Below are 72089 nucleotides of genomic sequence, written 5' to 3'. Positions count from 1 at the left end.
CGAAATATCTCTGCCACAATCATCAGAATATTTATTTCTATTGGAGGTTATCAGCCTACATACCTAGCAACAGTTTTATGCTACATGTGGAGTCATTTGATTCAGTGTTAATGTCAAAAGTCAATGTTTGAATGAAAGCTCTTAAACTCACTGTCCACCTGAAGTCAGAGTGCTCACTATTTAAGTATGAGTTATGAACAGTGTTGGGCAAGTTACTTTTAAAAAGTAATTAGTTACAGTTACTAGTTACTTCTTCCAAAAAGTAACTAAATTAGTTACTGAGTTACAAATTATAAAAGTAACTAGTTACTTCAGAAGGCAACTATTGCGTTACTTTCAAGTAAATTCTTAAATGCTCAATGTGACCCCACCTCCACCCCTCTTTAATGGAACTTAAAATACATGTGTACGTTCAATTATTTATGATAAATCTGAATATTATAATGAAATGGACACTTAATACAATACATTATTAACAGAAACAATGTACACAAATCTAAACTATTTTAATGTTGCTGTGGGACAAAGTGAGACTAGCCTCCAATTAAATTCCATGTATGTAGATATTATGTTTATATAGTGGATCAATACAAATAACACAATAGATGTTTTGGAACTTTTGATATTTATTGCCCCTCAACAGGCCACAACTGGGCAAAATTAAATTATGTTTGTTAAGCACTATACCAAAAATAAATAACAAATATATACACTCTTTGTAGCGCAAATAATAAAAAAAAAAACTTCAGACAATTGGTAGATATACTGTACTTCAAGTATTTCTTCCTCGAAAAAGTAGAACAGTGTAACAATATGAGGTGCTTTCAATCTAACTGAAAAGTACAATGTATAGCAAAACTAAGGAATCCAAATATAAACAGGTAATACATAAGAAATAAAAAATACATCTCCATAAAAATAAATCTCTTTCTCTGGCCATTGACAGTCTCACTTCAAGAGGCTGCAGCCAGCCAACAAATAAATCTAAATGAAATTATGCTCTTTAAGCAATGTACCAAAAATGTATTCAATCAATATATACACTCTTTTTAGTGCAAATGTAATAAGATGCAACACAACTCGCCATACCTGTCTCTCGTTGACTGACTCGCTTGTGTTGTTCGTTGTGCGTCTGACTATACATGCTTTCGAACACCCGCCCAACTCTACCTCTGATTGGCTTACCATGAAATTTTACTCAACCTAAGCCAAACGTCAGCATTTATGCGCTTGTCTCGTGCACTGCCCACTTACCAAGGAAGAACAGTAAAAAAAAGTCTTTGCCTCTCAGCTCAGAGATCTAGTTGGTCTGATGAAAAAAAATGTTTTGGCAGTAACGGAAACGGCGTTATTAAGATGGGAAGAGTAATCAATTAGATTACTTGTTACTGAAAAAAGTAATACCGTTAGTAACGCCGTTATTTATAACGCCGTTATTCCCATCACTGGTTATGAATACTACAAGATGGCACCCATTCACTCCAATGAAAGTTTCTCCCCCAGCTCCTATGGCAAAATACTTTTTTTCCTCATGTTTTTTTATGTGTTGTGTGGCCCACTGCCCATGTGCAATTGTGTCTTACAAAGGGCAGTCTATGGGGAAAATGCTGTTTTTGCACCAGATTTTTGTGCGGTACAGTTAGTCACTGGGGCAAACTGTAAGGCTGACACGCCACTTTGTCTCCAGATCCCTTGCAGTAATACATCCATGCTTGCAGTGTTAACATCATTGTGTTGTTTTACCCCAGTGCATTGTGGTCACTGTTGCACTGCTAGTGAATGTATTAAGGAGAACTGGATACAGCATTGGAGGAAGGGCTGCATTCATTACTGCTCAGAGGTGTATGAAGTCAAAGAATACATATGCTTCCGCATTGTGCAGTCCACAGAGCAGGCAAACCAGAGACTTCCGCTAGCCGAGCGGGGTCGCTTCCAGTGTAGCTCTACGCTAACTTGACTAGGAATACATTTATTTAATCGTGCATGCAGCTTTTCAAGACTTTACAAATGTTATCAAATTAGTGAAACAAGTCATTTTGTGAGGATTGTGAAGCTTAAAAAATTTATATTTATGAACAGACAGTGAACGCTGAGTGTGGTTGTGGTTTGACCAGATCAAGTCGTCCTGGCAGTCTGGTCTCCCATTAAATACAGCTGATGGGTCAGAAGGAGCTGCTGGAATCTGATCATAGATAATCTGAGGATAGTCTGTGAGATCATACATCACAACTGTATGACAACAGTCTCAGTTTTGAACTCCTCCGACTTCTTGCACGACAGTGAACTCTATGCAAACAAAAACCCTATGACGGGCAATCCGTCAATATCTGTGCACCCTATACATGACAAAGCAACAAATTGCCTTTGAATTGCTTGTTGCGGGTGAAATCCCAGCTTCAGGGAAGAGTTTTTCTCCTCCTCTCTCAAAGCAATGAATCATAAAAATGTGACAAATATGGTTTGACATTGCCTCTTGGGGCTGATTAATGATTGTAGCTATAGTCACGGTGGAAAGTCCCACACAGACAGGTTTGAAGATTTCTGTTTAGCGCTGGAGCAGTGAAGAAAAGCCTCTTCATGTGTGTCCTGGCATTGAACACAGGTTGGCTGGGTCACATGCAATCAGGCTGTTCCCCTTATGTGAACCTTTAAATTCACTTTAAGGCCTGCTGCTTTTTACAGTAACAACAAAATGTTCAATTACTCATCTATATACTGACACTTCCAATAGTCATAGAAAGTACAGTAGTAGAAGTAGTGGCAGTTTTATAACACTAGTGGAGCTGTTAGTTTAGCATAACCAGTGCAGCCACATTTGCTTTCAGTCCACAAGATGACACTTCATTTTGCTCTATGGACATCAAAATAATAAAATAGAATAAAATAAAAACATTAATGAACACAACTGTTGGTATTGGTGCTCACACAGAGCTGCTCCTTCATGTTTTCAATGCTTTTTGCATTACTCCCTGCAATATTCAAAACCGACCCGCTGTCAAAACTGATGAAAATGACCACTGTCTTTGATGAATGATCACTGTCAGCATTAACATCAGTAACAAATACATTGTGTTTCCTGAGACTGCTTCACAGCAAAAGCCACAATGTGTTTTATCAATTAAATGCTCTTAGTGTGAAGCATCAGTGAGTATTAGCTGTGACTTAATACATCTCTGATATGGCATTAAGAAAGTGAAGAGTAGCCATTGACCCTATTCTATCAATTAGATAAAGTTACAAAGAGTGACACTTGGTTACATGCAATCATTGTTTCCTGTGAATTTGTTGTGTGTAAACAATTTGAAATCTGATGCAGGATTGGTGGACTCCGCCACTAGCAATGAAAGCTAATATAATGAGAGGAAACCACTGAATGTAAATGGATTGAATGTCTACTATATGGCCACGAATAGTGTATAATGGTATATAATAGTATAGTAGGCTAATGGTTGTAGACTTTTAATAGTATAGATGGTATTAGTAGAGTTAATAGTTAGTTAGTGTTTGTAGTAATAGTAGTCACACCTTGAATATGTGTAATAAGTAGTAATGTAAGTAAGTACCTGTACTTACTTACATTATTGGTATACTGTACTTTGAAGTACTTTTCTCAAGTATTTTCATTTTATAATACTTTCTACTCCACCACATTTCAGAGAGAAATATTGCACTTTTTAACATTGATTAACATAATTGATTTTATCTGTTCATATCGGTATAACTACCAAACAGTAAAGGACATTATAATTAGTTGTAGTTTAACAACATTAAAATATTGCATTGATGTATATTGTAATTATATTAATAATATTCCAATAGATTAAACGTATCACCTTTTTTGCATAAATATTACTGGTAACATACATTTTGCTGCTAATAGTTAAGTACGATTTTGAATGCAGGACTTTAACTTTGAATGGTGTGTTGTTTAATTGTGGTATTGCTACTTTTATTTAAGTACAAAAAATACACAATACTTATTCTTCCACTTCTAAAAGCAGTATTTAAAGTGGTACAGGTACCATTCTCAGTTGTATTTATTATAGTTGGACTACTAGGTAGAAGTAGTAGTGGTAGCATAAGCAGTAGTGATTATAGCAGTACCACTAGTGGTAGCAGTAATGTAGTATTAACAATATTGTAAGTGTTTACTGGAAGTTAAAGTGATGAAGCCTCCTGAGAATGGGGAAACTTAAGGTCCCTGCATTGTTTCAGAGCTCCACCGCACAGAGAGGACCTGTTTTAATGCTCAGTTGATATTTTACAGTTGAGGAGTTACAGCAGTTAAATATGAAATCATCATCTTCAACTATAAAAAGTCGCTGGTATTTCTGGTGTCGGCGCCTGTGATAGTAACCATGACTTCATACGGAGCTGTTTGGAAACAGCCTCTTCATATTCGCTAAACTCTCACCAGTTTATTTTATTTGTCACCTGTAGCAACATGTTCGTCTGTGTTTTATTTAGACGTGCATTCCAACTGGACTACATTTAGAGAAAGGTTTATCATACCTGTCATACTTTCAGAGCCATTTTCCTCCCTTATGAAGCCTAATATGCTCAGTCAGACCACACAGCTTATTATACAACATCCAACAGAAGTGATTGGTCAATGATGCGTTCCAGCCATCCCTGCAGTCCTCACAATGCACTGGATAGCTGTGATTTTTCAAAAATGTAACTAGTTGCTGCGGTAACTAATAGCAACAAGGTAAAACGTCTGATAAAATTCTCTTAACAAAACATGGACCATGATCACAGTAAAGAACACTTTCTTGGGGATTCAAACCATGTGGTTTGTAAGATTCAGATATGTATTTAGTAAAATACAATATGCAGGCACAGTTGTAGCTACGATTGTGATGTTTGGTGTTATGGGTTTGTAGTTAGTCAACATTTAACATGCACAAGTCAGCCTTTTTTATGCCGTACACTTTGCTTTCTGCTTTAGCTTTGATCTGACGTATTGAGACTATATCAGCTGGAACCCCCGCTGTTGTCCTGCCCACCTGTTTCAGGTGATCATGTATGCTAATACCCCATAACAGAGATACTGAGTATAATATATACCATTGTAGTATGCCCTCTGACAATTTTAGCTATAGGGTTTACTTATGGTTTTAGATGTTATATTAAGGCCTTTTAGAATAATCATAATAATAATTTAATATAATAACTTAATTTTTACTGAGTTAAACTCTTATTAAGACTGATTTAGGCTTCTTAAAGTCTTTTAAAACCTTGTGGATACCTCAAACATGCATTGATGTTGATTGATGAGAAGGATTTCTTTTTTACTTCCTATAAAGTTTGCATGTTGGAACTAAAAGGTTATCTCTGCACAGAGACATAATGATGAGATGAATAATTTGTGTCAGTTGGCTGGCAGTTGGAATTATGCTAATGCACGTGCAAGCAAATCCTTATAAGCGAATGTACATGGGTGTCAATCGGACAGATGTTTCTTTTTTTCTTGTACAGTCTGGCGGTATGACGTACATGTCCGACAGGAAGCAGTGTCACAATTTGTAAACCTCAATGCACAGAAATAGAAGAAAATAGGGAGCACAAATCACAATAACAAGTAGCTATAGGGCTGTCACCTTTTCCAAAAATCACTTACCAAAGAATTTTAAATGACACGCAATTTGTTTGAATGAATTTGAATAAATGATCTATAAACACATAGTATAAATGTTTGATACCACTCAGAAAAACATAACGTGAGAATGATACTATAGTATTAGACATTCGTTCTTACCACACCAATGGACGACATATCCACATATCCTTGCATATAAATCTTCTTGGTGATTGAATTTTTAGGAGCTTCTGGTGAGTGGCCAGATGCTTCTCTCGTCTGTGGTGACTCCAATCCGCTGCCTGAACTGGGTGGCGAGCTAACATTAGCAGGTGAGTCGCAGATTTGTTGTTGGTGTCATGTTCTTCGAGGAGTCTGTTGGCTTTGAAGAGAGTCGTCAGAAAGGTCAAGTCTTTCAATTCAGTTGAAATAATGCTCCTCTGAATCGCATCAATTGTGATTTTCTGTTCTTAACTTTTTCTTGAATAATGTCGCACGTCATCTGAATCACATGACTGCAAACAAGCTATGGAAATGGAAAAGAGTTAACTCTCTACGATAAAGAATTTCTGGTGTAAAAAAATCTATTACAATTTTTATTCAGCTTTTCTAATTTTTACTACGCGTAATCCCTCACATGGTATTTATATAGTGAATTTCTCTCCTCAGAGTCTTGAAACCTGATAAAACACTGCTCCATTTATTTCAAAAACTCCTTGTTGTCAATAAGAAAATACGCATTCTTTTCATTCCTGTCTTTGTGGTTTTTGTCCCACAGCTGCAAAATAGCTGTAATAACTCTTGTCCCATTACAACAGACTGTGTGATTTCGGCATTGTTTGGGAATTTCCCTGAAGAAGCTCAATCTTGCAGAATATTATTAAGCCACAAGACTTCGTGAAGACTTTGGCTTTGGAAAAGGTAGAAACAATTTTTCAGATGATTCAGCTGCTACAATAATAAACATGGACATTCCTTTCTTTATCTCGCTATCTAGAGTTTCACGCACGCTGCCAAAATGAGCAAGGTGCTTTTTTTATAATGTGTGATATATATGATTATACACAAGAACATTTGTTGCCTATCTTGTCAGGACATTGTGTCCTTGACCCTTGCTCTCCATATTAGTAGTTACATAAAGCACTAAATAATGTTAAGATTTTATATATTCATGCATGTTTGCTGATATTTTAGGACCTCATCAGCAAACAAAATGTCCAAATCAAACATATCTGCAAAACATTTAGTATAAATATGTTTCAATTTTGCTCATGACAACTGAAACACAGTTAAGGTATGATTAAGTTAAGGCAACTAAAACCATTTGGTTAACCAAGTGCTTCTCATTATGGGATTTTAGTGATCTGTTCCAGCTTTAATAAGCAGCCTCAAGCTGTGTGGCGTGCACACATTCTCACTAACTAGGACTAACACAGCTGATTAAAGTGAATCTCCTTTGACTTAGTCCAGGGTTCCATGGTTAAGACGTCACTGATCCAAATGGTCTCAGGAAGGATTAACTGTTGTAGATAAAAGCCTACACCTGGTTTAATGTATATCCTTTCTGGGAAGGATAATCAGCTGGTGAGTACAAGTAGGCTACAAGTTCTTGGCCTTTTTCGTTGAAGATATTTTGACAATGAGAAGCACTTGAATAGAACAGTCATTAACATTATTAGTAACATCTGTGCTTTTCCTACTATGACAAGTCAAAATATCTCCCCAAAACCAGCAACATAGTATTGTTATTGAGGTCAAATCACGCAATATAAAATTTTTTAAAAAACACTAAAAGATTGCCAGCCATTACTCAAACCGTAAAAAACAATGCAGAATCCAGGATGCATGTTTAATCAGTGCGAGGAAGGTTCCATCAGATCATGTGAAGCAATCATAGATTTATTATAGAGCCATGGGAGCGATAGAGAGACTGTGGAAGCAGAAGCAGCTGATCAGTCATGTGAGTTAAATGTTCGCTATGTCAGAACTTATCAGAGGAGGTGCTTCCATCTCCAATTAAGTGCATTAAAGCTAGGGTAGGTAATGTTTTCAGAAGCATTTTTTATTATATTGATTGAAATTATCTTTACATTCCAGACCGCAAAGAAAAAATGCTCTGAAAGAAGGCGTCATCTGTCGTAATCACAAGCCTGCAAAAAGCCCAGCCTGTATTCCTATCGACCTCCGCGCACTCTACAACAAAGCACACTTCCATCCCTACCAACTAAGATGCCTTAGATTCCTGCTTGTTTAGCCTGATTAGATCCACATAGTTATTATAAAGCTTCTTCTAGTTATTGCAGATCTTACTCAAACACCTTTTTTACTCACAGATGACTGTAGATGAATGGTTCTTCTGTTGTGTTGCAAACTTCCTTCATTCTCACCCTGCCAGAGTTCGTCCAGTCGTGGCAAAGTGCTATTGGCAGTCTGTGTTGCTGTGATTGGTGGTGTTGATACGTTTCATTAAGAGGTAACTCTAGCTGCTCATATCGCTGTTTCATCCTCACTGAGTCTCCTGGGAGTGTGCTAGAAAACAAAGGCTGCAGGGTCCTTTGTGGGGTACACTTAGGACTGTTTCAGTTTACTGTAAACACACTGGCAGGGGCATCGCAGAGGTCATATATGAGTGTTTGTGTGTGGGTGTGGAGACTTTTGTCACGGTGCTTTCATAGAGTTAAGTTGCAGTTAGTGAGAGAGAAAGAAAAGACGGGAAAGAACACTTCTCTTTTGAAAACTGGAGAGGAAGTAGAGAAGAATTTAAAATTATACTATTATAAATTATACTAGACTACTTTTGATGTAGCAAGTTGTATGGAGTATATATTTTTGTTCAGTATTCAGTACTCAGAAATTATTCTTTTAATGTATAAAGTGTATCATTTATCGTCTTATTTTTTGTGTTGTTTTGGTCAAACACTTGTTTGTGGTATCTCTTTTGTTCTGATTTGTAATTCCTATCATTGAATTTGTTGTGTTTTATCTGATGGGCTACTGTTTTCGGTTACAATACTGTTACACTATAAAAACTGATACTGTAATGTATTTATCATATTTATCATACCAATACACAAAATATACAGTGTAACACAAATTGTCTACATTCAGACATTACATTACTGTTTTGAGTATACCTTTAATATAAAGCAGGGGTCTTGCTTTTTCAATCTCTAGAGATGATTGTTTACAAGGTCTTTAACAAAATGTCATCAATCTTAGTTAACAGTATATTTGTGATTGATAAAAACAAGGTTTACTTAAATAGTTACATATAGTATACTGTTTAAATTGAATCACCTACTGGCAGGCACAGTCGGAAATTTTGTTTTTTTATTAGATTAGAGGCATTTTAGCTCTTTTATTTTTACTGTCACTGATACTTTATAAGCTCTAACTCTTCAGTTATGCTCATAAAATCATACAATTTCCATTACAAGATTCCATTTGTTTAAAAAGCAAGAGCATCCATTGTTTGACCGTGTATCCGTTTTTGGTTGCTAAATATGACTGTTTAGTATCATTGTCCTGCAACCAACATTGGGGGACTACACTATTCACCTGGACGTGAACACTTTTAGCGCAGTTAGACGAACACAGGGTGGTCAATGGCTACAATGCTATTACACTATGCATCTTAATGAAAACTGAAACTATACTACACAAAAACACAAACTCTGCATACATCTATGTAAGAAAACATACACTGTACTATTTAATATCCGCTGGTTGCAGTTGGTGGCATTGCGGTAGGTGCTTCACCATCTGTTGCCTGGCAGAGATCTGCACTCCAATGAGCACACTCTTCTAGTATTATTCCGTTTTTTCTTGTGGTATTTGAAAGTGTTGTCACAAAACAGCGGTTGAAAAACCACTTCACACTGTGTACATTTTGGTTTGGTATAGTTGTCGTAGCAGAAAAACTGTTGTGACAGTGACCTATCAGTGACCTATCAGGTTGATTGTTGGCTGACTAGTGGGTGATCACCTTAGAGAAGAATTATTTGGTGTTTGCTATTTGTCACCTTAACCCTCAGCCGTTGTACAAACACTCTGAGGTTCAGACTCTGGTGTGTTTGTGTGTGTGTGTGTGTGTGTGTGTGTGTGTGTGTGTGTTTACGCTTGTACCCTTTCCGACAGAGAGGTCAACCAGTCAACTGGGTGCTGAGGGAACAATTTTTCACAGCCTTTGATTTGCCTGTGAGTAAGTTGGCAAGTATGCTTTCAAAGTCCAGTAGTCTACGGTCCCAGCAGACCACCACAAAGGAGCTAATCCCCTCTATCACAGCCAGTGCAAACACATTAGCTACACAACATCAACACTGCACTCAAGAGCCCCATTGACAAATCCTCCCTCCTTTCTCAATGAAATTCAGACGAGGAGCCACGGTGTTCCTTTCCCAGCGAATCAAGGAGCTTAAACGTTGAAATTCAAGATGCTGTGAAGAGTAATTAAAGCTGCAGCGTGCAAAGTTTTCATCTTAAACAAACAATGACTGAATATGATGCTAATGCATCATCAGTCGTTGTGTGTTTTCTTCATCATATGATTGAGCTTTTTGCTGATATGACAAAAGACCAATAGTACCATGGATAAGGCCTGCTTGGAAAAAAGAATAACTTTATTTAATGTTAATGTGTATGTGGTAGTGCTGTCAGTTAAACGCGTTATTAACGCAATCCAATTTTAACGTAAATTTTTTTATTGCGAGATTAACGTTCTTTTTGGCCTAGCACACTTTGTAGTTTTTTTCACATGCTGTTGCAACAACTAGTAACATTAGAAAAACTACAACACCACACCGGATCTAGCTAGACCGGAAACAAACAACAGGCACGCCGCACACACTTGTTTAAGAGTAGTAGACGTTACGTTTTGAGTGGATGGCGAGCGTGAGACGCCGAAATGGATGGCAATAATATTCTGAATGGAAAGTTTACTTTTAAAAAGTTGCCAAATGGTTCCATTGACAAGACCAAAGTGATCTGTGTGTTCTGTCGTTGTGAACTGAGCTATCATCGCAGCACGTCCAGTCTGAAATACCACTTGATGGCCAAGCACACAGCCATTTTCAATAAAAACAACATTGGCACAAAGCAAGCCGATCCACTTTTCCGTGTTAATAAGAGCATTAATATGAGAAAAAATAATGGGACAAAAAGAAATCAAGGGACATTTAGAATAGATAAAAATGTGTGATTAATTGGGAGTTAACTATGGCGATTAGCCGCGATTAAATATTGTAATCGTTTGAGAGCACTAGTTTGTGGTTTACATTTCCTATCTGTAGGCTACCTACAGGCTAACTGTTGTTCAAAAGCGGGCAGGTAATAAGGATGACAAATTTCAGGGCTTGACTGAGGCAGAGTTAACAATAAACTTCCTGCCTCAAGGCCAAAAGTTATGTATTCTAGCTTTAACTGTGCTGCTTACTATCTGCATTTGAAATAATATAGAATTCCGTCACAGATCCTAAGACATCAGGACTTTTATATAGTTCACTTATGGTTGTATCTTTTTCTGGTATTTTGCAGTTTAACTTTAACTGTGAAGTTGTGTTGTTTGTTGGAAACTGCACTTGAACTTCATGATTTTGTTCATATAGAAGGAGATGAATGGAAGCAATCTAAAATCTTTTTTTGCCACAGCAGGTCCACAATAACACCCCTCTCCACAAATATTATACAAAACGCTATCACAAACTATGCCAGATGTTATATTACATAAAAACATCAGAGGATATCTGTGGTGTAGGTAATAATAATAAAAAGTGGGAACTATTCTTGCTGCACTAATTTCAGTGTAGGAATACTGTAGCATACAGATGCAGTGTGCAGCTGCATTATGCAGGAAAAAAGTTTGTTCAGACTCGCAACTAGCACAAACTCAGTATTAGAGGATCAGGATAAAAAATACAGACAACCCTACTGTTGATCGAGCTCTTGAGACATAATAACAAGCAGTGGATTTTGGGTCCCCTGACCCCTTGTGCCCCTGGGCAACGTGATATGTTGGGATGCTATATAAATAGCCCGTCACATTAAAGGACATTTCCAATGTCAGGTCTATGCATTTTAAGCTTTTTGCGTTTCATTTCTTCCTCTCTCTCCATATATGTGTATATATTTATACACATATATACATATATATACACACACATATATATTTGTGGTGGCAGAGGGAGAACAGAGAAACCTGCCAGAAATTGGTTCCTGTAACTTCACAATGTTGTCAGTAGAAATTAATTCTATTATTTCAGTTGGAGCCACAGATCATGCTCACCACAGTCGTCCTTTTTCCTTGTCTGACAGTAAACTTTCAGTAGACATTCCCCTTTAGCAGCCAATCACATACCAGTACTGCATGATGCTCCGCCTCTCTGTGTCTGTTGGCACCACACCTTGCAATCAGGCCACTGAAAAGTAGAACGCCGATGTGGCTGCTGTCGGTGTGAACACAGAATTAGTGTCGAGCTCCTGAGGGGACGTCATCAGAGGCACAATGGGGAGTGGGCAGCGGGCCCTTGGGGCCCCCATGGGGGTTGCCGGCTCCCGAGGGAGAGCCCCGTGGACTCCCAGCTGTTCTATGCAACATGCTGAACAGTAGGGGGTCGCCCTGTGTTTGTTTAAAACTAACAGGAGTCCCATTAAAGCCCTGACTCCCCTCATTTAGGACTGCCATGGGGACACAAAGGACAGCCCTGGGAAGCGGCACGTTGCAAGGGACACCAATTATTGAGGCGAGGACACAGGCCAGTTTGTTCGTGCTCAGGGACATGTCAACTCGTTGGACGACCCCCTCCGTCAAACCCATTGACCAGAGCGTACAGAGAGGCATCTTAATTGGTGTTGGGCAAACAGATTTTGTCACAAAGTTGCAAAGGAAGCTAAGTAGCTGAATGTTCACATTGTCCAACCCCTGACCTAAGCTTCAGGGGCCATTCCGAGACATCATTATGCTCCATTACTTTGAGTAATCGTCTCAGACTCATCCTATACCGCAGCAGGGAATCCAGGACAGCAATTAAAAGCAATATTCTGGCAATAACAACGGCGTAAATAAAAAGTGAGCCCTTTTCTCTATGTACAATGATATGATAGTGGCGAGGGGTAATATTTGGCACAGGAAGTAGCTGGTAGGGTCTTTGAGCTGCACCAAGTTCAGTTTTTGACAGTGTTTGGGGGGGTGTCTCAGTCTTCTTCTTTGCTCCAACCTTTACCCCCCCCCCCCATCCTCTTCAACTGTATCCCCTCGCTGGACCCCCACAGGCCCCCGCACTTCCCTCCCTCTGCGCCTCTTTCATTCTGTTTTAAAAGGGATTCTGTTAGAGGGAATCACTTGACATCATTAGTTTTGGAGAGCGGCCACCATGGCAGGGTTGCTTGTCTTGGCTCATGAAAACATATGTCAGATTAGCAGCACAGGACCTGTGTTTCGACCTCAGGTGAAAGGTCTGCATGAGTGTTTTGTTTTTTCTTTTCTTTTGCTCTTCCTACCGCTTTCCCTCCTATCTCTCCTACCAGTATACTTATGATAGATAATATACCGTAATTGAATACTTTATAGAAGTTGTAACCTGACTGGAGGACTAAATGTTCTCAGTTTGGCCCACATGATGCAGTTGCCTCTTCTTTGCCATCTTACTGTAGGCAGGCCTTACTTTCTGTGCTGTTTTATATCTGTTGGACCTTTGTGCAGACTCAGAGCTTTATGTGGCTATATTAACCCACCAGGGTGTCCTGGGGCAAAAATCAACTGTAGGTCTCTGCCAACCTCCCCACTGAGAACATCCTCTGTCCTATCCAAGTACCCACTGAGTCCAGTATGCACTGTATCATATACGCTAACTTAAAACAACTGTAACACTAGTAAAAGAAATAAAACTGTAATAATCAAATACCTGAGCTTGATCTTTTCAAATGTCATAAAATGAGCGTGTCTCCAGAGTAGGAAACACAACTAAAAACTATTTTAATTAATTAAAATGAAATAATGGATTGTAAGATTATTCAGTTGAGGCTGGTGGACTGTTGGACACATTTTACCTCATGCAAAAAATATTTTAAATAGATTTCCTGTTTTGTAATTTAGCCAGTGTCACATATTACCTGTTTTTTATTTTATTTAACCTTTAAATTATCATTATTATTTTTTAATTTAAATAAACATTTCAGAAGATGAAGTGAAGAACATTATTAGTCCGGTTTTTGATGTTGTTGCAAAATCTGTTCCTGGTAGTTGAACATGTTTAAAGGTCGCTTTACTTCTAGCATATCAGTATATGCTCATTTTACAATAATGTCTTGCCTGTCTGTCAAGACTTAAAACACAATTGTACTTTTGATTGAAAAAGGTTTTGTTTATAATCATGTGAAATACACAAACACTAAGATTGTATTTTGGTGAGGAAGTCATCACTATTTTTTAACATCTTGCTACTTGTGTCCAGCATTGAAATATTTGACTTAAAACAAGATAATAAAGTCTGAATGGTAGAGCTACATTCTCATAGACTTAAATAAAATTAATATATTCTACTTTAAAAATCTGTTTTTCTTTTTGTTCATACAGTTGGATGTTTACACTTCACAGAATGCTGTATGTGCAAAGTCTGATACTAGAAGGATGTTCTTACATTAATTTACTCAAAGTGGAAAGTTTCTCTGAAAGTTTCTCTGAGCTCATTGTAAATCAGATTTTTAAGGGGCGGGGCCTACGAGCATGATTTGTGACATCACAAATAATTTGGAAGTCAGTCCTGGTCCAGGATGCAACTTGTACAGTGTGATGTAGAAACTTTAAGCCACCAGTGCACATCCACTGAGAATGAACTTTACAGTGGGGTAGGGTGAGTGAGGTAGAAGGAGGAGATGACCTTTTAAGTATTTTCATGTAGAAATTATACTATTACATATCAGACACAAATTATTGTTCCAAGCAAATTACTTATTGTATATGTATTAATACATGTCTGGAGGGGATCTTTAAGGATTGCAGTTACTGTGATTCATCATTACTAAGGAGTTCATTAATCATGATTTACGGACCTGTCCTTCAGACAGTAGGATGTGGTTAGAAACTGTAAATGTATTTTTTTCAAATGTACTTATTCTTGATCTTTTTAAATTTCTGTCTTTTTTCACATTTTATCTTTATTTTTATTCTATTTGAGCACTTTTATGTGTTGGTCTTTAGTTTTAATACCCTCATTGTAGTTGATTTAATCCAGAAATAAACTTTTCATACAAAATGCGCTTGTGAAATCAGGTGATTGATTGATGGAATAATTGATTGGTTGATAGAAGTAGTCTACTGTACCTACAACTATCCTCTCTCTCCTTGTCTTTCTGACTCTTTCATTTATACACACAGTACATTGTGTAACCGTTCAGCTGTTTGGTGCTATTTTGCAAACAAAATCATTAAAAGATCTGTTTTGAAAGAGTTGTGACAGCCCCCGCGGTGTTGATAATAACCTACCAAAGATCACAGATTTAAGACGATAAACAAACTGGTAATTAAAGAGGATGATACGTTATGAGATGAAGGGAAAGATAATGAGAAAGCAGAGAGCATTTACCGTCTAACAGAATCATAGCTTAAAGTCACATCGAGCCATGAGTTTAATGTGAAAAAAAGCCCCTGAATCAGATGACGGATCAAACAAAGCTCTCCATACGCCACTAACACATCTGAGCCAGACAGAATTTGCAAAACCGTCTTAGAGTTGTTTTTTCTGGAGCTCCTGACAGGTGGAGCTTACCAGATGGCAGGTAACTAATGTGATTTTCAAAAACACAGTCATAGTCAAAACTTTTGACACTCTAAGTAATTTCATATAATATTTAGCTTTACCTAAAAGTAGGCCTATAAAATGTAGTAATACATCTGTTAATTGGTCATCCTACAAACGTAGCATCTATTCTTAAAACTCCTTGTTGTGTCCCTATATTTCCATTACTGGAAAAAAGGCGTCACAACTTAAAAATGTGGCCTTGATAGAATCAAGCGACTACTGCCCATTGGTGGGAAAGTGCTGATTAATTGTGTCGTAGCCCTGTGAGAAAGTACGCCCAGCGCAAAGCACTAATTATGGGCCCTGCCTGGCCGAGAGAAAAGGGGGCAAAACTCTCAACAAAGGCTCATCTCATATCTCAAGACAATGAGGAGCCAAAAGAATAGGAGAAAGGAGAAGTTAATGAGCTGTGTCACCTGGCATCTGTTGATGCTGGGACAAGGCCTGACTGGAGTGTCTGTTTGTGTAAGTGAAAGAAAAATTAAATGTTTTTCATGTATGTTTACATACGGTTCATCACTGTGTGTCTCTTCTTCCTCCTGCAACAGGCACGACAATGCAGCAGGTAAAAGTCATAACTCGAAGGTGTGAATGAAAATGATGAGGAAATTTCCCTGTCTAAGGTGCCGTGTGATCAGTGTGTTTCAGCACTTTCTATCTCAGTCATGTTTTTGCATGCTTTGCGCTCAGTGATGCTGGAAGACAGTGAGAGTTGGGGTACCGATAGAAACTCAGTCTACAGTACATAATGTCATCATACTAAAGTTTTTCATAGTTTTTGCTCTAATTTGAATGGCCAGAATCATTTATCTGATAATACTAACAACTGTTAAGAGCTATATTGGAGTGTTTACACCACAACAGACTTAAAAGAAGCTCCAGCAGCTACTCAGACGACAACGCTGAACTAATGTGGGTAAGAGATGTGACCAATGACTAGGTTTACAGTGGAAACTTCCTTTGTGCGTGATACAAAAGCTCTGACATGTGAGTCCACATTACAAGAAATCTAATAATGGACTTATATATGTGATAATAAACTGATAAAAAAGCAAAGTAAATCATCTTTCCCATCACAAATACTTCTGTACTACATACAGTGTATAGCCTGTATCAGAGTAAGAAAGGGGACAACGTTATATAAGCTTTTGTTTTATCAATTGATGGTTTTTATAATGCCATAGTGGCTGCCACTACCCATTCTAAACAGCCTTGTTACCAAAACAGTTGTGATATTTTTTATATATCTGTTTTGAATGAAAGGCATAACACTCCCTGTGCATAAAAGTTAATTAAACTAAGAACTGAAGGTTTGTGTATGAATGCAGACGTATGAGTATTTTGTATTTGTGTGAGAGTTTTTTGTATGTGTGCAAAATATGATATGATAATATTCTTTCTCTATGTCACTTAAGGTGTTAGCAGAATTTCACTTTGCTGTCACTGACATACAGTTGCTACAACTACTGCTGCTTATATACCACTATTCACTTCATCAGCTGTAAGTGCGTGTGTGTCAGGTACATCAAAGTGTCAATTTACCTTTAATATCCAACACATCAGTGCAGACGCAATTGCCGGTGCAGTGAAATCCAAAAGCTGTCACAGCTGTAGGTGGATCTCCAGCCGATGTAGAATTCTATAGCTGCTGTATCTGACTTCAATATCTCCTATGTGGGATACAAAAAGGTCTTATCTTATGAATCCATAAAGTTGGGAATCTTGTCAGTGCAGCCGAGGCTGAAATTTCCCGGCTTTTATTCCATTGTATCAAGTTGATCTTTAAAAACATTTTATATTACTTTTCTCAAAATGCAACTTGATAGCATCTTTTGCTGATCCTCCATGCCTGGTAAACACCCCTGCCTTTTAGACTTTACACCTAAGTTTTAATGCAAAATTGTTCAAATTTTGAAGTCACAAGGTTTAGCTTAGATGACATGATTTCGGGACCCTTTTTTAAAATCTTCTTTAAGAGACCCAGAATACTGTTTTTACAGGCTGTGTAGTACTTCTCGTGACGGATAAACTGATGTTCATGCGTAAAATTGGTGTGAATATCCCTTTAAAGTTTTATTTCAAGGCACAATGTGTATTCCAATCCTAATCCAACCACCTCAGTTTGCAACAGATTTTAAGATTTTAAGCTCTCAGATTGACTGAGAGGTCTTCAGATACCTCGACTAAGACAATCTGTATGTTTCCTGAGCAGGTTTCTTTTATAAAAAAAAAAATGCATGTTTTTAGTTGTGACCAGTAGAGAAAACTTACTCTACTGGTCACAATTTACTTTCTATTTATGTGATCAAACTCATCATGATCAATATTTTATATTCAGACGGAATAATATGGAAATTTAACACCTACTGACCTTTATTTTGACCCTTATTCATAACATGCTGCCCACATGTTGTTATGGAGAGAACATAGAAGAGGTCTGGCTTTCCAGAAACTGTATGTACAGTAAGCACATTTGTAATCCTGTAAAAACACAACTCAGCCATGTGTTCAAAAATACTTTGAGAATCAGTGTTTCCCCTGTGGATTTCACAGTCATAAACGGCGACCAGTCGACTGTGGTTTCTCGTTTAGCATGAGTTAGAAGGGCGGCAGCAGCAGTCCTGTTTTGACAGTAAATGACATGACGTGAAACTACATTTAACGGCACAAGGTATATTATAGCTTGAACTCTGTTTTGTTTGGCGTTGGAGTTTTGTTTTTCACTGACCTTGAGGGACAATTTCAGTAATATTCAAAGAGACAAAACTTGTTTTATGTCTCAAACAGAACAAATTTCTGTTGACAGGGCTAATTGTTAAGTGTGTGGTTGCTGATCTCGAGGCCAAAGAACCACTTTTGGTTGTCCCACTAAAATTTGTATAACTTATGCAGAACCACAAAGCTTTTCTCTAAATTGACACTGCTTTCTGGTCATACTGTATCCATTGTGCACAGAGATTTTCTAATAATAGAATATAAACTACTTGGCAAGCAGGACTGCATTTAAAGATTCCACCTCCTTTGAAAAGGGGCTGGGCTTTGCAAAAGGGAATTCTATGTTTCATTTTGAAGTTATTGGTCCAGTTCCAAGACCATCTAGCCTCCAATGATCAAAGGTCGAGACAGAGAAAAGCCTAGCGGGAGGCTTATGCAAAAATGTCGTCTCCTTATTGCAAATCGGCCGACACGTTGGAAACCATCGGCGCTCGTTTAAATGTCAATATACCCAGATGCAGTTTGGCTGTGCTTGGTCAAGTTTGAAGTATGTGGATGGGAAAAAAAGAGAAAAGCTTCTTGCTCGCATAAATAGAATTTGGAGGGTTTCGAAAGTTGCATTGATTAAATTCCTCGACCGACCATGTACAAGACTGATTTTAACTCCCAGTCCTTCAGAGCCCTAAATATCTGTGCACAGTGATGCACAGGACAATAGTTTGACAATTTATATGGAAAAACTGTGGCCTAAACTTATTTATTTTAATCTTTTCAAAGGTTTACCTTGTTCCTAGGACACATTTAAGACATATTCTTGTCTGTGGTTGTCGCTTGTTGGAGGAAATGTTTTTTTTTTTTTCCCTCTTAATAATATCATCATTCTTGTCCAGAGGAGATAATAAGCAGTTGAAAGAGATGATGACAAGATGAAGGGACATAAAACATTCCTTGAAATCCCGTAGTCATCTCAGCTACCTCTCTCACTGCCCCCCCTCCCTGAGACTAGCAGCGGCAATCCATTATGTTAATGGTGAATTACCGGGTCACACATCAAGCACTATGTTTCCACCTTTTAAAAGCAGGCCAGACGTCCAAAATCCCATGACAGAACGGGGGACTTCTGGGTCTGTCGGAGGTAACTACCGGAGTGGAGTGGAGTGGAGGGGAAGGGGGAAGGGGGGAAGGGGGGGGACCTGATAGCATCGCTAGGAATTTAAACAAAAGTATTTTTTTCTCCCTCAAAGCTGCCATCTTTCAGTCTGACGGTTACTATAAACATCATTCCAGCACACAGCATTATAAGACATGCTACTCCACATTCCTTTAGCGCTTTTAAAAGATGGAAAAATGTCTAAAATATTGTATGTTTACTGGTCTGGAGCACGGAGCATTTACATTTAAGTAAAGTTGTGTTTTAAGTGCTCAAAGGTTAGGAAAGGTACATCTCCGATCATCTTCACAAATAATATGATTTTTGTGTGTGTTGTGACTTCTGCGCCACTCACTGCAGCTGTGATGTGGTTTATGATGCAACATTTAATCCCGTTTCATTAATACATGTGTAAAAAAGAACACATAAATAAGATAAAATGTTACTTTCTTTGCCAGAAATATTTTTTATAATTATGTAATGATATCAATGTTTAAAAAAGGCACCAACTGTGAACTCTCAGCGATATAAAAAGCCTTCAGAGATGTTGCAACAGGCCTTTCTCAATTTAAAAACCACTGACCTTAAAAGCAGTCCTCACACTTTGGGTTTGTATATAAAAATGCATACCTTGGCAGTATGCAGAGAAGGGAATGTACTCAATGTCCAACCAATTGCTACCTGCAGCATTTCTGTTTTAGGCAGTATGATATTCTACGTGCACATCATAGAATTCCAGTCTAAACCGAGGCATAAAGGCGCTTACCTTTACCTTTCTCCAAAGTGCAATAAAGACATAAAATAGGTATTTTTTTAAAATATAGTCCTCATTTTATTAACAGAGGCCAAATAAAACTCATCACATTTTATTTACAAAGGGAGGCAATAAATATCTTAATAATAGTCATAAAATTACTTTTGCTTACATTTGTTTTTAAAAAATCATAAATGTGTCATGTTGTTAGTAGCAACTCATACAAAAACCTGCCAGCAGACAGGTGAATACACACTACTGGTGAAAAGAGGGCTGGAGTTGGTCGTCAGTGAGAGAAGGAATGACAGAAGAAGAAGACTTTTCCCTTTCGAATTCAGACACAAAACTCGATCACACGTCGCTGAAAATGTTCCCAGAGTCCTGGACGAGTTGAGGAGAAGTCTTAATTGTCAAAATGTGGATTCATGAAGTGATCAGGGTCGGTCAGAGCTACAGTGCTGCTGTCTGTGGATCACTGATCTGACAAACAAGCACGGGCGGGATAAGCTCTCCCAAAAGCATCTTTTGAGACTTTCATCCAGTGAGAGTGAAAAGGAGCGAAGATGAGCTCACAGTGAAAAGATGATTTTGGAGGGGGGAGGGAGGCGGGGAGGCAGGGGGGTTCAGCTCAGCGTCGACTGAATGGTTCTTGAGATTAACTGAATGCAGACAGTCAGACTAGGTAAAGATAAACAAAAAGAACAAGGAGGTAGAGGAAGTCTACATCACCAACCCCAAAATATTAGCTAGCTCACACTCAAAGAATCACGGCATCCTTTTCTGGAACAACTTTAACACGTGTGAGGAAGAGCTGTTAAAAAGGTCCAAGGGGAGACGAAAGGGATTAACATCAGTCTCCCAAATGGGATGAAGTTGGAAGACTTAGTGGATTTATGAATCACATCAGCTGTTATATTTTTGTTTGCATTGTTTTTTTTGCGTGTGTGTTTTAAGAAGACTAAAGCCGCGGCTGGTGCCCGACTAGTCAAAGCATGTCGTGTTTTAGCTGAATCACAGGCTCCATGGAAATGTCAAGGAAATCACACACAGCACTCAGAGGGTTCAGCGCATTCCAGGAGCCACGAGTGAAGCTGAGGTTGAGAGACACACGGTGGGGAGAGAAAAAAGAGGAAGAGAAAGAGAGAGACCTGTAAAATATTGCACTCAAAGCTACACAGTTATCCCGGCAGCACAGTGTCACCTGCGACTGCCACCTCTCTCCGTTTCATCTCCATGGTGTCTGATTCCAGTGGAAAGTATGGGATCCGCGTTGTCAGGGGCAACACAAACAAAAACCGACAGGTATTCCAATAAATCTCTAGTTGGCTGATTTTTATAACATTGCGTCAGCTCCTGCTTTAGCCCCCATTGTCAAAAAGAAAGCATGCCTTCAGCTTGCGGTTCAAACGTAGCTGAGGACGACAGCGACAGGAATTCTCTCAGAGGTCCTTTAGTTTATCCAGTATAAATAACATGACAGACACGTTAGCACAATGACATCAACCCAGAAGAATCCAAGAGTTAGGAAATATTCAGTCATCCTGAAATACAAAAATAAAACATCTTTGACTTTTTTTTGTTCTTTTTTTGTCTGTCTCTCTTTTACAGAAGTGAAGTCTTTAAGGTGATTCTTTTAAGACAAGAAGCTTGAGATTTTCAGTTACAGTTTTGTTTTTTCCCCAAGGAAAAATTAGTGCTGTCCCATTGGTCCCATCAGTTCCTCTTGGAGTTGGGTTTTAATCGCCGAGCCCTTCGTGTCCGCTTAGTTACTGTGGTGAAACGAAACTCCTCCAGCGGGTCCAACCTGCCCTTCGGCTGGCGCTTCATGAAGTGGACTTCCTGTTGCCTCTGCGTGGTCCGGTCCCCTTTCTTGGGCCGACCCTTCCTGTTGAAGCCGAGGTACCATCCTTTGTACTTGGCCGACACAAGAGCCGTGTAGTTGTTCTCCAGGAATTCCTCGACAAAGACGCACTCCTGCTTCCTTCCATCGGGCTGAAAGAAGGGGAAAAAATAGGACAATAATTAATTATTAACCTGGCAGCATGACCTCTTATTCAACTGCCATTCTGGCTTATTTCCACTGGGGCTCAGAATGGTTTGCTTTTCTGTTGGGGTTTTGTAGTTTGGTGTAAAATAGCATGAAGTCTAAAATTCTGATTAAGTTTTTACTTCACAAATATCTGATTTTGTAAAACACTGAAAAGCTAACAGATACATTTAGGCAAATAAAAATACCATTGGGGGATAGCATAAGATTTGAGTCAAGACTAAAAAGAAAAACTTGGCTTAAACTGAAGGTTAGTTTACTTACAGTAGAAAAGGTTAAATGTAAATGTATTCACCTTCACATGACCAGTGATCTGACCTACACGCCTTTATTCTGTACTGCTCTATTGTAATATGAAACTACTTCCTGTCTGGCTGGGCCTTTTCACAGAGTTTAAATAACCACCGTCTCTTTTTCACTTTATGGGCTCGGACCAGGTCCGCCAACAGAGCATGATTATTGCTGGTCTCTACTGGTGATACTGATGTAAATGTAGAATTCTGTCACAAAGTTCTACTGAAAACTCTCCACAGTCTTTCTAAAGTACAGCTGAATTTTTAAATTGGGAGTGGCAGTAAAAATCTCAGAGACAGATATCTCAAAAGTCAGGGCCCATAAAAATGAAATTATCTTCATATATACATAATAAAAGGGGTTAGCCAGAAAAAGATATTTCCTATTATTTGCATGAAATGAACCTTTAAAAATCTTGATGCCATCACTTGGGAGTTTGACTGAATCTGTCCACATTACTGTGATTTATCATTACCAAGCTGAAATCCACCAACAATCAACAAATTAAACGTCATTTGATCTGATTTTTAAAATAATCCTACAGTGGTTTAAAGGAGGAAGTAAAAGAACATTTTTTAAACAAATGAGGCCCTGGCAACTTAAACTCAAAATGCATGTTTCTAACAGATGACCATGATGAGAGAGTGAAAACTTGTGTGAATTACTACAGCCCGGCCGACGCTGACAGCATGAGTTATTGATGCAACAAAATCACACGTGTGCCTCCACAGTGTACGTTCTCAAATATTAACTTCTTTTCCATATCGAAGCGGTCGTCCGCAGAGTCACATGCAGTCATCCCGCGCTTGTGGCCACCTGGTGTGACTAAGTGATATAATTGCAATGGCATTCCTCCTAAGTGACCATTAGTCTCTCAATGCATTGTGGTGATTGCAGTCCGTAATTGACTGATCGAGTGTCAAAGGAGTAGGCCGATTACGTAATGCAAGAAGGGCTGTGAGTTATCAAAGGGGTTTTGTTAGGGTGTACAAAAACAGCAGGAGAAAGCAGATCTAAGGGCTGCGTTCAATTCAGCCTGGATTAAGAGCTCCGTTTAAAATATTCATTTTGATATTAGAAAGTGGCGATGCAATCTTGTCAGTGAAAATATTGACGCAAATGTTTTCCTAATACTCAACTTAAAACCAAAAGATACTCACCCTTCCGACTATTTTGCCCTTCTCGTTCATGCAAATGTAATGGTCACTCTCTTTTCCTTTTATTCGAATGTGGCTCCCGAAGGTTTCTGTCTCGACAACAAGAAGAGCTGGAAAAGAAAAAGAAAAAGTACACTCTGTTAAGGGCAAGCATAAGTCTTCCCACTCACATAAACATGGTTTAAGGATTCCCATACATTTAAACAAATCTGGTATGTTTTTCTCACTTATGCTCAGTGGTGTCTGGCTTCCTGTACTTCTTTCAATACTCTTCCATTTATTTATTTTTTTTGATTCCCCACATATTTAAGACCTCAAATTTATCGTGTTTAATTTCCAGTCCTGTAAAGGATCACTGCAAACAGAAGGCTTTACAGTGAAGGGAAGAAAACTCATAAAGAAAACTTAGATATTTAGCCTACAATGTGCATTATGAAGCTGTTTACTTTATAAATACATTTTTCATCATATACACCAACACAAAGAAGTCAATCACCAATATTAGTTGTAGCAGAAACTAAATTATCTTTAATCACATTAAGGATTACAGGAAATAATTTGCCTTATATAGTATTAAATAAAGTATATAGTTAATAGTTGAAAATTACAAACTTCTGTAAGATCCTGGAGATACATTTTGGGCTATATAAGCAAATTGATTTAACACACACTGCAAACATTGCATGAGCATTTTTTCTCCAAATGTGTTTCCGGCTGTTTTTAAAGGTCTCCAGAGCAAATAATTGAAGTCTTTTAAAGGTATATTAAGTGTATAAATGTATCTATGTAATACCACATATGCACCAAAACAATAATGCCAACTTCACTTCAACCTGACACAGCGGTAATCCACTCTTGAGATGCATCCCGGCGGCTCTTTTATCACCTCCCCACCCCTACCCTCCCCATCCTAAATGTTAACCCCTGCGAGGTCACCTTTGTCTCTGCTCGCCCCTCGACCAGCAAAGAGATCTGCCAAACATTTGTGGAGCGGTTATGTGCCCCTCAGGATTAGGTTTCAAGTTCCCTTTAGTCTGTGCTCACTCAATCAAAAAGTTAAGATGATCCATTTGTTTAACACACAGGGCCATTCAGTAGCGCTCAAGGGAGCAGAGGAAGAATAGGCGAAGGGGATGGGACGGGCCCGAGGGCAGAAGTAACTCCCCTCCTCCTCCCCCCAACCCTTAAATCCAACCTTGGGAGGAAATTGGGAAGAGGGAGACCTGTCTCAAAGGTGAAACTAAGGCAAGTTATTCCTTCTCTCTTTTGGAAGGATTTCCATGTGTCTTATTTTGGAACTTGGAAAGATCAGTCTGGAACTTTTTGGGGTCCTTGAGAAGGAAAAATGAGTGAATAATTTCAAATCAGGGGACATTTGACAGCACTTTGGCCTCCTCAGTCTTAGCTGGTTTTGCATGGAAACACAAAATTTAACCTCAAGTATGAGGCCTCGACCCAGAACATCAGATAAAACAATATTTCCCTCCCTACTGTAAGATATCCTTTGTCCGTGATCCTGTCCAAATCTTTGCTACTTCTGCAAATGCATGAACAGGGCACTTTGATAATCTGTTGGAAGAGTGCAGGAGTGTTCCAGGCGTTCCAGCGCTGATGGTAAAATCACACTAAATGGAGTCGGTGAGTGGTCAATGTGATGTTTTGTGTATTCTGGGTATTTCTTTAAACTGCTCTCAGGCTCAAAACTCAAACTGGCAGCCATAAAAAGTCTGATAGAAATTTTAGAAAAGTATGAATATTTTAACATTAAATCCCACTTTGAGTGACTTCTTAACCAATGCAGTGTTTCCTTCCATGGCGCGTTATGAACAATGCATGCAGTCACCTGTCAAAAAAGCTGAAATCTCCTGCTTTAAGTCCACATTGCAGAGTTTATCAGTCTAAAAGCCTTTACAGTGACCCACCATCTGCTCTGAGTGGACAACGGGCATCATTTACAATGGATTGTTCTCCAAAAGGATTGTTCTAGTCTCTTAAAAGTAATGAATATGGTACACTAATACCTAAAAAGAATGATAACACACGCACTTTGGCTGAACTAATGTGGACTCAGTGGTCATAAAGCTCTACATCGAAGCAATATATTTCTTCTGCGGTGGTTTGTGGCCCTCCACTGTGAAGCTGTGGTGACTGAGAGTGGATTAGAGCAAAGAGACTATCTTCCTGAGCATTATTAGTGAGTGCAAAGGAGTTCACAGGTGCCAGGTACTGCAGCTGGATGGGGAGGAGGAAGAGGAGGAGGTGGGGGGTAGGAGAAGGAGGAGGAGGGGCGGAGGGTAAAATTGGCAAGGCCTCATGGGAAAAATTGGATCTGCTTCCACTCAAGCTCTAACAAGCAGTGAGGAAACTTCGCCTCGGCGCATCTGCGACTGAACACACTTACTCAGAGGCATTCAAGACCAGCAATTTTCGAGCTGTGAGTCAGCTGTTATGAGCAAAATATCTGCAGGAAAGCAACACAAGTCCTGCTGCCTTATGTTTGTGCAACAGCATCAAAGGGTGCTTCACTGACCATCAATTTACTCATCTGCCACATTCGTTTGTATTATAATTTGTGAGTCCACACAGAAAGCAAAAAGAATATTTTTAAGGTTGATATGAGCATGAAGTTGTATCTTAAAATGTGAAATTATGTAAATGTAAAAACAAAATTTGTCAAAAGCTTTTTTTTTGTAATCTTTATGCTTAATGGTTGACATTTTCAAGTTAGAATGCAGTGCTTTTACACTGCTAGACTGAACTAAATCGCCTCGGTTGCCCAGATTCAACATTAAATGAGACAATGCCCATTGCAAACCACTGTGTGGTGAAGAAGATGAAAGATTATATCTGTAGTTTTAACTTTCTCTTGCCTTTTAAGGTTCAGGGACAATACAATTTGAAGATGTCACATATCTGAAGTTCCAAATATGGACAGCCACAGTCCCATTCCTGCATTTTCCTATCAATATTTTCAACCCTAAGAAACAAAAAAGTTGAGTAATGCACAAAATTTAATCCGATGTGACCATAAAACCTCATAAATCCCAAACACCAACATCAAAGAAAATTTTGTAGAATGGCAAACCAATAGGTCAGTTTTGGTCCATATTAGGTATTCTGACACTTTTGGCCAAAAAAATCTATCAAGATAAAAATAGACTTGCTCTGGATACCCAAAGGCTGCAGTAAACATCCATTGCAAGGTCAGCAATTTCATAATGTTTGCAGCCACTCAAACCAGTAGTTGGTGGCTTCCAAAAGTCACCATCCACTTTGCACAAGCCAAACACAAAGCGTGGAAAAACCACCTCCAAACAATGGGCAGTAAACAGCCAAAGTGGCTGCAGAAACAAAATCTCAAGAAGCACCAAAATCTGGCTGGTAGGTGGTGGTGATTTCTCATCCTGTCATAAAAAACTAGCTAAAGTGTCAGGTGAGATGCACAGGAGTTCTCCCATACCATACTTGCCCCCATCATCTCCATTGGCGTTGATTTTCTTCCCCAAGATCTGGACATGTTTCCCTGTGGTTCTGCTGTAGAGCTGATAGATCCGGACCTGTTTCCTGCTCAGGTCGTCCGGGTTCCTTGTGTGGTTCTCGATGTAAAACCTGAAATCAGCAGAGCTCTGCTGGCACTCCTGCACGGATAGGGTGAGAGAGGAGGAAACACAGAGAGAGAGAGAGAGAGAGAGAGAGAGAGAGAGAGAGAGAGAGAGAGAGAGAGAGAGAGAAAGAGACAGCAGATAGAGAAACACAAAAAGAGGGAAAGACAGAAAGTGAGACATTGTCACGGCACAGGTGTTGATAGTAATGTGTGCTGTTGCTTTAATGGGCCCTGTGTCAAGAAATTGTGCTTTAGGGGCTAAAAAAAGAGATACCAACCGGGAAATTGCGGCTGTGGCATTTTAATGTTTCTCTTCTTGCTTTCAACTGGCACATTTTATATGCATTGCATTTACAAGCTGATAACTATGCTACAAGATGTGTTAATGAAGTCACCGTTTGAGTTGAAATCCCACAGAACAAGTGCAAAGCTTATAGTGCAACCTTCTGCTGCTTTCTATTGAGACAGCAGTATACTATGTGCCCCCGGCGATATTGAGAAACCTGTACTCCACTTCCACAAGCAAGCATGCCACTAGCAATTATACACCTGAAGCATCCAGACCTGTTGCACTATCATCAAACAAATATCTGCCTGCAGGCGAAGTAGGGTCCATAAATTAGGAAACGCAGCAGGCGGAAGACAAGACCGAGAGACTGAAAGATGGCAAGAGGCACCTTGAACCACAAAAACACTCTTGTAGGAGGACTTTTGGACCATATTGTCCAACTCCACCTTTCAGAATTCACTAACCGGCTGTTTACGAGTCACCTTAGACCTGACATAAAAACAGAGGAAATCGTCGACTTCGACGGCGTGTCAGAAAAGCAACTGTGTCACCCAACATGTGGAAGAGTGAGAGGTAACGTATACTTTCAGAAGCCCTGGAATCTCAGTTCACGCCAAGATCCCATTTCCCCAGCTGTATGGTGTGGTAATTGCACAGTAATGGCTTTTTATGTGGCTGTTCTCAGGTGGCTAATTATATACACATTACATACCCGAGTACTTGTTATTCTAACTTCAGTAAATTAATGACATGTAGCAAACATGATGGGAAATTGAGGCCTCAGAAGATCAAATCCTTAAACGAAGAAAAATTCACAAAATCGGCAAATCTGTGAGCCAATCTTATCAAGGCTCTTATGAAGCGTGTGTCATACAAGGTGTGGCTCAATTCAGGCGCCTAATCCTTCAACGAACAAAGACGGATCCCTCAGATTGGACCTACACCAAAGTGACGTTTTAACCTTCTAGAAACCAAAAGTGATGGTGAGTTTGGAAGTCAGCTTCTAATGTCAAAAGGTTTTTCCCAAGAAAAAACCCTAAAGCGCCCATCCGTTGCAAAATAAAGCAGTAGGCAGTGTTTCTCAGCCACATTTGGATGAGTTTTTAAAATAGGACGTACTCGTTGCCTCATTATGACGTATTCGGTCTAGAAATGTGGACCTTGGAGGATCCAGCCCAAGAACTGGGACACAGCTTCTGTATCTTGACATTTAGGAAACACGCCCATAATGTTACTTTTGGCATGACCCAGTGTAGAAAATGAGAGGCTGGATATCAAAATGAAACACTTACTGATGCAACAAATTTGCTGTGTTAATTTTGACTTCAAGGCATCAAAACCTAAAAACAGTGACGACTTTACTACATGCTAATTTTATCCCATTTACTAATGGGAGTTGTACTACGGAAATGGTTGGATAGCAAAATTAGCTATGGCTCTATTGGTTCATTTTCCCCCCATAGTTTCCAGATCCATTTTCTCAAAGTAAGTATTCCAACATGCAACACAACCTGCATGAAACAACTGCACCGCCATGACAACCATGAAAGAGCCATAAAAAGATAACCCTAACCCCTATAGTCACCCCTCAGCCAGTTCCTTAATCCCATCAATTCAAACAGGACTAGCACATACGGGACTCAACCAAGAGATGCACAGAGTGCATCAGGGAACTGATCACCGAACGCAACACAATGCACATCTATGTTACCTCCTTCAAAACTTATATTAATAAATGGATACAGACAAAATGTGTAAAACTACATTTACTGTATATTGAAATTAAAGGGATGTTGAAAAAGCCATGTCATTGGAGCTACAAAAACAATGGAGTTTTTTTTTTATTTTTTGCTCCCAACCAAGAATACTACTCATAGAAGCTTTCATGAATGATGCTGGGAACATTCAGTGTCTAGTAGGTGTTTTCAAGGAAACTCGACTGAACCGGCACAACAAAGAAAAAAGCGTCCACTCATCCAAGGAACAAGATGTCATAGCAGCATTCAAATTGCGTGACTGGCAAACGATACGAATACAAAACACTAATACAAAGTTTGGAACCAAAGATGTTTCTAGATGCACAGATTTGTTGAAAATGAGCAATCTATTTCAAAGTCAAACAGCATCATCTGTTGTCAACTCTCTCTCACAAATGAACCTCAGAACTGACGAGCCACAACACACAACAAAACGTGGCCTAACTGGGCTGCTACGGGATTTATCCCAAATCTCCCCATCTCTAAACAAACATAAAGGTGTGTTTGGTAGACAGTTGCATTTTGCGTCAAGGGAAAGGCAAGCCTAAGCACATGGCTGAGGTGAACACTAGCGACAACAGTTTTTTTTTTTTATCACGCTGTCTCCTTTCTTCAAAGACACAGCATGAAAACGGATATGGTTGAAACTTCAAAAGTCTGGCGCTCATCTTTACCCAGGAAGCTTAGTTGTCGCATCCATCTAAGATACACCTTGCTATCTGCCTGACACACGCACAGACGGGGTCACACACACAAATGGGGAAAGGCGCACTCTCGCATGTTGGCAGTGCATTCAAAGTTTACTTCCAAGTGTGGTTGCTTCTGTTGTTTTTCCTCATAAAATCACAACCACAGCATGACGTGTAAGAGCCATTAGCTGCTTGTAGCAGCGCAGAGACGCAGAGTAGGCCAACAACATGGAGGGGCGAAGTGACAGGAGGGCATTAAAGGGTTATTCCTGTATTTTCTTCAGTTTGATCATCAGCCTGAAAGCTCTCAAGAACCACAAGGCATTTATTTTGTTTGATAAATGGCTTTATCTAATCTGACTTTACTAAACCACAACAAACATGCCAATCACATACTGAAACAGCAAAAAATAAATCTTAAAATATCATCCATATCAGTCCACCTCATTCATCTTTTGGCCCACATTCTGCATCAACGTCATCTTGTCTTACATGTGAGGGATGGTCAGTCGACACTATAGCTTTGTTTGCACCAGCTCTGTTGGAATAATCAGAGCACATAGACTTATGTAACTGTTGTAGTTTCTAGTTTTGGGGGGTTTGGGGTTTGATACGTATTTTGTGTCTAGGAGATTTCATTAAAATACCCTGGGTCAGAACATTTACTCCTGCAGTTTAGACCTGTTATTTTGTCCTTGAGAGCTTATGGCTCCCCGACCGGGACATGCTGATCCTAGCAGCAGTAAATGAAAGAACTAGAATTGTGCAAACCAATAAAATGTATTTTATGTAGTTTACAAACTCTCCCTCCTGCAGGGTTTATTTGTCCCGAAAGGTCACATGTTAACTCCACTTGGTATGATTCAGTTTTCTCTGACAAAACCATAAATCTTCTTTTGTAATCTCTTAAAGATATAATTACATAAAATCATAATGTTGCCAGCTGTGTGAAAGCAAATGCATCCCAGAGGTTGAGAGATAAAACCTAAGCTGCTCTCTTTTTATTTTTACATCAGTCTATCCTGTTTTAATATTTAAGATCAAAAACACAGAAAATTAATTTAAAACAACAGCACGTGGAATATTATGATCAAACACGTCATACCAATAAAGTGATCAGATAGCTTTATGAGTGAAGGAGCGTGCTCTCTGCATCTTATCTGAATCACGGCGCGCAATTAGGTGAGTGGATGCCTGCAAATCATTACTGTTCAAAGTGAGACGCAACTAATAAAAAAAACTGAGGCAACAAGCGCCAAAGGAGCCCATCTGTTCATAGAACAACTTTTAACCTCGGGGATGAAAATATTTATTACACGATTCTGTTGTTAAACACTGAAACTGCTACTTGAACTCCGGATTAAAAACAAAAGGTTTTAATTAGATGTTGCTAGATTTATAGTATTGATTGGAGATATTAGTTGATTAGTCCAGTTAATGCGCTTCAGATTCGAGTTTCCCCAATGCCGCGATTCCTGTTATATTAATGAATTACTACAGAGGGTTCTACATTAGTCAATTTACAGATACTACATTGCAATAATTAAATTTTTATCTCCTTATCGCGGGGATGCTGCTATAATGCTTCTTTACAGTGGTCAACAATGAGTTTGGTTACTTTTTAATGCATTTATGGTACTTTATTCATTGTATAGCTTTATAATATTGTTACAATCTCGTCTCTTTCGTAATTTATTGAACTATATATTTATACTTATTGAACTTTGCAAAAGGTTATCCTTTTCATTGATTTATATTTTGCGTAGCACATGCATTACTTTTCTAATTGTTTTTCCCCCCCTACATGCTCCTTAATAATATAAATTAATTTTGATTGAATTAGTCAGTCAGTCCTGCGTTCAATATTGTGGAGACCACCCTCAAAATAACCTCTACCCATCATCAGCATTATTCACAATAAACAGCGGCACAGTGACATGCAAACACACACAAAAAGGAGATGAACGTGGGAGTAAACATACCTGTAAATGGAAATAGAGTACCAGAAAATGTAAACACCTACGTGGGGAGAGAGAGGGAGAGAGAAGAGAGGAGGGGAGTGAATCACACAGGCAATTACATGAAGAATAAACGCAGCCTACCTGGATGAAAGCAATGCGCAAATATGAAGCTTTTGGCGACTTCTATTGGTAAGAATGCATGATTTGATGTGCAAAAAGACAAACGGAGATGTGGAACACTTACACGTATATGAACCTCGAAGGCAGCAGAGACATCTTGACTTGCAGAAGTACACTTGAAATACACCTGCTTCCACAGATTTAGAGCCCCAGGAAAGGTTGGCGAAATCGCCCCCCTCTCTGTCGCTTTCGCTCCCCTGCGCGTCCTTTACGCACACAACTCCGGGGGTAAGTAGGAGATTGAATCCCAGTGTAAGGATAGATCACTGGAGAGCAGCAGCAGAGTCACAGGGTGCAACATTAGGTGCTTCCTTGTTGGGGGGGAATTATCCAGATTTTTTTTTTTCTCTCAGCTCAGTCTCCTCCGCTCCCCGAAATCCCGCAACGTCTCCGTAAACCGGTGCCAAGCGTGGAAATGATTCAGAAGTCAAACTCTCCAAAACAAATCCCGTCGCTCAGAAAATTATCCTCCGAGTTTTGCGCACCTATAGCCAAGTTCCCCCACAATCCAAATCCTGCTGCTCCAGAGATCACAGGCTCCTCAGCTCCGTCCGTACCTGCGGGGGATTTCTACACCTTGCATGGGTCATTTTATTCTACCAAGCGCTGCCGTGGAAAAGGGAAAAGCGGTGGATAATATAACGCCCTTCCACGCTAAAAGTGGACAAACAAACTTCTCCAGGCATATAAAAAAGTTATGTTTTTCAAAAAAAACTAGTGTGAAAATCGCAGCGGCGGCGGCAGCAGCGGATCCCTGGAGAGGTTTGGGGGCTGATGATGGCGCAGCAGTGCCTGTCAGTGGTGTTTGTGCGTCTGCGGCTTGAGATTTGGGCACAGAGAGGCTTTTTTGTTGTTGGTGGGTGGAAACATGTCAGCGGTTTGCACCTGATAGGGTAATCTTGGAGAGACCATCAGCTTGGAGAGGGTTTTTTCCTCTCGGTGGGCAAAGCGCTGCGCAGAGGAGAACAAGAAGGAGATGAACTGCCTTTTGGTTGGTTTTTTTATTTTTATTTTTTTTCCTACAGTATACCTTGGATTTAATTGGTATTCAGATATGGCCAAGACAACATGATTTAAAAGATTTACGTCTAATTGGAGGCATGAGTTAATATGAACCCTTTTTTGTTTGTTTGTTTGTTTGTTCATATGAGTTTGATTTGAGCAAGTTTTCATTCCACTTAACTTTTTCGTCCAACAATATTTTTTAATTTGTATTACTTTAGGACCCAGGTGATAGTATAATAATAATAATAAATAAATAACATCATTATTACACGGTTAAATAAACAGAGTTGCTGTGTTGTAACAGCCACAGAAACTGCTCCTCTCTCTATGTTGTTGGTGCTTTTTAAACTGCTGCTGCTTTGTGGATTGGCCTCGGCTCTCCCAGACAGCATTCAAATGCAGGTTGTTGTCGACCTCGAATTTTTTCAATAATGTGCTATAACTTATCCCGCATTTAAATGAAAGAGAGGTGTGAATGTGTTTACGAGCTGGCAGCAGTAAAGTGAGCCCACATCCCTGCTGCCATTTAAAAAAAAAAAAGAAAGAAAACCTTTGTGGTTGGCCTTTATTGTCCCATTAAAACTGGATCCTCGACATTCCTGCGCCATTGATATTCAAAATGATTCTAAATGATTACATACATAACTTCCCATGTTGAGGATTTCAAAGGGCCTCCTGTGGTGAGTTTAGTGGGAAGTGAAAAGGAGTGTTTGACTAAGAGCTCCAGCTGCTGATCAACATCAGGCAAAGAGACAGCAAAATAAACAAAAATCATTGATTTATCCGGAAAATATGATTTTTATTTCATTTTATTTCAGTGTGTTTATGATTTGAAGTTTCAGTCACAAAATCATTTGTGTTTTGGAAGCACAAATGGATAGAGGTTGATGTGGGTTTATCCTGTGATTCATCGCTGTCTGCCTAACAAGAAGGTTTGATCCTGTCGACCACAGTGCACTTTAATAATCCTTGTAACACAACTCATGTATAATGTCATTTAAAGCATTACTAATTTAGCTTTGTCTGCCTAAGGGAGGGAAATCACAGCAAAAGTGAGCAAATAGTAATTATCAAGAAAGATAGTTTGATGATTTCTTTACAAATACATGGCTTGGGGTTCTGTTTGATCAAATAAGTCTTACATTAGCTGTTGCTCACTGCCGAAAAAGATTTCTCTGAGAGTCCAAAATAAAGGCACCTGACAACTGATTTAAAGAAGGCAGGATGATAAACAGCAATTACCACACTGACTGTGATAGAGCCAGCATTGTGCAGTCACTCATCGCCTCTTAAGCACATGTTTGTGACAAACTTCTCGGAGCATGACTGTAAATCCACAACTGAGGGAAGAGAGCGCAGCAGCAGGCCTGGATGTGGCCACCTGTGAGTCACAAGGAGGAGGAAACATTTCTCTGCTTGTGGCGAAAGGGAAGATCCCATTTTTTTCAAAGAGAACTTTTATCATTTTATCAGTCTTGGGGAAATAACGTGTAATGGCTGTGAGTCAAATTTGATGGTTCTGCTATGCATTTCTCAGGACTACCGGTCAATTTGGCAGCTGCCCAATCAGGAGTCAGAAGGGCAGATTTATTCTAGAAATGTAAAGTAATATGTGGCACAAAAGAAAGCAGAGTGGACTAAAAAAATATCACTGCACATCATTTGACCAACAAAAGGGATTCTCTGTTGTGGACTTTATTGGCTATGGCTTGCATTGTCATATTACCATGTTTATCCATGTCTATCTCTTTTTAATTTTTAAGCAGTCGAAGATTCTCCACCAACACTGAGAAAACAGGCCTGTGCATCTGTTGCACGTGGAGAATAAAGTGATAGTGGCTCAACTATAAGGTGACAGGTATATGAACAAAATACCTAATCTGTAAGACATGTTGCAGTTGGTTCTCACAACTTGCAAAAATAAAATAAAATTTCAAAAAAAATCTAGCCATGTGCTCTAGCCTTCTAAACTGTTTTAGGTTTTTTGACTACACATATCTGAAATTTCTGCCGCCACCCCAGGTCAGTGAAAGTAGTTCCAGTTGTAGACGTCTGTGGTTTTTTTTATATTTGGGTGAACTGAACCTTTAAAAAGAAGGAATTTAGATGCGGACCACAAAATTACATTTCCACACCATCAGTCAAAAGAGCTGGTGCTCCTACAAATTGCCTGTTGACCCTATTTGTAGAAGGTCTGAAAAAAATTGATAAAACGGCAAGAATCAATCAAATGCGGTCTGCTGCTGGTCGAGCATAACAAGAGTGAGCTTTATGAATGGGGAGAGCTGTTTCACAGTCCAGTTTCTGAGGCTCGGAGAGAAGGGAGGGAGATGGGGGGGGGCAGCCACTCAAGAGTTGGGATAAGGTTACCCACAGAGATTAGCTGACAAGAGTGAGGGAGTGAGAAAAACAAGCAAGCAAGTTAAAGGTCTTAGTTTACCTGGCTTGCTGTGTTTGGCAGCTAATGAAAGTGCTTTCAAACCACAGATTCAAACAGTGCCTGAAACAATCCTCTTCAGCCAATTCTATCTCAGGTTGGATGAAAATACATTTTAAGTCAAGAGCTGCGAAGTGGCGAATGATGTTATTTACACGACTTGGTCCCAGACTCCTTTCAAGCCTTTGAATTTGAACCTTGCCGCATCCGTGCAGCTATGCGTGTCTGTCCGCAGCGACGGGACTGTGGGAATGTCACCGAGGATATCTCATTGAAGCTAAAGGAGGAGGCATCTGAGGGCGGGCGAGCGCTCAGCGGTTCAAAGGGCCCTAGCAGGCATTTAGGGCTTGACAAAAGAACTTGGCAGATCAGTAAGTGAAGCCCAATGTACTACATTAGTGTCAGGACCCCCTCCGCGTCCCTCCCACTTTGCACTTTCATCTCTGACACGGACATATTGACTTAAAGGAAAGGAGGGGTGCCAGGGCCGCGAAGGAGGGGTGGTGGTGTGTGTCGGGGGGGGGGGGGGGAGTGCTGTATGTGTCCCATTCAATTCTCAAGGTGAGGCGACTGATGCAGAGGGGTGACCACTGACTCATATAAGCCACCCAGAAGCCTTTTTTAAAAACTAGAAGTCACAGGCCGACAAGCGTGTGAGACCTAAACGGGACGGCCCTCTTCCTCTCATCTCACTGAAATCAGTCTCACCCCATTAGTATATGCTGACCCCCACCCCCCGCCTCTCCAAACACACACTCACATCCCTTTTCACACCGTCGCCCATGCCCTCCTGCGGGCTACTGAAGTCCAACGGCTAACGTGGGCTTGGGTCGCTAAAGGGTCGCGACACCTTGACATTGCGGAGGGTGACAGAGAGAGGAGCCAGAGGAGGAAGGGTGTAGATCGCCGGCTACCTCGGAGACCTTTCAAGTATCACCTGAAGGAGAGGGAGGAGGGGGGGGAGAAGCGGGAAGTGTTTTAGTAATTTGTCCCCCGTCACACGTTGTTTGCATGGAGTCATTAAGGGCCATTTAGGTTTTGCCTTGAAGGGAAGAGGCCAGAGAATTTGGGTGCGGGCCCCCTTTCGGAGAGAGGCAGCGGGAGCGAAGGGTGAAAATTAAAGCGTCACTCTTCAACAAATCATCCCTAAACACTGCGTTACATGCAGAACATATTAATGTTTCCACTGACTTCAGTCGCCTGTTTGACATTAATGATGATTTGCTCCATCTCATCCAGCAGGGTGTCTAGAGTTGTCCAAAAACATAAACAAAGGTACGGGCCCTCTTGTTGCTAACATGTGAAATAACTTTATGTGACTACATGCATTTTGCAGACATCACTAAACTATTCTTGCTTGGATGGATTTTTGGCCATTGCCCAGTAAAGAGAAACTGCCAAAATGTGTCACAGCGCTACAATTGAGTAAGAATCAGCCGACAGACCCCATGTGTTCTACGTTTTTGGCCTGTGTTAGACAGATAAATGTCAAGTCCCTTGGACGAGCAGAGGTAATCAAAAAGTCTCGTTTCTGTTCGCAGACTTTTGCTGAACAATGTGAGTGCCTTAATGACATAATAAGCCGTCAGAGCAGGGTGGACTGGTGGTGAAAGTTTGGGAAGTAAAATGATGTAAGTGTTTTTTGTCAGCTCTTTAATTTCTTTTTCCTCCCTGAATTGAACGACCCCGTAATTGTTTTCTTGGATTGCCGTAATTACCAAATTATGGGGCTGGTTGTTTGTAATGTGGCATAAAATTGCTATGAGACTCACAAACTGGCCAGAAGATTTGACTCATTCACACTAAACGTGTGATTATTTGACGATTATTAAAAACACCTAGCTGCCCTGCTGTGTTTTAAATGCATCCCAAACTCTTGATGAATGGCAGTTTATAGATCTCATTAATGGCACAAAGGCCAAAAAATAAGCTTAAAACCAGCTTTGAAAAGGTGACGCTTTGGAATCAAAAGGATGTTGAAGCCCACCAAGAGTGTGACCCGGACTCACCCTCATAATTTGATGAGGACTTTGATTTTAAGTCATTACCTTCTTGTTAGGGGTGAGAAGTACTAAGTGAGTGTTCAAAGCCGAAACCTGTCAGGCTAATGTTTATCTGATTACTGTGCTGTCTGAAAAGCACTTCCTCAGGTGCAACTGGTCTGTTGTGCCCTTGTTGTGGCAACACACACGATTAGTCTCATCTTGTTAACTCTATCCAATTCAGGAACATTTTAATGATTAAAAAAAAACATCATTCTATCTTCAATTACAGCTGTTTGGAATAAATGCTATTGTTCACATTTATAATTAAGTCAAAGAGAAACAAACCTTTTTGTACTCATACTTGAGGCTAAAGTGTGCGCTGTGTTTTAAGCTGGATTCAGCAACTTTGTACATTCCTGGACCAAGGTCTGAAACATGAGGCATTTTGTTTTTGACAAACGAGAAGAGAGACATAGCAGAGAGGTTTTCTGCTTTGATTTTGCTCCTGAGTTTCAATTTATCACTTCCAGTTAGCCAAAAAGTGTCCAAACCTCATAAAAGGACAAATATGTCATCTCATTTACTTTTTTACGTTTTACTTTACTGCTGACCCCTTTTACTGCTAACCTGTGCTGCTTTATGGCTACTTTAATGTTATAATGAACATTTTACATGTAACTAAGGACCTTAATCCTAACCCCAGTTTCAGCAGTATCGGGACAGAGTGACAACTAATCCAGAGCAATACAAGGGGTTAGTTAGGCCACTATAAAACTCCAGATGCTCTCCCTTACGATTTAAGTTGAACAATAAGTTGCACTGGAGTGCAGCTGCTGCACACAAGTCCACTTTTCCCAGTCACGAAAGGTCCCAGAGCAGTTGGAGTGGAGTCCCTCCTTGAGCTGCCTCTGCTCTGGTAAGCTAGCCTGAACCTGCAGTTCCACTCATCCTAATCGCTGAGCCCAATCCATTCCCCTGTCTAGCACCTCTTCAGAGGCCGCTCGCCCCTTTGTTCTGACAATACACAAACGACCATTCAAATGGAGGGACTCTGTAATCAGTGAAACACTAGCCTCTGGGCTTTGTAGAATAGAAAAAAAAGGGAGGGAGAGAAAGAGAGCAACATAGAAAGAGAAGAGAGAGAGAGAGAAAATCCATCCATGACCAATCAACTCTAACTACCTGTCTGGCTTTTTAGCTGCAGATGTTATTTGGAAAAGAGGGGGAAAAATGTGCCCGTTCCAGATGTAAGATGTACAAAGGGAAGGCAGGCTGGTACCTCCACCCACCAAGAAAAAGGCTGGACCCTTCCACACCCATCCAGCTTTGATATGGCTGGTGTTGTTTTTGCTCTTGCCTACGCCATTTCCTTCAAAGAAATATGTGATGCATTGCATCACCTTACACTAAATTTAGACAGTATGAAAGATAAAATAAAGTATGATTGATGCAGACTCGCTGTCAAAGCACGCTGAGATCTTACTTGATCATTTGGTGCTGAACTTCACCTGGGAATGGTTCTGGATCATTTATGCAGGTAAAACAAAAGTATATTAATATTCATATGAATGGCCTTATAAAGGGTAATATCCATCTCTGGAAAAAGCTTTAAAAGACTTTGTTATTACAAATTATGAACCTTGAAATGTTGGATCATAGGTCTTAAGAAGAAGTGGATACAGACTTGCTAGTCTCTGTATCAAATAAAAGTAGATATACAAAAAGTCTGCTGTATGTTGTTAATGTAAGCATCGTTTCATTGAGAAAGACTTCAGTGCCGTTCTTTAGTCTTCTTTAAATGAAGAAATACTCTCCAGTTCTGATATAATTGACACTAGCAGCATCTACACTAAACTCTCAGTGGCAGTCACTATTGTTGTTTTCGAGGTCGCGTTGATGTTACCTGCTTCCTCATAGGAAGCTGATTGTTCTGGTACCACTGTATTTGGACACAAGTGCATAGCTTGAAACCCGGCAAGGATGGATTCTCGTGTGATCTTGTAAAAGAAGTAAGGTAGGCATTACCTGAAATGATGAGTGTCTTAAAGCATCTTGAATGCATGCATAAGTGTAAGATGATTGTTGCTTTGAACCAGGGGGGAAGTTTCCTGTGCTGAGCAGATAACAGTATGGTCGATATATCCATATAGCTAATTATTGGATAACCTCTGTCTCAGCCAGTCAATATTGACAAAATCAGTTTATCCTTATACAGAGAATATGGTGACATTAAGAATAACCTGTTATCACTTTCCTGAAAGAACTGAACACTTGATGTGGTGACTGTTATTCAAACAGTCACCCTTGGCAGTGTTGGTGCACTGACGTGAACACTTAGCCCAGTTTATAATGATTAATTGTAATTTGTGACGTTAATGATATGTACACAAGATATCTGAAAGTAAACTAACTGGACTGCCTGGTCTGGGACTGGTGGATAGTTTTTATTGTGTTGGCAATTTGCGTCTCTGTTTCATAATTGGTAGAGAAGGGAGTAAAAGGAGGAACCGAAGTAAAATAGAAGCTGTGGAACCAGTAAATCAGGTTAAAGCCCAGTGCAGTGTTGGTAATAGTGTGGTGTAGGTCAATAATTGTAGCTTAACCCAAATAAAGTGTGGGATAGTTTGCATTGCCTGTTGTAAGTCATCCCACCTCTATATTCCTCTTGTGAAAACCATTTAAAAATGTGAACCATAATTGTCTAGCCCTGCAGCTTTGCCTACCTGTGCAGGGGAGGAACACGTTAAAGTGACTGGGTGTGTGTGTGTGTGTGTGTGTGTGTGTGTGTGTGTGTGTGTGTGTGTGTGTGTGTGTGTGTGTGTGTGTGTGTGTGTGTGTGTTGTTGTTGTTGTTGTTGTTGTTGTTAGATGTTTAGACAGGCACTTAGAATTTCCATAGGTTCTTCGCTTTGAGACTGGTAATATCCTTTTCCTGTATTTTCTCCTACCTTTGCGGTCAAAGACTCAATAACTATTGAAGGCTATGCGATGGATCGTTTGTTTGGCATGTGGCCTTTTTTTCTCCTAATCTGCAATCTCTTTCATGTGTCGGAAATAAAGTAACTGAGTGTAGTTAAATTTCACTTGATGTACATATAAATTAATTTCCTTTCTATTGTGTGTCCTGTAGGTAACTAGACTAAAAGAACAAATTCACTGGCAGGGAGCGATAACCAATCAATCATTATGGTTGTCAATTTTTATGTTAAATACTAAATGGAAGCCATCACCGTATTAAAACCGTGTAGAGAATATGCTAAGGAAGCTGGATAAGATGTCAAGTGAGACAACATGCAAGGTGCACAACGGCCTCACAGAGCTCGGGGGCTAAAGTCATTACAGATATCAGCTTTTTGAAGTTTGGGGACTGACAAATTACCTTGTTGAACCACACTGGTTTGAGTGAGGTATGTCTGTCAAATATATGATAAAAGTGCTGCCTAAGGCTACAGCTGATCTTGGACAGATAAGTGTAAAACAGATAAATGTGCATTCAGTGAGATAAACCTGTGCTGTAGTGATTAAGTTAAATTTAAACTCCTCCACCACAAGGTAAATGTCTCCAGTTTCAACAGTAAACAACAATAACATCTCAATGTTATAGGCAAATACATATTCTTAGAGCACATTTATTATCGTCATCATTTCTTTCAAGTAGATAACAGCAGGCTTTGCAAGGTATTCCAGTCACCACCTCCTCTTGAAGGAGCAATCTGACATGATCAAGTTTGAAAAAGCCAGCAGAACATAATTAGTAAAATAAGCAGACACCCTGGCATAAGCATCCCTGGGAAGGCTGAACAATAGGCCCTGTCCTGACTTCAACAGTACAAACAGTGCCACTGCAGAGCTTTTGGACTGCTTCAGTGACTTCAGCCAGAGAGATAAACAAGGTTTCTTTTGGCTCGGCCCTTCCAGAGAGGCTCACTGGTCAAGTAATACTCAGAGGACATGCAGTAAAGGTCAGTAATTCTTCTCAGCTGAGAACAACCTGAGCAAGGAAGCAAGTCTTCCTCAAACATCTTCCCACTTCTGTGTCACTAAAGACATGGCAGTGTCACTTCAAGCACATGCAATCTTCTGTTCACAACTCCACCCACCTCTGCAATAGTAAGTCTGAACCAGCCCATCTGGATTCCAAGTCCCCAATCTTCCCTGAGATGCAGTAGACCATGTAAACAGGGGACACAGCAATAAACAGTGGCTGTCGCATAGAAATGACCCAATCATTCAAAAAACTTACACACACAGTGCCTGGTGCATGACACACTGGACAGCTCCAGAGAAACAGAAGAGCCAGTCCCTTAACCAGGAGTCTGGTTACAGAACTGGTGGTGTTGCTCCAGGAGCTAGTTGTCACTGTGGCCCACCAAGGTCCCCAGTTTTACAACTCATCCAGCCCCCACACCTGCCCCATTGTTGGTGAGCCTCCAGGAAAGGGCCAGGTTTCACTATTCTGAGTTTGCCCGAGTTTGCCTAAGACCCTACCAAGTGTTGTTCCCCTTGACAACACAGCTCCCAGGTTCAAACGGACATGATGACAATAGGTCTAATCCAACAATTGAGCCCTGTGGTACTCCACCAGTGAAAGTTGACATTGACTAAAAGAGTGAGATGAAGTCCACTCAGGCTCAACCCCAAGCGTCCTGTACCTACATACTATCTTACACCCTGTCCACAGCTGCGTTTTTCATGTGCACATTTTTTCAATCCATTTTAAACGGGCAATTGTTCATACAACTTATGAACAGCTTAACTTCTTGGGAGAATGGGATCATGGTTAGTTTTTTTAAGAGAGGCTTAATAATGGCATTCTTGAAAAAGGTGGGGGCATAACCAGTAATAAGGGAAATGTTAATAATTAAGAGAAAGCTGGAGGCAATAGCTAGTATAACTTCCTTGAGGACGTAAGATGAAAAACAGTTTCAGTGACTGTAAGAGGGTGTCATAGGTGACACAATGTGTAAGAGGTCTTGCAGGTTGCTGACAAAGTGGCTCCTTATTAGTGAACCATTCAGTTTTGGATTTGTGGGTGAAATCAAAGATTTAATATCTGGGCAAAAATATTGCAGCCTCCTATGGGGTAGGGGCTAGATTTACAAAATAGTTCATTGGTAGTAATAACCTCACAATCCTAGGAGGCTATCGTATTTTAAGGCATACTATGCAGGATTTGTCCTTTGCGGTTTTTGAATGCACCATTGAAATTATTCATTCCCCTCGTCCTTGGCTGAGCTGAGCACAAGAACAAGCTAGAGAGTGAATAGAAAGAGGGAGCGCTCTTACCAAGAACAAAGCAGTGAATCCGATTTCTGATGGCTATGTTCTAAAACACCTCCACAGCCCTGCATCAGGTGTGCATTGCCTTATTGTGCCCAAGCTACACTGTCTGCTGTGTTCTGCCTTGAAGTGTACTGAATCACTATTAATTGTTCATTGAAAAATTTATTCCAAAGATTTGTTCACCAAATTGTTCTGACTGCGTGAACTGACAACAGTCATTCATGAAGAATAAGCCAGTGAGCAACTATGTATTACTCAGTGCTCACGATGCAGTAACTGTATGTAGTAGGTATAGTGACTGAGTATCTATCTGAGTGAGTCAGTGAGCCAGTGTATTCCTGCAAGAGAGAACGCATTGTTTCAGGAAGTGGTTTAGTGCAGTTAGTTCATCCAAAGATTTGTTCTTTTGAATGAAATGGTAAAAAACGACACAGCACTACTTTTTGTGCTGGGAAACACTTGGAGAAATACTAGTTTGAGGGTTGGTTGGATTGGTTTAATATGTTTAATAAGTGAATGCACCATTCAAATAGAGCATGGGATTTTAAAGCAGTGCATCAGTCATCGTGATGGTTACCAAACATAACACTGAGTCATATAGAATTTGTCATCTCCCTGGAGATTTTTTGAACACCATATTATCTTATGAAAAAAAAGGCTGCATAACGCCGTTATTAGTTCTCGTCATATCATATGTAGTTCAACCTTTAGTCAACAGATAAGAAAATTTCTAACATGTTGTTTCAGTATATAACCAGACAGTTGTTGTCTCAGCCACTATGTATTCAAATAGCAACTAAAAAAATGAAAGTTAATTATCAAAAATCATTATGCAAGTATAATCTTAGAGAGATGAAAATGTGGGAGATAAGGGCCAGAGAACAAAGTCTAGGTGAGTTTTCTTGCCTGAGCCCTCAAACTCCCCCAGATCTGAGCCTAACTCTCAGAAGCCTCTCCTCTGTTAGGGGAAAAAAGCTCTGAGTTTGTGGGCAGAGGAATGCAGCTCACATCTTTGCCATAGCAGCCGTAGAGGTAATGCGCTCGCGTGTTGGCGCTTGTCGAGGTGAGCGCACCTCCCTCTTCTGTATTAATAACCGCATGTCCTATTGCTGTACCAACTGGGCTGTGTTTTACTGGGCCAAGGTTTGCTTACGGGAAGATAGATGATGAACTCCCCCACCTCTTCCTCTAATTTACACAATTGCTTCCCCTGATGTCTGTTTCGCTGAAGTGTTCCCGATCCCTGAATGAACAACCCCCGCACATCCCCACCCTGTCATCCCCCTTGTATTCCCAACGCCAAGAGCAGACTTTAGCAAAAAGATTGAGAATACAGCATAAAATAATTGTAAAACAGAGTACAAGGACTTCATTTGAGACTGAACTAGTTAAAAATAGCTCTGTTTAGTATTCACACTATTCATGATAATGCCACAGAGTTCACAAATCCTGACAGGAAAAGAGTTGCCTGCTTTTTTTTTTTTTTGTGAAGGGAAATGTTTACATAAGCGCATCATCGTGACAATTGACTTATACATAGAAGGAATTGTTATTAAGATACAGTCAACTGTCAAAATCTTGCAGTGAAAGAGAAAATCACTGGTGATGACAATGATGGCTTCCTTTCCGTCTAATATAAACATACCAGCATGATCACTTTTTTCCCCCAGGGCAAAGTCATTGTTCCATTTTGAAAGCTCTCTGTGAATGCTTGAAATGTTCCCTTGATATTTTTTCCCTCTGCTCGTTTATTTGCTTTTATCCAGGTGATGTGCCAACCTGTCACATCAAGCACAGACGGCCTTATATCCTCAGAGCAAAGGTCAAAACAATTGTCATAGGAGGGATGGGTGTGTGTGTGTGTGTGTGTGTGTGTGTGTGTGTGTGTGTGTGTGTGTGTGTGTGTGTGTGTGTGTGTGTGTGTGTGTGTGTGTTTTCTGTTGGGGGGAGTTGATAGACCACACTCAGTAGTTTTAGTTTGACGTGTTAAGTACAAACTAGCCGAGGAAACAGATATTGTTAACAACATGTTCACTCCAACATGAGTGTGACAGAGGTTTTGACAGAAGAGATTCAAGATTTTTGCATGAAATTAACATTCTTATTAGTCTAAATAACACACTTTGGCTGCACAGAAAAGAATTGTATCCCCTTAACTGAGATTTAATTCTTTATAATATTTGTATATGAAAATCAGCTGGTTTGTTTCAGGACACAAAGAGGCCAATCACAACCTATAAAAACTTTTTACTTAGTCCATTTGTCCTGATCACAATATGTCACACTACATGGATCATTTGTCCTAATCACAATATGTCACACTACATGGATGATAAAGGGTAATTAAATCCAAAAATCGAAAAACCAAAGTTATCTTACACTGCCACTTGAGGCCGCCAAAGTGCAAATCTGACAGTGGAGCTTTAAAAAGAATGCTTCTTTTTCAACACATCTGCATGTCCCATTTTGGAGGACAAATACTGAGTTGCTTTCCAACTTCACTCTTTCTTAATAACAACACTTATCACCAGTTACAGAACTGACCACATGTCTTAACCACAGAATCATTATATAGTATTAACACGTGTTAACAACACCTGTTGTCGTGAAGTGAGTTTTTTTCAAACTAGACGCACAGATGTGTTTAAAATCACACATCCCTTTGGGTCGTGAGAAAAAAGAGGGCGGAAATGTACATGCCTGCAGAGACATGACCTTACATTTCTTTCCACCAGAAAGAGATGAAAATATTGTCCTCAATTAGATGTCCTGCAGGTAAAACCTAGAAAGACTATTTGACTGATAATACATGATTTTGCAGAACTTTGAATGTAGTAAATAAAACAAAAATTTGGAGTTCACACTAAAATAGATATATAACAGCACTCTCAAAGGTGACATTACTTTAAAAAACCTAAAAATTAGAGTAGGTTTAGTTGCCATTCAACACTTCTTTTAGGTATCAAAACTGGAGTTGTAAGAAAACGCAGGCAGAGACGTTGTGAGTGGAGTGATACAGTCAGTCTGACACTGGTGTTAGCATTCCCTGAAGGCAGTTTAAAGAATAGTGTAGGATGAGGTTGCATAATCTCTACCTCAGATTCATGAAAAAGAGTGCCTGGTCTTTGAGAAAGATATACTGACACTTTAAAGACATCTGGAGAAAAGCATGTGGAGCAACACTCCTGGCAGCCACACAAGTGATTGTATTAAATGGAAATTTGTAGCTTAATTGATACTAGTTGCTACAAGCCGTGGTGGTGAAGTGGTGACAGCACACGTCTGAATTTGAATGTTAATCTGAGAGTTTGTTTCTTAAGCTAATATAAACAGATTTTCAAATGTTTTATCTTTTCATAAATGACTAAACCACAATGGGTTTTGACCTGGATACAAACTTAAAGATCCCCTCTAGACACATATCATGACATTCATACAAATAGTCAGCTAGGAACAATAATGTGTGTCTGATATGTTTTTTTCCCGTAAAAAAGTATAATTTCCACAATAAAATACTTCATATGTAATTTACTCCTTCTACCTCATTAAAAATTCCACAATGAATATATTTGTTCAGGTTGTCCTGCTTTATTATTTTCAGTGGATGTGCTCTGGTGGCTTTAAGTTTCTACATCACACTGTACAAGTTGCATACTGGACCAGGATTTTACTTCCAAACTATTTGTGACGTCACAAATCACCCCGCCCCTTAAAAACTTTCCACTTTCTAGTGTCAAACTCTGCACATACATCATTCTGCACAGTCAAGCTCAAACATCCAACTGTAGGAACAGAAAGAAAAACAGTTTTTTGAGTGGATGTGACATTTTGCTATGAGATTCTAGGTACCATATGGAATTTTGACAACTAGAAGTGCTATAAATTAATGTTTTTATGAGCTGGGCCGCATTTTGTTGCTGTTGGTTTCACACTACTCTGTTGGCCGACAGTTGGTGGCTCTAACATGCAAAGAAATGAAGGGATGCGCCAACGAAGGCATCGTAGAAGAAAACTACAAATCAGAAAACAATAATTTACAATTAAAAATATGGCAGATGTTGAAGTAAATGCATTCAGCATGTTTATTAGACACACAATGCATTTTGGTGTGAAAACACTGCTATCATAACTTTAATTTGAAATTATCTGTCAACTGGCAGACTGTTGCACCTTCAAGCTGAGAGAGTTTGAACATCATTACTGCAGCTTGACCAGAATGGGTTAAACCCTAGTATGGATCCCATATCATCATATATTTCCTAAATATATCCTGATATTTTGGGATTCCTATCTCAAAAGTATTTTTTGCAGGATTTACATTTGCATATTTTCATGCATAAGTATTTGGTGTTTCGCAAAGAACTCTGTCATGGCTCATTGACCACGTAAATCCAGGTAGAAGTTGTAACATGTTAATGCTTTCATTAATTAAATCCGCTACAACTATTGTGCAGAAGAGACTGGAAAAAGAGGGAAAGTGAAAGCCGAGGAGAAACAGATGGTGTAAAACAGGGTGCGAATTAATTTTAGTTATCTACTAAACAGAAAAGTCTTTCAGATTAACAACTACTATCAGTCACTTGTATGACATGATGTGCTGGTTTATAGTGCATGAGTATTGCATTCCTTCAAAAGTGCTAGGAAGTGTTTTGAGAACTATAAAAAGGTTCCTCAAGTGGCTTTTCCTGCTTTTACAACAGTTTGTTTGAATATACAAGAACAGCCTGAGCCTTTTAGATGTTATCTACTGTACCTCCTCTCCTCCACTTGAATTTTACTAAAAAGCGCTGTGACAACAATTATTTGTGTGTGATCACGTCTGGTTTGCAGTTAACTTTAAAGTTGTAATGAACAGAACATCCCTGGAGCTGCAAGTTTTTATAATTCAATTCAATTGTGAAAAAAATCACACACAAATTATGTTTTGGTTGCACTAAAATGCCTCCGAACAGTACAAATGATTCACTGTGGATGAAAGATTTTTTAATCCATCCCTCCTACACACACACACACACACACACACACACACACACACACACACACACACACACACACACACACACACACACACACACACACACACACACACAGGCTTTTAATAAGGCAGATGGCTGAACAAGCTGGTTTTACACAGCACAAACTGGCCATCCTGTGCTTCACTCACACGTTCTTCGTAGGGGGCACAAACACACTCACAAACAAAACACACCTGTTCTCCTAAAAGCACAAGCACACACAAAGGTTGAAGAGATCGTCCTCAGGTGGAGGCATCTATGACTGAGAACAGACTGTCATGACTGTCCTGCGCTGTATCGTGTGACTGCTGGATTAGAGAAAAGGGCGATATTTCCCTAATGGCCTAATGTTGTGTTTGGCTGCCACACGTAGGGTAATGATACCTGCAGTCTCACATGTACAGCACACCTGCCTCTTCCCTGTGTGGTCTAGTAAGGCTAACAGAATAAGGAGTACCTTAAAAGGGTCAGTTCACCCAAATTACAAAAGAAATGTATTTGCATGTATCTGTTGTCATATATGGCCATGCAGACAGTTTTATTTGTCTGGTTTTGAGATGCCAGTTTCTTATTTCTGCCTCCATTTAAAAATGATAATAATGATAATGCACAGAAATAGATGTTTTCTTTGGAACTATACTTTCTACCTGAGAAATGGTCCCAATGAGCAAGATACTAGTAATAAGTAAGAAAATCTGTGTATTATGTAATTTGGATGAACCCACCTTTTAACAGTTTTGAATGTTGTACTAAAGATAGGATCAAAACCAGTGTAAACTGTACCTTTATTGCATTTTGGGTAAGTTCATGCTGCCCACTGACAGATGGAGCAAGACTTATAAACAAGATATAGAACTTCTGTATGTATGACAGTTTTGACTTTTTCTTTTTTCTGTTTAAGAAAAAGGATATAAAACTACTGTAAGAGTGCGAAAGCAATGCAGTTCAATTAAGAAACCCTAAAAAGATGAATTGGAAGACACATTCAATATACAGGACATTGTATAAAACAAGTGCATATATATATATATATATATAAAACACACACACACATATATACGTGTGTGTGTGTGTGTGTGTGTGTGTGTGTGTGTGTGTGTGTGTGTGTGTGTGTGTGTGTGTGTGTGTTTGTACGTACTTTGGGATTTTGGTGTGTATGTGTGTCAATACCTCCAGGCTGGTTCAGTCAAACCCTGGACTGGAATTCAAGTCAACCACAAAGGGGGGATTTCCACGTGCCTCTCAGTCGTCTTGTTTGGAACATAAAATTGTGCGTCATCCCGTGGCTGCATCCGCTAGTGCGCCTCACTTCCTCGTGGCTACGGGGCAAAAACTGTTCAGCTGGCAGTGAAGTAATGCCTGACTCACACTACAGGTAAAAGCTTAATCAATTTATATCATTATAAAGTCTCACTTTGAAGTTAAAGGCCTAAACTTCAGTGCCATCCAGTGGTGACAACAAAGATGGGTGGTTATTAGAATTGAAGGAAACAATTTTCCCAAACATGTCTCAAAGCAATATTCAAAGACCCATGTGTGCTCTGAAAGAACTGCTGGTTGCTTTAATGATTCTTCTTAGAGGAATATCAATGCATGATGAGGGACAAAACCCACAGTCCTGTTTCAGTGCAAAAACCAAGTTCAGCCATAGGTAATATGAGTTTTTGGCAAAATCAACCAGTCTTTTCTATATGATAAAACTTTTTTGTTATTATCCCTCTGTCGCAGCTCAGCCAGCAAACACTAGCCCCTTTTACACAGCCTGTTCAAGGCGGGAATGTTGCACCATTAAGCTGGCAGCAGAGGCAGTAACAGAGCCGGACCGTCGGCAGGACAGACGCTGGCGTGTTACACGTCACACCTCTTTTGCTTCCAGAACGACTGCATGCAAACTAAAAATCGCACACTGGGGTAGCATTATGCCACCATTGTTTGGTTCAGTGTAAAGAAGCAAAGTCGACGTAATGACTTGGAATGGCTTAGTTGCGAGATCTGTTTAATATTGTGTCAATATGTGGATGACATAAATTTAAACACTGTTGGCACTAGAATAATAAAACCAACAGATTTTTAGGTCCACTAGATGGTGTCAGCTGGATGCAACATTTATGAGAGTTATTTATGACAGTGTCAGTGGCATGAAAAGATGTGACTCAAGTAGAGTGCAAATCCCCCGATATGTTGTCCTGGTTTACAGGTGAAAACTTCAAAATGTGAGACTCAAAACCAGCTGGGATTCACTTTATTCAGGTAAATATTACAGGTAGGAAATAAAAAGGATGTTTATGTTCATCTCAACAAACCATGAAAGAATGAATATCCACTATCAGCAGTCATGCATGAACTAATCAATAATGTTTGACTAAAAGGACAAAATGCACAGCCACCATCTACTCATACACATTCAGATTTCACATGAGTACAGTGTGTTACAATTCAATTGGCATTGACAAATGCAGCAACTATGTATGAACCTTGATTCTTTTCAGTTCAAATTAAAGATGCCTATCACCACATACTGATGTTTCACAGTTGGTATTTCAGGTCATAGAGACAAGGCAAGATTAAAGATAAAGAAATTACAGAGTGGGTCATTGGATTGATACAGTATTATAGATAAATATCAGAACTACTTTAGTCTGACACAATTACTTACTGCTGCTCATAATCCAGAGAACGTTTATACTTAACAATGCTGTTCTAAACTCAAGGTTTCACCATGCTACTAGCACTGTAACAATCAGTTAAACTACAGTATTTGTTGCCAATTACATTTTTGAAAGCTAAATTTCAACCACATTTCATTAATAAAATGTTCAAAAATTAGCCATCAGCAACAAATAATCACAAAAGATCATTTTTTTGTTCCCTACTTGGACACATTTAGGTACTGCCTTGAAAACAGAATCAAAGGAGGACAGCTTGAAAAAACTAAAACGAGAAGTTAACAAAAACGGGAAAGAAATTATATTTTAAAAGGGTTTTATACTCAACATAAAAACTTCTGTACTCAACTAGAACACAACATTTCAAATAAAGATCATAACAACAGATCCAAGCTGCAAAACCAGCTATTAGCATGGGCGGATTAAGCATACACTTAAAACTGTTCAGCTGCCGTAAATGTAAATAAAAGCAAGAGGTTTATTTACAGAAGTAAGTCCATTAAGTTTGATAAGCGGTAAGTTGATCAAAATCATTCAAGAGGGACTCAGTTATGAACTCATACACAAGCCAAAAATAAGGATAATGACAAGGAAATAGGGCCAGGGGATGGCAACCCATTCCTACTGAAACCTTAATACAAAGAGGGCATTCCAGATATTTCAAAAGTAATACTTAGGTCAATTATTAGGGTGACTTCAATAACCTAAATTTGTTGAAGTAGTACAGTTTACAGCTAAGGAATTCCAATTATCCTTTACAGACATGAGGAAGGTTGGACCAAGCAATTTGATTGGTTAAAGATGGTCCAACTGCCGACATTTGGCTCATAAAAGGCATTATAGAGGATCATAAACACATTATAAGCACTGAGCAAGTGTATGCTTATTGTCACCAGAGCATCGATATACAAGAGTGCAAACAATTATGGGGTTGAGTTCTTTATGGGGTTTCTGTAAAAGTGACGTCAAGTTACTCTGATGTAATTTTCTGATATATACCTTATGATTATGCTGCAATAAATAAGATAATCTGTGTTAATGATAGGCTTGTAATCTGTTTTTAGTGCATTAGAGTACACTGAAATACACTGGAAACAGTGTTAGTGCCACGTTGTAAATATACTCCTGGAGCTAGTTAACAATCTATTTGCCTTGCCTTTAACTTTTTATATGTAACGTATATTACTTTAAAGAAAAACCTTTTAGTCGGGGCATCTGTTGTTGGTTTTATAGAGCTCATAATAGTCTTGAGAATGTTTTGTGTACTGCTTACATGAACACTTTTGCTACAGATGTTTTTTGGCTGTAATCACTGTAATGAATACCCTCTCAAAAAATTATGATAGACGTTAATGGGCTTGATATGAATTCATACTACAAAATGCCATCAGAAATAGGTAATATCTGCAGGTTCTGCAAGTGTAGATAACCCTAATAAAAACTTACCAACGTTTGTATTGAAAGCATTAAAAAAAAACATTAAGAATGACACTGTTCACGTCTAGAAATGTCCGGTGCATTCCTGGTAAAATGGTATGAAACACTCAGTCAACAGATTAACTGATAAAGATATGCAACACCCATGTAGATATAGGGTTCATACTGTCTCCAGACTGCATTGTTTTTTTTCAGTGAAATGTTTTATGAACAGTTGAATCTTTTTTGCTTATTTGCTTCATCACTGCAAGAAACAAAAAGTAAGCCTTGGTGTTGTCGGCCAAGCTCTGAAAAAATACAGTTGTTGCATGTTCTGCTGCAGGAGATGACCAAACCGAGCAAGAATAAAAATTTTGAAAAAGAAAACATCTCGACATACGCTGATGAATTTCTGTACAATATGTATAGAGACAGATTTTTTTAGTCTGTAAGCTAATAATGCTTTGTAAAGCCAGACAGAACCTAAAATGACAAAAACACTTAGGAAAAATATATTGTCACTGTCCCCCAGTATCAGCTGTCTTAACCATCCTTGTTTATACTGCTCAAATTCACACAAAATGGGACTGATTTATCTCAGTTTACAGTAGAGATATTTAAAGGCACATTCTGCAATATCTCCTATTGCATTTTTCACTTAACACGGACACACAGTGTCATGGATGCGAAGCACCTGAAACCAGGCTCAGCCAACAGCATCAAACTGCATAGCTGCAGCACCAGCAGTTTAACACCTGCAATTCCAATGCAACATGCTGCTACTATACATGTAGGCATAGTCTCACCTTCTACAGACAAGGAAAGGAATAGCTTCTGTACTTTGACAGTTACACCATCTGCAATTGCTGTCACTTTTATAGCTGCTGTTTGAGAATTTATGTTTTAATGTATGAGCCCTTGTGTGTAGGATTTTAAAATGTATGTCTGTATGTCTGTATGTCTTAGCGACTCCTTGTGGTAGTCCCAAAGAAAAAAAAAAAGATACTGTTGCCAAACCTCACAGATTTTTTGTAAAATAAAAGAGATATGACAGAAAGGTCATATAAAAAATAGCAATGATTAACTGTCTGGTCCATCTTTGGCTCTGAATACTTGAATTATAACCTTTGTTGTTACTTACTAATTTACATATCAGTAATTGTTATTGCACCTATAAAAATCTGCAAGTGCAATATGTATTGTGGCGCAAGTGTTAAAACTGCAGCAGCTATTTCTTTCCTGTAGGAAAGAAAGCAAAATAGACATCTGCAGGTCCTAATTGGTGGTGCAGATTGGCATTTGATGAAGTGGACAGCTTCCCCTTAATTCTGTCTGCTGAACATGAATAAGTGAATATGTGTGTGAATTACAAATTGGCTCTTGGAGGTGCTTCGCATCTGAGAAAAAACGATGACACCTGAATCAGTAATAACTTTACCCATTTCCAGTACTCAGTCCTTCTCTTCACTCCAAGTCAGAGTTAGCAATGATGACATAATAAGGCCAAGAAGGAAATCTCGCTGACTGTGCCTTTAAATGTCTTGCAGTGGCCAAACATACAAATGCTTCCAAGTACAAGGTTTGTTACTTCTTCTCAATCTTCAGTGTTTGTACAAAACTCCAAAGGTCCTTGACCACCTGAGGAAGGTACAAGGGGGGGAGAGGGATAACAACAGAATAGAAGAAAGAAATTATGAATCATTCAAATGAAGTGCTATACAGCATGAGCTACATGACTCACTTTTACTATAACATGCTTTTGTGCGTCTCGCCTGTGGGAATGCTGAGTTTAGACGGGTTGTTTGGGAACGACGAGGAGTTGGGTGGGGGCAACAGTACATACCAGAGTATATGACTAGGTGCTCCAGGTCTGACAGATCTCAGCCTTGGCTGATGAAACCAAAGCACTTCCACAGATGTTTCTACACAGTGGGATCAACAAGCTCTCCCCGACCCAACTCCACCCCCACTCTTTTCCTCGTCCAACCGGCCCTTGCGCCGGTCTAAAGAGCTTTCACCTGCTCTCATAACTGTATAGTTAACATTTTAACAATGCAATGTAATCATAAATGAATGTTCAAACAGCCCTTTTCAAGTGATCGCCTTCTTACAGATGCTTTGATACAAAAAACGCAACTTTACTATCTGACACACAGCCTTAAATAATTTAGTCTGTAGTGATAATCTAAGGGTTTTTGGATGATTCATTCATGCTGTGCAAAATAATGTGCAGGGGCTGTTGTTTTTCTTATGAAATGACAAGCAGCATTAGAGAAGATTTAAGTCCTGCATTTAGGAAAAACCCTGTTTTCTGAGTTGGTCAAAGGCCTTGAATGTGAAAGAGACTGGTACCATCCACATACCACCAGTCCCTTCATTAAGGCTACAAAAGACACACAATCCAGTAAATCACTGAGAAAGAGTTTGCCTTGGCAGGTATACTCCCATTCCATCTCGAAAGAGCCCGCTGACACAGAATGAATATAATTCAAAGAGAACACACTGTGCTGGAGAGACTTTTGAGGTATAATGGACAGTGTAAGGTATGAGGACACTGAGGAACAATAACGCATTCCTCCGTATCTATCACGGCAAAAAAGCTCTTAAAGGAGAAATGAAGGTCCTGTGGCTACTAACACCCAACAACTCCCCAAGGCTAAGTGTTTATGAGACTAATTGCACAGATTGCAAAAGCAAAAAAGCAGGTCATGTGATGTAAAAGCTGAAAATGTAAAAAACTAAAAGACTCATCTCAGATGACTCGTAACCAGGACTCTCAAAACCATACACAATCAATAAATATATACATATATCTATATATATATAGCTTATTATATATATGTCAAATGACTTATGATTACTTACTTTTTTGTCTGAGATTTTAAAAGAACTCCTCACGAAATTCTCAAACTTTTGCTCGGTCTTCGGTAGTGGTTTTCCCTGATGAAAAAAGCCATTAAATCATCAGCTTAACCATGCGTCAGACATTCAATTAAGAGTGGTAATTTGCAAAAGAGGATGACAGCCTTACCTCCTTGGCTGCCGTTGACAACTTGCTCTTAATCTCAGTCAGAGAGGGAGATTTAGATGGGCCTGCCTGGGGTTTGTCTTTTCCCGGGGCAGGTGTCTAGAAGAAAATATATCAGCTAGATAAGAAACACTGATTGATATGTCAAATAGAAAGAGATTTACAGAGTTGTAGATAAAAAAGATAACTTCATATTATGCCATAATATGTATTCTTTCACTCAGGTTCAGCACTTGCTATTGCTTGTTATTTTGCTGTGTTCTCATTTGAACTCAACACAAAATGGCTAATTCTAACATATTTGTGATGAGCCCATTCGCTGACCAACAGGCCAGTCTGGGCTACAGCCCTATCGTGACCCATTTTGTCTGGGTCTGTGTTTACAGGCTTGGCATGGGCAACCAGCTGGAAGAAGATAAAGGCATCAGAAAGGACAACAAATTCTAGCCTAATTACACCATCTTTTTTTACAAATACATCAGGTACAAATTATGTTTTTATTGTTTGCAAGCAGGAGAGGGCAAGACCCGACTATCCAATGAGCAATAGACTTTGTTTGTCAAATGTGTTTTTCCCTTGATGATAAATCCCAATGACTGAACTAAAGAAAAGGTCAAAGTGCAACCAATGTTCTTGTGCTTGTTTCTCAATAATATACTGACTAATCAACTTAATGACTTCCACATTGGTTCAATGTTTATGAATGGTCAAGACTAAAAACAATACTGCCACAACAGCCCTTCTTTTGAACTTCTGGGGGCGCTGCTCGTGTGGCGCACCTTGGCCTGTCAAGTCTGTGTTGTTCTTGTGTTTTAGAGGCTATGTGTATCATGGTTTTTTTGGGAGCTGAGAAAATTCAACTTTTTCCTCTTTTCCTCTTGGTCTTGAACTATCTGATCACCCAAATTAATTTGTACAAATTTGCTGAGCTACTCTTGTTAAACATGATGATAATCCGGGACAAATCTGTGTATGTGATATTGAACTCCTAGCTCTCTCCCTCCACTACTTTTACTTGAAGTCCCCCAGCTATTCTATATAGTGTTTTACATCCATCCACGCACAATGGTTGACAATGCCACTGATCTATACCTTCACATTACACAAACTGGATACCATCTGACCAGATGCCCCCAAATGTATCCTTGGGGACTAATCACTGCTCCATGGAACTGTGCGACATGCAAGCATAAGACCCTAGAAAAGTGTTAAGGCCCTATTCCTGGAGCCTATAGCCTCAACTCAGTTGATCATACCATTATGCTACTTGCCCCAACACACAACCCTGTGGTGACGCGTGTAGAGAAAGAGGTGAGGACAGTCAAAACATGGAATCTATCGAGCATTAAGGCTCTACAGGCTTGTTTTCACTGAACCACATGGGAGCTGTTCTAGTCTGTGTTTATTCTGTAATTCCTTCTAAGATGGTTGCTTTATTTCACAAATAACACATGGGTGACCAATAAGCTCAAAGGCATCCTTAATTAGAAAAAAGGGTGCTAATCGGCTGACGGGAAAAAGCAGGTCAACAAATCTATTCCTCCCCAGTCTCCCAAAAAAAAAAATTTTTTTTTTTAAAAAACAATTTAAAGGGAAAAAAAAGGAACTGAAGAACAATACAATACTGTGCTCATCTTTCCGCTATTATGTGGACTATTTCCATATTTATCTATTTTTATTTTTACCTATTATCTTTTATATATATATATATATATATATATTTCCTATTATCCCAAAGACCTCTTTTGCTTGCAACTGTCTGTACATGTCTCTTTGCTGTCTGTTTTAACTTGTGCCTCAAATCAAACTGCATTCGTGGAATACTAAAGTTGTTTTGAACTGAAGTTGAATGCATCAGTTTTGGTGAACATATGAAGATTCCCCTGTGTTTGTGAAGATGAGATGAGAGCAGCCTGAGCACTGAACTAGCAGCCCACAGGTGTGTCCAGACCTGGCCATTCGAGGCCCCAGAGATCCTAAATTAGAAGCATATGAATGTGACACAACAAACACACACCATACGCTGTGACTGCATGTTACACAAGCCACAGAGCTTGTCCCTACATGCAAAGCCAGTGTGGAATCCAGTGAAATTGCAGGGTTTCATTGATAGCCGAAACACATTTGAAAGAGGAGGGAAGCCATGTATAAAGCTACACTTTACCCTGTAAGCCAAACAACAGCCAGACAACAACCAAACTTCACAAGCAAATGGATAGTTGTCCAGTACTTGAATTCATGTTTGGTTGCTAGTGGTCTTTGGTGTAACTGTTTTTAATCTAAATCTTTGATTGAGATTTCTTCTTACTGGTCCAATTAATGTCAGACACCAAGCAAAAACTGTGCTGTTTAACCAGCCATTTAAACTAGAGATATATGGGAAACTTATATTATTTTGAATTATCAGGATAATTAAATTACAGATTAGATTAGTTATCGGTCCATAATAATTCATTTTAAATTCTTAAGCAAAACGATTGACAGGCTCTATGTTCTATGAAAGCCAAAGTATGTTTGTGGAGTGGTTTGATGAACTAAATGAACATTTTAAGAGTCAGAACTCTTGTTTATTATTGTTGTGCTACCATGATGTCAGATAGATTTGGTTTGGTCAGAGCAATGGAATATTAAATCATCCATCTTTGCTCACTACATCTTGCCATCAAGTGTGTAAAAACTACAGGTTAAGAAGTGTTAAAATACAATAATGTGAAATTAATGGTTATCTTACCAGTATCGGTCACGAGAAGCAGCTTATTATCGGTTATCGTAAAAAAAAAAGAATGCCACATTGTATACGGTATGCTTAAGACCACGGTGCATAGCCTTGAGCCTGGGTAACCGAGATGTAGGCAAAAGTGCAGTGGGTCAGATTTCTGCATTCAGGAATGGATAAGCAGAATCAAAAAGCATGTTTCTTAACAATTTCCCACTTCTTATACAATTGGAACTGGTTCAAATTCAGAACTAATTCTCTGTACCCGACCCTAATGGTATGGTTCTTTTTATAAAAGCAATCAACAAATGCCATGTGTTACCATTTGATACTTCAAACACCTTTAGCAACTTGAGGCTTTCAACACCAGGATAAGACTTGAAATGGTTAAAAACAGGTGGAATGATCTAGAGAAAATAAATTTTTACTCTAGTTTGAAAAGTGCAATTATCTGTCCCTGTCCCCAAGAGATCTGCATTTTATGACACAGATCAAAAGGTATAAAATGAAGAAAACCTTGACACACACATACCACACTACCAAAAAAAAGAGCACATATGCTGCTGGCTCCTGGCCAGACAAATGCACTACGTATTTATTATTTATGGGCAGCTCTCTACTTCCAAAGGACAGCTGTGGACCTGAAACAGCTGATAAACACACAAAGCCAGCAAGCTTTTTCATCTGGGCCAGACACTGATTACAGATGCCACGAGACATGGAACTTAATCACAAGCACGCTATCATTTGATGCAATCTCTTGTCTTCAATCCAGTGCAAACACATGGTTGCGACACCTTTGCTCATCAGGTCTGTACGGGGATGGTAATTGTCATTTCGCTGGAATGAGGGCCTTGGGGGCCCTTGTCTGAGGAAAACGTCAGGTCACTGGGAACTGGGACTCTAATCCTACGGCTTGTATATGTATATGTAAGCAAATGGTTTTGGGTCTTTTGGACATTTTACAAGCACAACATGTCCCATCCGTATAGTTAGAAGCAAACATCCTTAAACTCACAGGTCAAGTAGATACACGCTAACAAGATAGGCACCTGCTGTAACACATGTCAATCAGTCGCTAAAACAATGACTCACACCCTTCTGGGATAAGCCTGAGTGGAGTGGTTAACAACTTTTACGACTGTGACGTGTGCTTCAAGGCATCAACTTCTCCAATCCCATCAATCAAAAGACACCAGCTGCAAGATAAAGTTACTTCAGATCAGCACAACTCGAGTTAGCTGGTTCTCATGTCGAGCCTGTTACGCAAGAAGGTGCAGCTACATGCTGGGCTGTGAGAGGTGAGAACTGCGGTACTGGCAACAGATCTGACAAGCCAATCTAATGACCAGTCACCTGCATTTAGTAAAGAAAAAACAGACATCCACGCCCGCTTCCTCGCTCCTCAGGGGCATCTGGAAGCGCAAGCTGCACCAGACATCAAACGCTGGTAATGAGAGCAATTGGGAGAAGGTGTGTCCAGGAAGTGAGGGGTGTGAAGAGGTTGTAGAGAGGGAACAGTTGTTGTGTATAAGTGGAGAGGGGATGGGGGCAGTTGAAGCTCCACGGGCCAGAAAGTTAAACTGGCAGGATGGTTTCGGCGGTTCAGCTGCCCATCGGCTAATCCCCCAGAGCATTTCAAGAGCCACTGTGTTATGTCTGGACAACGGCCACTACAGAATTAGCTGCACTCTCCCACACACCAAGAACGCTAGCCCTGGGGGGAATCGCTTTCTCGCCTCAGGAATTTCGCAAGCCTGTGGCTCAGTGTTTAACATGATAAGAATTACACAGCGTTCTTTCAATATGTCAGACAACAAGTGACAATGTTCTTATGTGCATTGGGTGTGATTGTGATTGTGTGCCTAAGTCATGTTTTATCATAGCCAGAATTTGCATGCATTCAACACATAATGCCTCTTCTAGTCATTTTTATCACAGTAACATGCCTTGTGTTTTTTGTAAACCAACAGAGAAGTTTGTCAATTTGTATTCACTGATGTGTGTGCTACAGGGGTTGAGGGGGTGGGCATCAAAGGTGGCTGCAACACAAGACGGTGGGGTCAGGCCATGGGGTCGCGGGCTTAAACCTTGCCTCGGGAAACCCGTTTAGAGGTCAGGTGTGTTTGCTTAAAGAGAGGCAGAGTTCAAGCTTTGGGTTTTGAGAGGCGGCTGTCCAAGACATTCCATCCAAGAAATTAACTATCAGGTTGTGCTAATTGCAATGTGCATTTATCACATTCCTTGGCAGCGGAATGGGATGGCGCTCCAAGTTTTTTTTTTTTTTTTTTTTTTTTTGGCATGTTTTAATTGTGAATGCCAATAAATGCAATACTTGGTCATAGACACCTTGTGTCTTCTCAAGCTCAGGTTTGGGCAGAAATAATTTAACACAAAAGGTTAAGTTGTTTGTAGAGTTTTTTTCTTTCTTTTTTAAATGCAATACATTGTGTAATGCATTTTGCTTGCAGACCTTATCAGGTTATTAATCTTGCCATACTGTAATTAGTGGGTAGTTTACGAAAGGTTTTACATTTGTTGCTCTCCACTGTTTTAGATTCTGTGGAGACTTGATTTATCTTCTCCAGTGAATACTGTGATAAATCATATCAAATCAAGTTGTATCAAAGTTGCTTCTTAATGACACAGTAGATAAATGCACTTCTTAATCAAAACTCCTATTTTCTTTGTCCACCAATCTTTTGGATACTTTTGAGAGTGACATGATGTCCTTCATTAGAGTTGCTGGCTTACTGTGTGGCATAACTGCAGTCCTAATTAATTGCATAAATGATAATGTTCTGGCAACTTACACAAAACAACCTACATTATTTCCAAAGAAATTTTAAAATGATATAAAAAACTAAAAACATTGGTATTTTCTATATTCATGTTTTTTTTGTGTCTAGCCAATGTATACATTTTGAGATATCAGCCATTGTAAACTTGTGTTGTCCATCTAATAAACAGTGCCCTTAGTTGATCCTAGTAGGGGCCCCCTACAGTGTAATGACAGCTAACCAATTAATTAAATAACCACATGTAAACAAAGATGAGCAAGTAATAGAGGCTTTTCTACCTTAATCTGTGCTTTGACCGCTGATCCAGATGGTTTTCCTGCGGGGCCGTTTTGTTTCACTGGAGTCTTGTTGGGCTTCTTTGCTGAAGACTCTAGGCTCTGAGAAAGAAACACAAACCAAAATTAACCCCCTGTATGACATCACTATGTTTTTAGGAAGCATGTAGACTTTAGTCAGCTCAGTTTACCAGGCTGCTTCACTGAAGTTCTCATAGAATATGCTAAAAAGAAATAGTAAAAAATGAACAAAAGTCGATGCAGACGGAATCCGGTGTTGCCGCAATTTGCCACAGGGTTGTGCAGCAGTGTGTGTGGGGAGGGGGCACAGGGGAGTGAATGTGTTTATTTTTGCTTTCAGAAAATAATGTTTTATTTCTGATCGAGTGATTCTCTCTCTACTGGTGCGCACCATTCACTATCTATGTAGTGACCACAGCTTTCTCTCTCTCTCTCGCTCAAACAAATGGACATAAACCAAAGAAAAATAAACAAAACTGGTAGAGTGATATTTCAGGCTGACTGCAGAGCAGTTTGACTGGTCTGATCCCAGGACTGGCCACCACAGTGTGACGTCGGGTTGTGTTCCTCCATAAGGTTACTTTGTTTCTACTTCTACACCACAGGTTACTGAGTTTTTTCTGGCCACCACCGTGGCCTAAACGCACGACCCACCCCTCAATGAATGGGAAGAGGGGTGCTGTCAATGCAGCAAATGATTTGGTCTGAAACAGCCCTAAGGAAAAAAACTGTCTCTGTTTAAAAAGATCCTAAATTGATCATATATCAAATTTGATCACAGTAAAAACAATGAGTTGACAGCAGGGGGTGTCATACTGAATCAACAAGCAGCTGAAAATGTTATTAGGGCTTCATGAAAAAGTGTCCAAATGACAAAACTGCAAAAACTGTTACAAAGGTGGCTCAGTTTAAAATGCAGTTACCATATCTAACAACACATTATACTGTATAATTTCATTATATTCCTGTTGGTGAGATCCAAACTGTGACAGTGGTTCTTTTTGGCAATGCAAGACTTATAGGCTGTTCCTCCTGATATATTATGGTGGATATTAAAATAACTAAGCCTCTTTAGGGGCTCTGGTAGTTGTGTCATGTTGTTTTGAAAACTCCCATATCAAAGCGCTAATTGCCAAGCCTCTTTTATAGCTGACAAATTATAATTGGCATGTAACATAATGTGAACCACATTTGTAGAAGTGCTTGCAATTGTGGTTAATTTTCTTCAAAGTCTTTTGCCATGAGGTGTTCATGCTGTTTTCTCTCTGCTCTGTAAGCTGCACATGTAGACTATTTTTGAAAGCATTTTAACCCAAGAAAACAAAAATGTACAACTGACAACAAGAAACAACAAGGATAACAGCATAACATCATTATAAAAGCTAAAGAAGGAGTGGCAGTCCTAATGTGGAGATTTAATACATTTTATTCCAATTAAGTAACTCAGTAAAAAGCTTTGCCCATCTACAAAAACACAACTGCAACCAAATCAGGGATGATATGGAACCAAAACTGAAATTGTCTCCAAGCACCAGCACTACATGAAATTACAGAGGAAGGTCTAGACATACTTGGTAATTTGTCACTGATCAGATACTTAGTACCCCAATAACCTGTCATTGTTCTTCTCCACACTGGAGGCCTTTCCGTCAGATTTCCATTGCTCTCAGTCACCTGTGTAATTATCTTGTAATAGCTGAGGCAAGTACCTGCATTTCCTGAGCGCCAGCCCTTTCCTTGCAATCACTGGTATTCAGCTTGGAAATGGGCTAGAAGTGTAATTGCTTGTGTTGACATAACTGCTACAAGGCAATTACACATGTTATGTTCCTAGAGCGATGCCTGGTAAGACAAGATGCTGTAAGGCTGTTACAGAGTGGTTGCAATGCTTCTTTTTTTTTTTTAAATCAGAAGGACAGAACTCAATCAAGTAGAGAAGCATTGTGCTTTGTCCAGCCCTTCATAGATGCACCTGCGTGTATGTGATTGGTATTTTGAACTCAGAACAGATTTTTAAATGAGAAGTTATAAATTCCTTGGGTTTTTGCCTCCCTTTTCTGTTTTTATTATAACAGTCTTTTGCCAATGATGCAAATCACTTTGCTTCTACCACAAAGTAGAAGTGTGTGCCCATATCTTATATTTTTTAGACTGAATAGGAATACAGCAACATGACTTTGCAGTCTCCATGAATGCTATACACAAGTTTTTGAAGTCTTGTGTTTGAACAGTCGGATATGTTCAGTGCTGCAAACTCCAATTCTAAGTTCCTGGATCATCAGAAAGTTCTACCTAAAAAGTGTAGCCAAGGAGCCAAATGAGTTTCTTTGATTTAAAGTGTATATATACACACAAATATACTAGAACTCTGACAGTCTAAAATATAGCCTGAATTTAGCAATTTCCCTAGATATCTGTTTCTGTACTCAATGCTACAGACACATGTTGGCTGGTGCCTAAAACAATAAATATGTTAGATACCACAAAAAAAAAAAAAAATGAATTGCCATATTGCTGAATTAGCAATCTAAGAATAATAGTAGCTCTGAGCACCAGTTTTGTGCCTTCATTGTTAAAGAATGAGACCAGATAGGCATGGAGCTGGAGAGAAGAAAGGTGAAAAAAGGATTAAGGTCATGGACTGGAGGGCTGTGGGGTATAGGAGGTGGAGGATTTGGAGGAGAAGACAACAGAATAAATCAACAGGTGACAGAAATGCTCAGCTGTCATCTGACCCTGAGGCAAGGATCGACGCTCACGTCGCAGGTATGCGCATCTGTCCTGCTTTGATCTTTTGCCTGGCACAGTTTGCACTGGGATAGCGTGTTTGAAAAAAAAAAAAATAGAAAAAGAAATCACAAACAGACACCGACTTAAAAATGAGGCAGATACACACATGCACCCACACACTTGCAAATGATTGTGGTAACACGCAAAACAAGTGTTCAAAGGCAACGGCCAGGTGCAAAGCTGAAATGGCATGAGAGACGATAAAAAGGAGCAATCATATTAACAGTGGGATGACAGAGGGACAAAGATATGCAGTGTTACAAAAAAATGGGAGATGTTTCCCACAAATGGTGTGTGTGTGTGTGTGTGTGTGTGTGTGTGTGTGTGTGTGTGTGTATGTACTTCCTTGCATATGTACTGTAGATATATATTGTTAATGTTTGCAGGGTGCACTTTTGCAAGTATGGATGTGTGCTTGCAAATAAGTGTACATGTCTGCAATGTGTATATTTACCTGTGTGTGTGTGTGTGTGTGTGTGTGTGTGTGTGTGTGTGTGTGTGTGTGTGTGTGTGTAGGATAACACAGTGCCGTCTTGTTGGTGAGACAGTGAGAATTCAAGCAGATTACAGAGGAGAAATCCGATCATTACGCCACACAGACCCTGTGTTTTACTCATGGAAAACAGGTGGGTACATGAGCGAACAGGATGAAAAAGCTCTATGTTGTGTCTCATACAAAAAGGTGGACGGTCAGTGAGTGCAGGAATGGGAAGGGCCTGCTGAAATGAAATGCTACTATAGGATACAGTCTGCAGGAGTTTAAATGATGTGGTAGAAACAAAAGGAGAGCAGGAAGACTGCAGGAACACAGAGAAATTCCTTTTACGCAAAAAAAAAGCTGAGTGCAAGCCCTTGGCTACCCTGACACCTGGTGGACAACAGGGGATTGGAAACACTCCAATCAAATATGATCTACTGTACAAATCAGTGGCCTACGAGGGCATTTACTTTATTTTGAACAGCGATGGAAGTGATGCAACACAGGAGTTATAAAGGTGAAGGTAAGATTAAACACTATAGAGAACTTCAAGAAGACACATATCTCAAAGGACAAAAAACTAATCTCATTCCAGTCTATTAAACTTCACTCAAACACAATCTAATACAATAAATGCTTTTTAAAGTATTTCGCGTTCATAACTCAAAAGACCAGATTAAGAAGTAACTGAAGTACCCATAACTATTTAATGGTGAAGCTGCATGTTTTGTTTAAAGAAGACAGAAAGTCATCTTTCAGCCTGCCTTCGTATTATTATTATTTGCTGCAAATCAAGTTCACATAACAATGTTTCACCTGCCTAGATGAACCAAATTGAGTAAATACACCAGCATCGCTCGTGGTTGGCATGTTTCAATAAATTCTCATGTAATGTCATAGCGGTTACACCGTGTCATGTGAGTCATTGACTGGTGATAATGCAAGTGGCTGCATGATGGAAAGGACAACGTATCCTGCAGTAAAGTGGTATGTTTGTCCACCTTATAATTTCCCACTGGGCATTTTCAAAGTCTTACCCTACAGTACAGGGATCCAAACTAACTTTTTCACCACCTTCCCAAAACTCACCAGGGGGAGTGCTAGCATCGCTTCATAGCAGCCACACTGACAAGGCTACCTGCAGGTCAGCTGATCGATTAATCAGTCTATCACTAATGTTAATTTGTGATGGACATCGGAATCAGATAATGATCTCCTTGGAAGTCTAAGTCCCACTGAATCTCAAAATATGTGTATCATGCCTGTGTGCCCCCTCCCCCTCCCCCCACAGGTATGATCAAAGTCTAAATTTGAAATGAATAAAAAAAAGTCTTACTTTCTTCAGTTCTTTTCCCACATTCCTCTGAGGCTTTACACCATTTTCATCACTGTCATCATCTTCATCATCACTGCAAAAAGGAGGAAGAGAAAACACGTTAACAGAAATCATTCCTTGTATTATTTGACTAAAATTTGAGGAAGATGAATGTGGTGTTATTTGAGGCACGCAGTGACAGAAAAAAGTCAGAATAAGAAAAACATACTCGTCATCATCCTCATCGCTGTCATCTTCATCATCGTCAGAATCCATCTTCAGTTTTTTCTACAAAGGAAATGAATTAGAATAGTTTTACAGAAGGCCAGAATAGTCATGACTTTTGTGGGTATTAGTATTGGATGACAAAGTAACAACATACCCTTTCAATGTTGACTCATTGTTATCTCACCTCATTCACTCAATGTGAGAACATGCAGTGTTTCCACTGAATTTGTTTAGTAGGCACGCACCAAGCAAATAAGCAGCACTGCTACAGAAACATTTTTACAAACCTTATTTATTGGGATATCCTCTAAACCTAAAATAATGTTTAAATTCTTTGGGATAACTTTCCTTCAGAGTTGAAGGCAGCTCTGTAGCTAAACTAATTCAAAGAACACAGTGAGGTAGCTACCAATGGAGGCTTCTTCCCTGACATCAGGCTGGCAGGCCGCTTCACTGGTGACGAGTTGTTCTCCTCTTCTTCATCCTCTGAATCTTTCACACCTACAAAGCAAACACTGGTTACTGGAACTACACAGTGGTGAATTATGTTCGATTGCGATTTACCTGGACTGTCTGAATTAAATTAGAAGGAAATGTTGTTGGGTGGATAAAATGAGGTTCATTTAGTTCTCTGTCAGGGAAGGCGGAGATAACTTGCTATGTTTGACTGACATAGTGTGGAGTATTAAGTACTAAATTCAATGTATTTTGTTTGTTTATGTTTGCAATTCCAGAAGAAGAAAAGGAGACTGTTCCCTTAACACTCACTAACAAAATGCTGCCCGCTGATGTGAACTGGTCCAGAGCCAGACTGGAGACGGAAGGTAACTGGTGGGGTGATCTCAAATCCACCTAAACTCATCTGGACAAGAAAAAGATGACAATTACAACTGTTAGCTGAATGAGTATGAATGAGTCATTTTATGAAGCATAAAAGAGGCTAAAAGGCAATTCACATTTCCTATAAGTAGTTAAAAAAAGAAGAGCAATGACAAAACTTGACATTATAGATTATACATATTATCTGACAGAAATGCATTTTCTCTACTTTGAGTACAGTCACTGAGTATCCCTTTAAATACTTGCAAAATACAAAAATGCTGTTAGCAATGGCGTTCACTCACAGAGGGCAGGACCGACGGCTTTAGGACAACCAGTGGCACTTTGGTCCTTTTTCCATCATAAGTGAGGCCCTCGACTTCCACCATGTGGAACTTATCCTCCGCCTCGGCTCCCAGACACACCTGGAACAGCAGCACAGCAGCTGACTCTATATAACAACACCTCCATGTCTGTCTTTGCGTCATCAGGCTAACACTGCTCCTGATACCCTTTGTCTGACCGGATGCACCACGAACGATTCAGGTTCCAACTGACAAACCTTGTGTATTGTTTTTTTTCTAGTAAGACTTTCTAGGAAGATTACTGCCCCCAAGAAGGGCTGGAATCTATTGACAAGTGTTGATGCCAGTTAAATACTACAGTTTGTTTGACTGATTAATAATCTCATTACTATAAGTGTTGAAATAAGTGGTCAATTGATTGGACAGTGACAATTAGGCGTTCATTTTCCAAGTAAAGGTACCAAAACTTCGGGGTACAGCTGTACATGAGCTGTGTTTCTTGGGCGACTTTAGAAAACTTCCTGCTGACCAACAAAGTAATGGAGCAGACCTTATATGTACTGTCAATGGAGCAGACACACACACACCCTGTATATGGAGAGAGGAGCAGAGAGAGGCGGGGCAGCCGGTGTGTGTGTGTGTGTGCGTAGACTAAACACAAGGCTTTAAATAGACCCAGTGTTCGGTGATCGGTATCAGCAAATACTGCTTCTAGTGATCAGTCTCAAAATCCCTGAACGGAGCACCCTTAATTGAAAGAGGTCACTATGAGAAATCCTGATTACTACCAAAGAAGCATGTATACCCACTGTCACCTGGACATCCAAACAAAGAGTCCATTCAAGATTACCTTCGTGCTCTTAATGGGATTTGCAATTATCAGGACATAGTTCCAGCAAACATGGCGAAAAGTTCATATAAATAACTTAAACGTTTACTGGTGATAGTTCATGTCTTATATAGTAATTATATCTCTGTCCTGGATCTTCTACGTCATGCATGGGCAACACAGATGTCTTTTCACGTCCTTCCAGTTAACCGAATCGACACTGAAAGACACAGACAGATGTTCAACAAAGGCAGGGCGAACTACACTAACGTTTGACCCAATTGTGACCCCGTAACAGCCGCATTATTCAGGCGAAACAGTGGGAAGTGTCTTCCTTACTGCTTTGAGTGACAGCTGTTGCTCCGTATCATCGTCGTCTACGTCAACTTTGAACTCCCGTTTGTCCGATTTGAGGGTACAACCTAGAAAGATCGATACGTGCAACGTGTGACCAACGTTATATTTGCGCTTATCTTGAACAACATACACATATGCATACAGGTGTTTGAGAGGCAGGGCTTTACTCTGTGCTACAGCTATGTACCGCTATCTCGGCTAACAGTTAGCTAACAAAAGAGCTGAATTGGCGCCAGTAGGGGGAAGCAGGTTAGCCAGCTGCTTAGCTAACTGCCTCCGGCTACAAATGTTAAATGGCTATTTGTGCATGATAGCATGGTAGTAACACTGATTATGCGACCGAAAAATACTAGGTTTGTTAGAACAAGCGAGCTCACCAAACAAGTACATTTGTGGTCTGCTCAAATCTGAGATATCGTCCTCCATCTTTGTAGTGGGTGGTTACACTTCCGTAAACTGGTGTGACGGACACATCAGCGGGCCAATGGGGAGGCAGAACACGACCGACGTTTGAAAACACATAAGCCAATAGAATTGGAGACTGGGCGGGACAATTGAAATGTAACGTTCTAATGAATGAACTCTAGATGGAGCTGTCGTAATATACATTGAGGTCAACAAACAGGTAAATACTGTAAACAAAACCTGAAAAAATACAAACGGCTATAATAATCAGAGTAAAACGTTTCAGGTTATGTATCATCTGTATATATTACAGTTTCATTATCTATATAGATAGATACATATAGATTCATACACCTGTGAATGATATAACACATGGTAGTTTGCTCCAATCTATATGCAAGCAAGACTCATAAGACTCATCAAGCTAGACAACAAGATGGCAGCAGAGAAAATGAATGTTCACATGGTTGATGATCAAGTGTGCAGTTGTTTGTATCTTCTAAATCTTTCCAATGGCTTCCTCAAATAAACATTATTAATGTTACTGTAAGATTGTGATATTCTCTCTTATGTCCATCGCTTAATGTGCTGTTTGGACTAAATAAAAGAGGCCTTTGGCCAGTGATATTAAAAGTCCAGCCCAGGGGGCAGTTGCAGCCTTTGAAGAGCCTGCTGTGGTTGTTAAAAATATTGATAATAAAATGGAGAGCCATTTCATTCTTAGGTATTACAGAGAAGAGAAATTAACCTAGAAACTTTACAAACTGCGCTCAAAATAATTTTATCAATGGCACAGTTTTAGGGGAACAGTTTAATAAAATTTTAAGTGTACAAATATTCCTCTTTTTGTTGTTTTGATTTAAACTATCACCATATATTATCTTTTACAATTAGTAAAATAAAAGAGATGATTAATTATATATGTTGTTCAAAGACCAAGAACATTAAAGCAATCTATTGCTTTAAACTTTATCCTTCATTTCTTCTCCTCCATCCCTCTATTGTAAGCACTTTTTTGCGACTCTGGATTCCTTACTCTCAGTATTAGAGCAGTAAAGCTGGGTAGTATTCACTGTTTTGCTCAAAGGAATTGCAGTCGCAGGGACTTGAATTAAGTCCATTCAGTAGCCAGACTTCCGATCTCCCAGTTCACCTTCAACCGATTTTTTTGGGGGCAGAAAAAATGGCTATTCACCTTGACTCCCTCACTATTTTGACTTTTTCATTCATCATGATTTAACACCATGGGGTGCACAGTCATCTAAATTGTCTGAAATGTAATTGTGAAATGTATTTCTAACCTTAATAAGTGCCTCATCTTGTGTCAGTAGCTGGCCCGTATTGAGCAGGTGTTGAGTCACTGAGCCGCAGTGCCAGTATAACCCAAAAGGAATGAGTTGTCTTCATGCATGCCTGAAAGCTTGAGAAGGATTTAATGTGTCACAGACTGCCAGGACATGTCTGCAGGTCCGCTCTCGTGACTGATATGTCGTGCCCAGGAACTTACTCAACACATGTCCTTTGCCCTTACAGATTCCAGGTGTAGGGATATAAGAAGTTTTTTAATATTTACTTATTACATTAGTAATCTCCTTACACCACAGAGCCTCTTTCAAAAGTATACATTTTCATATTCTTTATCAAAATTAACAACTATTTGTTCCTGTTGCAATTAACACTACCAAATTTTACCCTACTGGACAAATCTAACATAAAATTGATTAACTTCAGAATAAAACAATTAATTATTACAAAATTTCCACTTACAATACTTACTTTCTACTTAGCACTATATAAGATTGATATTTTCAGATTTGTGTGTACACATGCTCTTTGCTAGGTGTTTGTGTGTGAGCATGTGCATGCTTGCTTTTTCTCCCTGCATTGTACTTATGCTAAAAATGCAGTGTGACTCTTTGTAGGTGTATATGAATACGTGCAAATGTGAGCGTGTGTACATATGTGGTACTGAGAAGGGGAGAGAGAATCATGGAAGCGTGTCACATCAGCGGGGTGAGTCAGCTCTGAAGCCTCTGTCATGCCGTCAGGCTGCAGAAAGAGTTCTTCATTCTTCGCCTGAATCAGCTGGAAGTGACTGGATGCTGCAGGATTTTCCTGCTACAGCAGCCAATAGTCTCTTAATGATCATCAGTCCAAAATATGATGACTTGCAGTACTAAGAAAAAGCATTTTCAACCTTGTTCACCTCCACTTCTCCGCCATACAGAATCACTGTAGGTATGAACATTTTGTTAAATGTCCTCTATGAATTCAAATTGTCTTGTGTGTATGTGTGTGCAGCGTGGCCTAAATTGAATCTCTTTTGAGAAGTTTAGGCATTAGAATATTTTTTTAAGGGCATTTTTTTCAGCCACCCAGATTTATTTTTTAATTCTCTTTATTCAAAAACAAAACAGTTAATCTGTCTAGCCAAACCAGTTACCATCATTTCAAACAGACAGTCACCACTCAGGAGGGTTATACCTTATTTGAATTAAAAGAAGCCACAGAACATCATGAAGAACCATATTTATTTCCTGAGGAATAATACATTTGAAGACACAATAACCAAACTGAACTATATGGGGCCATTACACCTATCACCAGAGCATTGTCTTTCTGAGTCATTACTAATGTTGATTCAATGAAATGGATCAAAAATAAATGGTTCTGGGAAAATTGCTTGTGAAATACCCGTGATGTAAAATCTTCTCATTTTGCAGATTGAATACAAAGCTCAAACTTTCCATCAGAGTTGAAACTAGTTCAGAGAGTAAATGTGTTTAGTTTTTCACATCTAGTGGAGCAAAACTACTCTGTGATTTTCATTTGTGCCCCAGGATTTCCACAACCCACACACATGTAAAAACCTGTTTATGAATATTTCTTGCAAGAGTGCTTCATACTTGACCAAACATTAGAGGTAAACTGCACAGATCATCGCACATCATGAGGTGGCCTTATTGCCGTAGTTATTGATTCAGAGCAAACACACCACAACAATATTTGTCCTTCTACATTAGATTTCCTGTGCAATACGCAATCTAAGTAATTCAAACAACGGACCATAGCAGTATTTAAAAGTCAAGAACCATAGAAGCCTTTTGTCAACAAAGCCTTGCGTGTCAATACATTAGGTAATAGAGTTTGGAAGTCTGAGGCGGCCTTTACCAAATCTTGTGGTTACAGCAGCTGTCATGATCCTGAAAATGTCTGTTAGAACTGTGGACTCATATTATAACATCTGGTCTCAAGTAAAGAAAAAACAAACAAACAAAAAACACATTTTGATATCATGCTTGTGCTTGTGTTAGTTGTGTGTTTGTGTTGTATAATTGCGGATCTACATGTAGATAATCCCACTGAACATTTTGGCCCTCAAGCACTAGTTAAATAAACATGTTAAATAAACTGTTCTACAGCTGATCTTTATTCTAACATGCTCTTTGCTTGGTATATGTTTCATTAAAACAGACACAATGAGCGCTGAACATTTCTGGATTACCTAATGGGAATAAAATCCTAACGCTATTTTGTCCCAAGCCCCCATGCATATATGCGTGAGCCTTTCCCTCTGGTATGACTTGCTTACCACGTAACACAACAATCTTTTCTATGGAAGTCAACGTACACAAGACTGAGTCATCACATCTAAACTGAATATACATAAAACTTCAATTAAAAGGAAGGTCCCAGTTAGACGTCTGGTCTGATGATTCTCCACAATTCAAAGAAATAATGAGCACCAAAGTACCAAATGAATGATTTGTAATTGATATGTTATTTGATATTCTAATTTAATTAAATAAACAGTTTGATAGTATTCCAATCTTTAGTAAGAGTAAGAGTTTTGTGCCACAGGAATTAAAGGCCTGTCCTGTGCTATTAATTGAACTTTTACAGTAAGTAAAAAACAATTGGACTGTTGGACTGAAAAATGCTAC

General features: G+C 39.4%; 2 protein-coding genes across 4 annotated transcripts; both read right to left on the bottom strand.

Moving 5' to 3' along the window:
* Window positions 1-20048: 20048 nt before the first annotated feature.
* fgf24 (fibroblast growth factor 24) lies at window positions 20049-32934 on the bottom strand. Of its 2 annotated transcripts, none has more exons than XM_051420478.1 (5): window positions 32037-32934; window positions 31814-31850; window positions 26962-27130; window positions 23496-23602; window positions 20049-21986 (listed from the first exon to the last, which is right to left on the bottom strand). In XM_051420478.1, exons 1-5 carry the CDS (start codon window positions 32066-32068, stop codon window positions 21708-21710), a joined length of 624 nt encoding a protein of 207 aa, XP_051276438.1. In that variant the 5' UTR covers window positions 32069-32934; the 3' UTR covers window positions 20049-21707. The 2 variants fall into 2 exon arrangements, with proteins under 2 accessions (XP_051276438.1, XP_051276437.1); XM_051420477.1 differs by having other exon boundaries at window positions 26953-27130; window positions 32037-32852.
* A 16987-nt stretch (window positions 32935-49921) lies between these two features.
* On the bottom strand, window positions 49922-68228 carry npm1b (nucleophosmin 1b). Of its 2 annotated transcripts, none has more exons than XM_051420463.1 (11): window positions 68118-68228; window positions 67723-67805; window positions 66555-66674; window positions 66199-66292; window positions 65840-65931; window positions 65432-65490; window positions 65224-65296; window positions 60602-60700; window positions 54810-54905; window positions 54644-54718; window positions 49922-53416 (listed from the first exon to the last, which is right to left on the bottom strand). In XM_051420463.1, exons 1-11 carry the CDS (start codon window positions 68164-68166, stop codon window positions 53363-53365), a joined length of 894 nt encoding a protein of 297 aa, XP_051276423.1. In that variant the 5' UTR covers window positions 68167-68228; the 3' UTR covers window positions 49922-53362. The 2 variants fall into 2 exon arrangements, with proteins under 2 accessions (XP_051276423.1, XP_051276424.1); XM_051420464.1 differs by lacking the exon at window positions 68118-68228 and adding an exon at window positions 67493-67603.
* Window positions 68229-72089: the final 3861 nt, after the last annotated feature.

Source organism: Dicentrarchus labrax, unplaced genomic scaffold (genome assembly GCF_905237075.1).
Source record: "Dicentrarchus labrax unplaced genomic scaffold, dlabrax2021, whole genome shotgun sequence".
In the NCBI taxonomy this organism is placed as follows: domain Eukaryota; kingdom Metazoa; phylum Chordata; class Actinopteri; family Moronidae; genus Dicentrarchus; species Dicentrarchus labrax.
Note: the sequence above shows the minus strand (reverse complement) of the source record. Positions and strands in the feature narration are given on the sequence as shown.

Coding starts and splice junctions, on each gene's coding strand:
- fgf24 (XM_051420477.1), bottom strand. CDS start 32,068: ATGTCTCTGCTGCCTTCGAGGTTCATATACGT. Junction 23,603..26,952: donor AGATGATGGGGGCAAGTATG/GTATGGGAGAAC, acceptor TTTCTTTTCCAG/CTCTTCTTGTTGTCGAGACA. Junction 21,987..23,495: donor AGGGCAAAATAGTCGGAAGG/GTGAGTATCTTT, acceptor CCCTTCTTTCAG/CCCGATGGAAGGAAGCAGGA.
- npm1b (XM_051420463.1), bottom strand. CDS start 68,166: ATGGAGGACGATATCTCAGATTTGAGCAGACCACAAATGTACTTGTTT. Junction 66,293..66,554: donor AGCCGTCGGTCCTGCCCTCT/GTGAGTGAACGC, acceptor TTTCTTGTCCAG/ATGAGTTTAGGTGGATTTGA. Junction 54,719..54,809: donor TGTCAACGGCAGCCAAGGAG/GTAAGGCTGTCA, acceptor TTTTTTCATCAG/GGAAAACCACTACCGAAGAC.